The sequence below is a fragment of the Podarcis liolepis genome (assembly GCF_965112155.1).
Source record: "Podarcis liolepis genome assembly, chromosome: 8".
Classification (NCBI taxonomy): domain Eukaryota; kingdom Metazoa; phylum Chordata; class Lepidosauria; order Squamata; family Lacertidae; genus Podarcis; species Podarcis liolepis.
In genome coordinates, this window is record NC_139560.1 from 38,168,476 (window position 1) to 38,239,036 (window position 70,561).

At 42.3% G+C, this 70,561-nt stretch overlaps 4 protein-coding genes across 12 annotated transcripts in view; 2 read left to right on the forward strand and 2 right to left on the reverse strand.

Annotated features, from left to right (window-relative positions):
* Positions 1–2,499: 2,499 nt before the first annotated feature.
* Positions 2,500–15,376, reverse strand: LOC310713596 (DGAT1/2-independent enzyme synthesizing storage lipids-like). 3 transcript variants are annotated; one of them, XM_083518022.1, is made up of 7 exons: positions 15,036–15,376; positions 13,844–14,222; positions 11,541–11,705; positions 8,767–8,960; positions 7,298–7,358; positions 6,591–6,730; positions 2,500–4,466 (listed from the first exon to the last, which is right to left on the reverse strand). In XM_083518022.1, exons 2-7 carry the CDS (start codon positions 14,160–14,162, stop codon positions 4,368–4,370), a joined length of 978 nt encoding a protein of 325 aa, XP_083374148.1. In that variant the 5' UTR covers positions 14,163–14,222; positions 15,036–15,376; the 3' UTR covers positions 2,500–4,367. The 3 variants fall into 3 exon arrangements, with proteins under 3 accessions (XP_083374148.1, XP_083374149.1, XP_083374150.1); XM_083518023.1 differs by lacking the exon at positions 15,036–15,376 and adding an exon at positions 14,856–15,004; XM_083518024.1 differs by lacking the exon at positions 11,541–11,705 and having other exon boundaries at positions 15,036–15,371.
* A 4,185-nt stretch (positions 15,377–19,561) lies between these two features.
* On the reverse strand, positions 19,562–34,983 carry LOC310713589 (DGAT1/2-independent enzyme synthesizing storage lipids-like). Of its 3 annotated transcripts, none has more exons than XM_083518014.1 (7): positions 34,976–34,983; positions 27,869–28,195; positions 26,693–26,857; positions 25,608–25,801; positions 25,023–25,083; positions 23,560–23,699; positions 19,562–22,102 (listed from the first exon to the last, which is right to left on the reverse strand). In XM_083518014.1, coding segments are annotated over exons 1-7 (993 nt in total). In that variant the 5' UTR covers positions 34,977–34,983; the 3' UTR covers positions 19,562–21,997. The 3 variants fall into 3 exon arrangements, with proteins under 3 accessions (XP_083374140.1, XP_083374139.1, XP_083374138.1); XM_083518013.1 differs by lacking the exon at positions 34,976–34,983 and adding an exon at positions 30,381–30,547; XM_083518012.1 differs by lacking the exon at positions 34,976–34,983 and adding an exon at positions 30,366–30,547.
* A 5,021-nt stretch (positions 34,984–40,004) lies between these two features.
* Positions 40,005–48,549, forward strand: LOC310713598 (DGAT1/2-independent enzyme synthesizing storage lipids-like). Of its 5 annotated transcripts, none has more exons than XM_083518029.1 (9): positions 40,006–40,678; positions 41,086–41,234; positions 42,555–42,776; positions 43,557–43,935; positions 45,046–45,210; positions 45,599–45,789; positions 46,209–46,269; positions 46,727–46,866; positions 48,096–48,549. In XM_083518029.1, the coding sequence occupies exons 4-9, from the start codon at positions 43,656–43,658 to the stop codon at positions 48,207–48,209; spliced, it is 951 nt and encodes a 316-aa protein (XP_083374155.1). In that variant the 5' UTR covers positions 40,006–40,678; positions 41,086–41,234; positions 42,555–42,776; positions 43,557–43,655; the 3' UTR covers positions 48,210–48,549. The 5 variants fall into 5 exon arrangements, with proteins under 5 accessions (XP_083374158.1, XP_083374155.1, XP_083374157.1 ...); XM_083518031.1 differs by having other exon boundaries at positions 41,086–41,197; XM_083518028.1 differs by lacking the exon at positions 42,555–42,776.
* Positions 48,550–56,607: 8,058 nt separating this feature from the next.
* The window catches only part of LOC310713604 (DGAT1/2-independent enzyme synthesizing storage lipids-like), a 14,208-nt gene continuing 254 nt past the window's right edge, over positions 56,608–70,561 (forward strand). The window contains exons 1-6 of the mRNA XM_083518042.1: positions 56,608–56,800; positions 58,713–59,062; positions 60,733–60,897; positions 67,477–67,667; positions 68,501–68,561; positions 69,291–69,430. Coding sequence (XP_083374168.1) covers positions 58,807–59,062; positions 60,733–60,897; positions 67,477–67,667; positions 68,501–68,561; positions 69,291–69,430 — 813 coding nt within the window. The 5' untranslated portion in view covers positions 56,608–56,800; positions 58,713–58,806. The remainder of the gene's footprint in view (positions 56,801–58,712; positions 59,063–60,732; positions 60,898–67,476; positions 67,668–68,500; positions 68,562–69,290; positions 69,431–70,561) is intronic.

The following is a 70,561-nucleotide window of genomic DNA, read 5'->3' on the forward strand; positions in this document are numbered from 1 at the left end:
GGCAGCTGTATACCAGCTCCATCTGGTACGTAGGCTGAGACCCTATCTGCCTGCGGACTGCCTTGCCAGAGTGGTGCATGCTCTGGTTATCTCCCGCTTGGACTACTGCAATACGCTCTACGTGGGGCTACCTTTGAAGGTGACCCGGAAACTACAACTAATCCAGAATGCAGCAGCCAGACTGGTGACTGGGAACGGCCGCCGAGACCATATAACACCAGTCTTGAAAGACCTACATTGGCTCCCAGTACGTTTCTGAGCACAATTCAAAGTGTTGGTGCTGACCTTTAAAGCCCTAAACGGCCTCGGTCCAGTATACCTGAAGGAGCGCCTCCACCTCCATCGTTCTACCCGGACACTGAGGTCCAGCACCGAGGGCCTTCTGGCGGTTCCCTCACTACGAGAAGCCAAGTTACAGGGAACCAGGCAGAGGGCCTTCTCGGTAGTGGCGCCCTCCCTGTGGAACGCCCTCCCACCAGATGTCAAAGAGAACAACAACTACCAGGCTTTTAGAAGACATCTGAAGGCAGCCCTGTTTAGGGAAGCTTTTAATGTTTGATGTATCATTGTATTTTAATATTCTTTTGGAAGCCGCCCAGAGTGGCTGGGGAAACCCAGCCAGATGGGCGAGGTATAAATAATAAATTATTATTATTATTATTATTATTATTATTATTATTATTATTATTATTATTATTATTTTCTAATATTCATACTTTCTCCTTTTTGAGCTTCTTTGTACATGACCCAATTATTTTAGCTTGAAAAGAAGCCACCTATTGCATATAAGCCATGTACACATTATACACTAAACTGCCCAAAATCTAATTGCACAAAACCCAATTATTATAAATACATACATAATAAATTACTTGGCACATGATTGAAACTCATAATTAAAATTTGTGCAATAAGTAAGTCATGTGAAATTAACTTTGATGTGGCATTCACTTATGTAAAATTCAATTACACAAGGGTTATTTTACAACAAGAGCCATTAGTTGCACAACTTATCTACTGTATAACTAGACAGGTTACTATTTATCCAGCCTGGGCTGCCAGCAAATAATGTCCAATTCCTTTGAACAGTGTTGAAAGTAAATGAATCACAATGGTTATCTAGCACATTTCATCCCATGCAAGGGGCTCCCTACTGCCAGAGAAACTGCACAGCTGTTTGTAGACCACATTTTTAAGCTGCACAGGCTACCGCAGCAGATTGTCTCTGGCACAGGAACCCACTTCACTGCTCAGTTCTGCAAGGCATTCAATGCAGTGGCTGGAGCTGGAGCTGAGCATCTCTTCTGCCCACCATCCAGCTACAAATGGCAATGCAGAGGAAAGGAAATAAACTAAGGAGCAATATTTCTACTGCTATGTCAATTACCAGCAGGACAATTGGATGGCATTCCTCTAGCTAGCGAAGTTGACATACAATAACTCACTGCATGCCTCCACCAAGCAAACTCCCTTGTGAACAATGGATATCATCCTCACACCTGCCAGACACCAGCTCCCCTCCGGTGAGAAGAAGAAGAAGAAGAAGAAGAAGAAGGGGGGTTTGGATTTGATATCCCGCTTTATCAGTACCTGAAGGAGCTAACATTCTCCTTTCCCTTCCTCCCCCACAACAAACACTCTGTGAGGTGAGTGGGGCTGAGAGACTTCAGAGAAGTGTGACTAGCCCAAGGTCACCCAGCAGCTGCATGTGGAGGAGCGGAGATGCGAACCCGGTTCCCCAGATTATGAATCTACCGCTCTTAACCACTGGCTCTTACACTGGAAGAGCTGGAAGCAGTTCAACAGTTGCTATGAGCGCAACTTGACCGCCCCAAAGTGACATACCAGAGGACAGCTGATGTGCACAGGCAACCAGGAACTCTGATCCAAGTGGGGGGTTGTGTCTGGCTCTCGACACAGGATCTGCCTTGGAAAGCCCTGTGTAAGAAGTTGAACCGAAAGCATATCAGTGCCTTCGAGGTGGATGCAGATCAACCTGGTAGTGTTCCACCTGCATCTGACCTCTGTGAAGATCCACCCTGTGTCTCCAGAAGGAGGCATATAAGATGCCATCCAGCTAACTTGGGGACTCCAATTTGGATTTGTTTTGTCCACTCAAGTCTGCTGGAGCCCGTCTTTGCATGCAGTGGAAGTCCCTAACTCACCAAAGATTTCATACTCATTGGCTACCTCACCTGGTTTAGCCGGCCAGTTGAAGCTGATGACAGATGTCTGATTATGGGCCAATCTGCCATTAAACAGCAGCAGCCCAAACACTTTAATAAATGCCTAAATAAATTATCTAATTACATCACCAAATTATATACGGTGGTTGGAATTACAGACAGATGTACTTGGAATCTCATAGAACAATATATCCAACAAGTTTTCATGTGTCTATCAGGGAGTAGGTCCAGTAGGTCCAATGTCTTAATGGGTGTATGTAGGATTGCAGTTTTGGATGGATTTGAGCTGCAATATAATCATACACCAACCTTATTTGGGCAGCTGAATTTATTTATTTTTTTAATACATACAATGTATAACCTTATAATCAAAATGCTCAGGATGACAAATAGGGATTAAAACCAATAAAATAACAAAAAAATCAACAACACACCATTATATATACACATATATATTTAAAAAAGGAAAGTTGGTTTAGAAAGGGGCAGAGAGACTTAGTAGCAATAATTCATTGTGAAACTCAGGGCAGAGGAATAAAATCCAGTAGTGGAAGCGATGTAGAACATAATTTAAATGGCCTGAGAAAATAAAAAGGTATCTGTCTTGATCCAGTAAGATATGAAAGCAATTGTATGGTGTGCATCTCTGATGATGGCATTCCATGGCCAAGGGATCAATTCTGAACAGGCTTTCTCACACAGTTTTGAGATCACTATCACTTTGATGGAGCCTTGCATGGATTAGAAGGCTGAAAGTCCAGCTTGCGTCACCACAACCAAAATCAATTTACAAGTGGATAACAGATATGGGCACAGTTCCTGCTGATTTTTATCTTCCTATTGCTAGTCTAGGAAGGGACAGTATCTTTCTTATGTTGGTTTCCATTAGTACATAACATTACTTGAATCTAGCCCAATGACTTTGATAAGACAGGAAAATTGGGGTTTGGGCTTTCATTTTAATCATCAATTCACCCACTTCCATCTCAGTCATCAAAACAGTTCTTTTTGCTCTAGCCTTTTGAATGCCAGCAATATCTCATTTCCTTGCACCAAAAATTCCTGTGGACCTTTCCTCCCCCTCCTTCTTCGGGTGACCTGCTCTCTTTCCTTTGTTGTCCTTTCTTTCATTCTTGACTTTCTGGCTCCAATATCTCAGACTCTCCTTCCTATGCTTTCCATAGCACCCCTCACACTATTGCTCTTTTGCAAAACCAGAACTTTATTTCACTCCTAGCCTACCCTGTAGAATCACCCCCAGTCTCTGGCCTGCTTTCTTTTGACTGTTGCCCTAAAAGCTTCCCCAATGTCCCACAAAATTACTAAGCTCTCTTCTTCCTCTGGGAACCTCACCTTCTCTTTTTAGTCAACACGTTTCCTTCTGAAACATCCTATTGATGATTATTTTTGGCCCTGGCAAATATATGTGGAATGAGGGCCAGCCTTCAGATACCAAGGCTTCAGAGCACAAAGGGCTTAAAAGGGCATGTAGGGGAATTTGGGGCTGTGCTCAGGTCCTGCTTTCAATTTCCCATTTGCCTCTGGTTGGCCACCACAATAAAAAGATGCTAGACTAGATGAGCAATTTTCTTGTGTTAAAGTGTAAACGGATCCAGTGAAGATGACTAGTCACAGTTGGTATTTTGTATTGACTGAAGTTTCTGGCCAGTTTTCAAAGGCTGCCTTATATAAAATGCATCACAGTGATGCGAACAGGAGGTAACCAGCACATGGAACACTGAATCCAGACTCTCTGTCCAGGTAGGACTTTACCTGGTATGCCAAGATGGTATGAGCAGAAGAGCAGTGCTACCCAGGAGTAACTTGGAAAGAGGGATACAATGGTTCATGGTATGAAAAGGTGCCCTGAGGTCCAGGAGAATCAACAGTTGCACTCTTCCTGACTCTCTCCCAGCAAAAGACCCCCATCAGGGTGACCCAGGCAGTTTCAATGCCAAAACCAGGCTTAAACTCCAATTGAATTGGATAAATAAAAAGCCCCCCCCCTCAAAACAGCTGGCAAAAACTCAACTCAAGCACTTTTCTTAGAGTGAAAGATGCTGTTTCTGTGATACAAAACATTAGCCATGTTTTTTCAACAAAAGAGATGCTTGTATAAATAAAAAAATACTGCAAGACTGTTAGGAAGGAAATATATACATTTTCAAAAGAATTTTCCTATTAACTTGGAATCTTATAAAATCGTTCCAACAGTGCTCTTTGTATGCTACCTGGAATTTTTTGGTGTTTATCTCTGAGATCTTCTATTGCTGTCTTTGTCTGAAAAAAAATCCAGAAAATATTATGTTTATTTTTATATAACCCCAGAATATATAAATGCAAGTGTAAGTTTAAAGTATTTAACCCTTCTATACAACAGAGTGGCTGTGGACCCTAGTAGGTCCAATTTTTAAGTAGAGCTCTGTCACTTAATATTGCATGCAATTCTCAGAGGTCATGTGTCCTGTTCAGTGGCGTAGTGTGGGGGGTGCAGGGGGGCCGGCCTCACCGGGCGCAACATCTGGGGGTTAGGGTTAGGGGGCGCAAATCCACGGGTTAGGGGGCGCAAATTACTCGCCTTGCCCCGGGTGCTGACAACCCACCCTACGCCACTGGTCCTGTTGTGTTCCATCTTTTCTCCTCTCCCTTTAATTTTTTTTTAAAAAAATGCAAATTACATTTAATTTATGAGCAGAGCAATCCTAAATCCAAATCTACCGGGTAGAGAATGGCATAGAAGTGCCCCTTGTCCTTAGATCTAATGATCTACCAGTGGAGAACCCATGTTCACCATAGAATTATTCTTGTTATTGTTATTCATTTATTTATACCCTGCCTTTTTCCCTGACAGGGACTCAAGATGACTTACAGATATCAGAAAGAAGCAATTAAACATTGATAGAATTAAAACTCTCTGTCTCTCAAATCTATTTAAAACAATAAATCCAGCATTGCACCAGCCCTTTCTTTCATTAAAAGCAATCAATTTCAAGAGGCCTGTTGCAATGAAAAAGTCTTCATCTGCCAGCAGAAGTACAACATGGAGGGAGCCAGTTTAACTTTCCTAGGGAGGTAGTTCCAGAGTCCGGGAGCAGCCATCAAGAAGACCCTCACCTGAGTCCCTACCAAGCAGGCCTGTCAGGGTGGCAGGACCAGGAGAAGGGTTCCCCTTGAAGATCTCAAAACCCAGGTTGGTTTGTATAGGGGAAATACAGTCAGCTTGGAACTAAGCCACTTAGGGCTTTATAGGTCATAACCAGCACTTTGAATTGCGCCCACAAACAGACCGACAGGCCAGTGAAGCTGTTGTAGCAAGGGAGTTGTATGTTCCTGCTATACCCATGGAAAACTTTATTTGCATAGATGTACTACCAGTGATCTTCCGGTGGTAGCTGTCATTAGGACCGGAGACAGAATGTTCCAGGGAAGAACCTCAAGCTGGTACAACTAATTATCTTCTCACTAAAACCAAAGGAAGCAGGGAGGAAGACACAAGTGGGGTGGAAGGAGGTAAGTTCAGCACCACCCCACTTTCCAGCCTGGTTGCTCCAAGCCAGCAGGCCTTTAAAGGTGGAATGCCTCTCTCCACCCCTTTCCACGTAGGAATTCACACCAGGAGACCTAATTACTCCTACTGAAATTAATGGGAAAGTGAAACTAACCCCACAACCTTTCAAAATAAACTTGAGGAAATATTTTCCCCTGTATAATCTAATCTATTTTTAATGTCTTTATACCACTATAAAGCACACTGGAGGACACCCTCCCGAGTTTTGTAATCTTCCCCTTTTCTCAAATTCCCGGTGTGCACAAAAGAACGCATCAGAAAATGACAGGAGAGGCTCACTGAAACCCAGGAGACAATTTTACCGTAGGTTAATTCTGCTACACTTTCTCTGTCTTCAGGCAAGTGTTGATACTTTCACTGTGTGAACCTGCAACACTGGTTTCTTATCTGCAATGCTCTTTTGAAAACCAAAAACCATATTAGGCAATTGGGGTACGCTGGGTCCCTTCCATTGTTTTCTATAAGCCCAGTATTTTACCTCAGCATTTTTTGGCCACTGTCATTTTCTCTTCTGTTAAGTCCAATATTTCAGCAATGCATCTCTTCTGTTTTCTTCCCCAGGACTTCTTGATACTCCAGTGAGGAGTTTAAGTGAACACCTATACATGTCTACTCAGAAGTAAGCCCAGCTGAATCGATCTCAGGTAAATGGGTGTAAGATTGCATCCTAACCATGTAACCTTATGCATGCCTACTGAAAAGCAAGAAACACTGAACTCAGTAAGATGTACACCCAGAAAAGTGTGCATAGGATTGCACTCCCAGAGTACTACATTACGCATATGCCTTGTACTTTAGAACATAGGTATTAATAAAACCTAGTACACCAAACTTACCTTTTCAACTAGTTCTTCAACTGTTATATTCGGATCATAAGGAATAGGATCTCCTACATAGGAGCAAAATTTGACTGGAAACCCTCCATATACAGGAACAATTGGCCATCGGGTACGTTCATACAGCCACTTAAATGGCCCTGTGTGTAAATTTTTCAAAAATTCTCATTTTTAATATATGGTAATATGATATAGTCTTAGGAATGAGAAGAAGCCTTAATAATAGATGAGCAAAGGCCATGCAGTTGGGGCTAACTGTGCAAAAAGTATGTCTAAATTGTCATGCACAATAAGCAGCCTCAACCCATTGTATAATTATACATATTTTAAACCTCATTGATTTCAATGTGCTAATGTGTGCACAAATACATACTAGACTACAGTACAAGTAAATCCGCATTACCCGGCCATGGACCAGGCACAACTGGACACCTAAACAAATTCAAAGAAACTGAAGAGGAAGAACCACACAAACAGAGATGGAGCAGGTAAAGGAAAAAGAGCTAGGATAAGACAGTGTGATGCAACGCAGAGAAGGATGTATGACAGCATAAAGTTCAAGATGACAACAAAAATATTCCAGGAGAAAAATTCTAAACACAATTATACAGAAGTCCAACTGAAGCCAGTGGAATTTACTTATGTGTAATGTGTTTAGCCCTAGGGCATAAGCTGATATGGGAAGATGCAAAGGGAATCAATCTTACATATTTTTCCAAGTGCTCTGTATCCTTCCCGAAGATTTTTTGTAAATATAGGGATGATAGGCTGAGAAAGGTGGGAGAAAAGTAGCCACAATTAGGGCAGTAGTTCAGCCTCCACTACTTAAATATCTTGTATTGATATCATAGTTATCCTCCATGCACAAAAAGGAAATCATCTCATGGATGTTATCTCCATGTATAAAAAAGGTGTTGTATGGTAAGATGCCACAATTCTGAAACCAGTTTTCCAATGAAACTTATCACTTCACCTATGTCTCTCAAAATTTCAGCATCAGTATTTTAAGCTCATTACATAAACTGAAATCGACACATCTCAATGTAATGATAAACTATGGTTTAGTCCTTACATTAATAAGCTTTGGCTTTTTGCGTTATAATAATTTTAATAATAATTTATTATTTATACCCTGCTCATCTGGCTGGGGAAACCCAGCTACTCTGGTGCATCTGTGAGATCATCAGAAACTTTCACTCCATTGTCAAGTAAACTCTGAACTATGTTTTATTGAAACAATGCTTGAAGTTTCACTAAACAGCTTACCAATTTCAGGCATAATGCTACATAATGCTTCCAGTTTCCCCCTCCTAGTTGGGGAAGGGGAGGGAAGGGGAAGGACAAGAGTTTGAGACTCATTCACATACTGTAGTGATAAAGGTAATGTCACTGCCAATGAAAATTAGAGCAAGTTACTCAGCAATTTAATACTAAGAAAATGAGTGGGTGAGAATATTCATGCATCTGTTTGCCGTTTTGAAAAAAGGAGGGGATTCCCTTTCATTAATCATCCCAGGGTGCGGTCTGGAGCCACATGAGACCACCACCTTGCTGAAGCTGAACTGATGTGTGCCTGGCCACCACCCTGGGTTACAGTACGGTGGAAGAAAGGTGGTATACAAATGAAAGGAAATAAATAAATTACATTTCTTCAGCTGTCGTGGGGCATGAGCCCAAAGATAAAAACTTTTAAATCTCACTGATTTCCAGTGGGAAAGAGTTAACTCTCATTTCTTTAACTCTCTTATGCCCCACCTAACAAGATTTTTGAAGTTAGGAAATATCAAGTGCATAAGACAAAAGGAAAAACCTTTGCTTTAAGGATCCAACCCACTCCCCTTTGGATCATGTTAATGTATTTTACCCTCCACAGGTAAGTTTAACTTCCCTCTAAAGTTAAATGCATCTGGTGCACAGGCACTGCTGGTCATTGTCCTATTGAAAGGTTGTAGCCTTTATCCTGTTACTAGTGTATCAGGTGGAGTTGTCCAGCAGATGAGATTTCTCATCCCATGACACGTCCAGACAACCTGCCAGTATTTTCTCAACACACATGGATAAAACGGTTGTAGCATCACTGATCTTTCGAAAGGTTCTCTTACGGCTTTGCTGCAAATGCATTTTCTATTCAGGGACACAAATACACTCTTCAAATCTACAGCACCTGGCCACTCACCACTTTTGCATCTCTGGCCACGTGAGCAAAGCCTTTGCGGCTACCCCACAAGAGACTGTAGTTTTCGTCACTAAAAAGTGCTTCTCGGGCTCCACCTGGTAAGACTCCAAGCAAGTATCCCTTTCTCAGAATTTCAACACATTCCTCTCTTCCATCATGTGTAAGGCCATGTACTTTATAAAACAGTTTGATACCTGCAGGAGAAATACTTTGTTAAAGGGAAAACACACTATATAAAACAAGTACATCCTGCACATTTTAGACATAAAAAAGTGAAAGGTGTGCCATCTTTTATGAAAGATAGGCTCAAATGCAACAGCACAATTTTATACACTTCTACTCAGAAGCCAGAACCAGAGTTCAGTGAGGCTCACTGCCAGGTAAGTAAGTGTAGGACTGTAGCCTAAAAGTTGGCATCTGTCTTGTATGTAATAAAATTAAATTATGTTTATCAGTTGTGGACAGAAAAGGCATGAGACTGCAGGGCTAACAGAAAGCATCCATTTGTGTTTCTGAGCATTACATTAATTCATCCATGCAAACATGCAGCTTGTTGCACATCCTTTTTTGGAACACCAAAATCTTTATATACACGTTAAGAAACCAAAGCTTGATATATTATTCTGCTCCCAACATCTAACATTTAATTTGAAAGCAAATCTACATGCCATTCATGCAGCCTGCTCCTATGTAAATAACTCCTACTGAGTCCAATAAAAGTTACTCAAAATTAAGGGCAAGATCCAACATAGCATGAGCAGCATTCAGTAACATGAAGAGGCTTCACCTTCCTCAGCTGTAAAGCCTCCCATATACCCCCATAATTTGCTCTGGAGGACCAGAGGATCCTCTGAAACAGAATTTATGGGCATTTCGTGGGCTAGGGAGGTAGACAAGAAACCCAAAATCCATTGCGCACCATTGGATGTTGTCCTAAGTTTCCAAGTTACAGATAGGTAGCTGTGTTGGTCTGCCATAGTCAAAATAAAAAAACTGCTTCCAGTAGTTGGTCTTTAAGGTGCTACTGGAAGGAATTTTTTTTATTTTAAGTTTCCAAGGTTTCCAGCCTTAGATATTGCAAATGGATTACCAGGGCTTAATTATGCATACTGTATAAGTGTGTTCTGAAATGTGTTTTTATAAATGCATTAGATTCCAATGTTTCTCTTCCTCTTTCATCCAAGGCAAATGTATCAAACATAGAAACCCACAGTTAATTTAACAGAGCACAGCTGCCTCCCCTCTCTAACACATGATCAGTTGTACCTACTCTGAGAGTGCTCCTTAGCTACTTGACAGAGAGAAAGTGGGTCTACAGCCATACTATCCTAAACACGACCAATCTTGTCTGATCTTGGAAGCTAAGCAGGATCAGGCTTGGTTAGTACTTGGATGGGAGACAGAAAGGGAGGGGAGCACAAGCACACTGACTCCTGAAGTACTAATAGTTACTTTGTTGTTCTGGAGGGCACCATCCCACGCACAGACACAAATACACAAATCTCTTACTAAACTGAGATTTCCTTTAATAATTGATACTTAATAACTGAGTGCTGAGAACGTGAAACAAATCACTAAAAATAAAATGTGTTCATTCAACACTTATATAAACTAGTCATATCTAAAAGCTTTCAAGGTCAAAACTTATTTTCTGAAAGAGGCAAACAAAAATACTGCTCTTTAAAATAACAAATTGGGCTTCATGGATGTGGGCTTAAAACACTCACACACAGAACAACAACAAAAACCCCAAAGGCAACAAGACTTGAATCAGCAGGCGGCATTCAGGTAGTTAGAATACACAGCGGTACAAGACAAGACATTATAGTTAGGCTTTGAAATTTAGAAAACATAGGAAGCAGATTGTTTAGAAAAGAGGGGAGAAGGAAAGGCATTGGATAAGGAGAGCTGAGAGCTGGCAAAACAGCAATGGCTCCAGGGAGCATAGAATGTGAAATACAGTGGTACCTTGGTTCTCGAACGGCTTAGTTGTCGAACAAATTGGCTCCTTAACACTGCAAACCCAGCAGTGTTCCAGTTTGTGAACATTTTTGAAAGCCAAACGTCCGACATGGCTTCCCCTTGAGTGCAGGAAGCTCCTGCAGCCAATCAGAAGCTGTGCCTTGGCTTTCAAATGGTTTCAGGAGCCGAACAGACTCCCAGAACGGATTAAGTTTGAGAACCAAGGTACCACTGTATCCCTTTGGAGGAGTCCATCATTTGTGTTCTTTTTCTATGTGCATCTTTCTAGACTTTTCTTGTAGTTTTATCAGCAGGTTAGAACATCTTCTAAGGCATCTTCTGGGCAATATACGCAGTTAGTTATTCTTGGTTTGTTGAGGCAAGTAATTGAATCCTTCAAATAACTTTCCAGGAGATACTACATAAAGTGCTAATCTTGGCCTATTTTGTATTTTCAGAGGGGTACTAGACACTGAAAGAGCCATCCTAGACATCCCGAGGTTACAGAGAAACACTAGTCCTTGGGCACATCTGTATAAACCTATATAAATGTAGAAGCAAACTAAAGCCAATGTAAACACAACAAGTGGAAATGTCAATTATGACATACCTAGGGACTTGACTGGGGGTTTCTAAAATTGCCCCCGAGACTGGCCATTTCTAACACTGGTCCAGGCAAGATGCATATTATTTCCTATCAGCAGTGCAACAGTACCCAGATATGCCTGTGTTTCAGGACTAGCATTTTAAAATTATGGTGTACATTTTAAAGTTTTGCAACACAATGCACATGCACACCCACTACATTTTACCTGGTATTTTGGAAAAATGGTAATCAACCACTGATTGGCAGAGTCTGCCTGTCTGCAAATAGAGTCTAGATACAAAGTAGAAATAGTCTAGAGGAAAGGCTCCATGGTAAAATACAACAAGCCCTGGTCCTTCTGGTACTTTATCCATCCCGTGCACCTCATAACCTGTTCAAAGCACAGAATACAAGAGTTTTAGCATTGCTTCAATCAAGCCCCTAAGATTAGCAGAAAGCAACAGAAGAAATTGCAAGGAATGTCAAATGTTAGTAGAGTTATTGCAGTCAGAAATGGACTCCAAATTAATTTTTTAGTCTAACAGTGTTGAGTAGCCTGTATTCCCCTATTTCACTACAACGACAGCCGAACCAGATGATACTTTAATTGCACAGTGAGCACCTACATCCATGCTTAAAAGAATAATAATAAGAATAAGAATAAGGTAAGGTTTCCATTGTGGCCCTTCCTTTCCCAGCAATGATTTTGACAAAAATCAGCCTCCTAGACAGGTAGGAGGCTTAGGGCAGAAACTTCCACCAGTAGCTCCCCACCCCCCACCTCACTGCTGGTATTTTTTAGATTGAGAGGCAAATGTTCATTGGCATTGTGGCTGTTAAGGGAAGGATTTAACCTCCTTCCTACATGCTTTGGTCCCAATTATCATCAGTTCCTGTGCCTGTGATTAATTTCTTTAAAATTCAGACACAGTTGCACTTACCCATTTCTGCAGCTCATGAAAGCTGAGCCTGGAGCTCTAAAGGAGCTGTTGGTTCAGAAATGAAAAACTTCACCCAAGGCTTATAAAGGACCTACAGGGCTGGATGCAACTAACCTGACACTCTAGTGGAAGCCACCACAGGGGCTTCTCTAGTGCAATGGGGCTTTCACCAATCTACTCTGGAGGGTCAAGAGAAACCCTGGAACATCATGTGTGGGGAGGAGAGGAGGGATCATTCCATCTGGCAGGCAGAAATACTTGTGCTGACAAGAGCAACTGTAAAAGCCCAACAGTGAATTCCTCTCAGACACTTCACCCCTTCTTGGTTCTCAGCCCAGCCCTGATCAAGGCTGAAGCTTACACACCTCTCAAATAGCCAAAAGTACAGCCAACTGGGCAATCCGATGACAGGTATGAAACTCCTGTTTGGCCATCTCCCCTGTTCCTATGGTACTGGGCTGTTTGCATGTGAGGGGTGCTCTGAGAGCCAGCCTAAAACCAAAGAAACTGAAATTTGGGGCTGGGAATGGTGATGCCTCACGGTCACAGGTGGTGCACAGACCTACTGTTGGGTATCTCCACTGTTCCACCCTGGGAAGTGAAACCCACTGCATTTGCTGAGACCCTACATTCATGTAGCACAGGGACTCTAGATGTATCTGGTACGCATCTTGTGGTGGTTTGAATAATGATGCTTTCACTTCCAGGGATGTCAGTACTTTTACTAAATTATAATTCCATCATGTAAAAAATAAAAAAGATTTTAATGATGTATGGAATCTTCATACAATAATGATAACCCAAGTCCCTGTTCATGTAGTCAAGTACCAAAGTGCCATAAAGCAGAGCAGAGGGAGAGAAAATAAACAGGGCTATTCTGTCACCTCTTTGGCCCTTCCTCAAGTGTCACTCGTTGGCAGCCACTCTTATCAAGCTACCTTTCATCCCTGCAAGAAATGTAACTGTTAGAACTGGTACTTGACCTGCCTTTTAACTATTCCCTCCTCATGTCTTTTTCCTTGTCTGTTTTTGTCATTTGAAGTTGTGTGTCTGAGGAAAAGGACTGCTTTGCTGGTGACTTTTGTAAGCCACTCTGGGAACATAAATAAATGGATGTCTACTCACATTTTCAGCTAAAGTGCAGGGTATAAATAAATAAATAGTAGCTAGATAGCTAGATAGAGGTCTACTCCTAACACCCATTGAGTTCAATATGGCTAACTCTCAGGTCAGTATGAATAGAATTGTAGCCTAGTGATACAATCCCATACTCATTAGTAAGCACCACTGAGGTCAGTAGGACATCTTCCAGGTAAACATATAAAAGTCTGCTGCCTACACAGTTTTAGGTAAGTCGATAATGCTACCAGTTCAGCTTACAGGGCTGTTGTTAAGCTTACTGAGATAAAAGTATGAAAAGTGCTTTAAGCACTTGAACTGCATGATACAAGCGAATATTATTAAAATCGATTTCTGCAGTATTTCTAACAAAAACTTTAATAATACTTTTTAAATTCATGATTAATAAATAATCCTGTTACCCAAGTTGTCCCTGTGCAATGTGGAAGGGGGAGAAAATGGTGCTTACCATGCCACACTGTGCCATACATGTCCCAAAGATAAAGCACTGCCCTCCTTCCAGTGTCCCATGACTTACTGAGATAATCATCTCCTTTTACCTTAATCTTTATCTTGTAAATATTCAGAAGAAAATTAGAAAGGTAAATACATCCAAGAATGACTAAGACAGGTGACAGCAGAATTATGAATGGTGTTAATATCACCAAGAGGTACACTGTATAGTCTGTGAAAATCCCTAGATAATTATTTGGATACATCCAATTTTTCAGGAGGTCCATGAGCCACGTCACTTCTTCTTGTGCAAAATAAGAAAATGAACTGATCATCTTCCGTCTAAAAAATTTAAAAAGCAACTTGGCCGAAAAAGAAGTTTCTTAACGTTGGCCCTAGATATAGAAAAGAAACTTGTGGTTAATGCAGTGCAATTATCACAGCAGGTGTCATGTTGACCAGAAAATCAAAGCCATTTTAGGACTGCCAGGCCAGGAGCATCCCAGCCCCTGACACTTCAGTGCCCAGCCCCTGGTGATGTCACAGGGCAGCTTTGCAGATAGAGGCTAATTGGGAGAGGGGGGTAGAGAAGGGCAGATCGCCTCTATTTGCACCCAGCTGAAATTTGTAAACTGCACACACAGTTTTCTTAATGTTTTGCTATTGTTCTTGTTAATTATTATTACTGTTAATAATAAACCCAGCTGGAGATTCAGACCTTACACCTGCCACCTGGAAGAGGTCAGGCAGGCCAACTTGGAGGCTTCATGAGAATCATAAAACAATTAAAACTAGTAATAGTAATATTAAACCCAGCTGGAGATTCAGGCCTTACAACTGCCACCTGCAAGAGGCCAAGCAGGCCAACTTGGAAGCATCATGTCTGACGTGGTTTGTTATCCCTTTTCGATGGTGTCCAATTTCAACAGCCCCAGCCAGGGAACGGATGACCGTGCAATGCTACATGTGCCTACTCGTAAGTTACTCCCACTGAGTTCCATGGGAATCACTCCCAGGTTGGTCTCAACCTGGTTCCTGAGCAGCCGCCTTGCGGAAACGCCTTCCAGCCCGCGCCGCGTCCCTCAGCTCCCTGTCTCTTTCGGCATCCCTCTCCCTCCGAGCTGGGCTCCTCCTCGCCTCCCTCGCGCCAGAGGCCGACCCAGCTCCTCCTCGGCTCCGCGAGTGTCGCACCGTCGCCGCTGACTCACCTTCGTGCGGCTTCGGATCGCGGCGCTCCATCCAAGGTTCAACCCCACCATTCCTGGCGCGCGGCGGAGACGCCGAGGCGCGCGAAGGGTCCTCGCCAAGTGGTTTCGCGCGCTTGGGCCCAGCGCGGGTTTCCTTATGGCGGGGCGGGGGGCAGGTAGGGAATTTGCGGGCCGGTAGTGTGTGTGTGGGGGGGGGGGGAGCCGCAATGCAGTGCGACGTTACACGGCGTCGTCCGGTTGCAGAAGGGGAAGGAGACGTTCTGAGGAAACCTCTCCTCACAACCAGGGGCAGCTGCGCCTCTCGGTCGCTTCCTGGCTTTCCTGTTGCGTCACGCGCCACTGATACGGTGGAGAAAGGCTTTGTGTGAAACATAATATGAACCCCCCCCTACCCGCGCTGGGCTGTACCACTTCAGAAGGCAGGTGGAGATTGGCATCTTTCAGTGCCCCTTGCAGGGGGAAAAAAAATCATAACATAGGAGGATTCAGCCCAGCCTGGTCCCCATCCCACTTAATTGGCATGTAGCTGCTCTGTAGCATTGAAACATACCTGTAGCCTGAAGTGGTCCTGCCCACGCAATGTATTGCCACAGGAGCGGCAGGGCCAATAAAACAACAACTGAGAATAGAGAAGGAGACGAGAGGGAAGTGATTCTAAGAAGAAGTGAATCAGCCCAGTATTGGACAGCTTGTATTCCCCCCCCCCCAGTACATTTTTATTGGTTTCTTTAGACATACATTCATCATACCACATTGTAACAACTTGATTTTCCTGTAATTAAACAATATATATTTAAAACACAATAAAAGGGAAAACACACACACAAATGCATACTTATTTATTTGATTCATTTGTAATCCATTAGCATTTGACTTCCCTCCCCTTCTTACTTGGGGCTTCAGTTGTACTTAGTTAACTGCCCCTCCTAACACAGCCATTTATTCAGTAACCTGGTTCATTGTATTTTACTATTTTTTTCCTTACAGGAGTTATTCTAAACCGGTCAAAATTTTTAATTCTCCATAATGGTATTGTAGCAAAATAAATGTCTGGACTGAAAGGAAAAACTCCAGCAGCGTTGAGGAATAACAAAAGGGTGTTTATTGCTAGCAATAAAGGCTCCCTGGGATTGCTCTCCAAAAGCTGAGCAAAGCCCGAAAGGGTGGAGCCTGCTTTATATACATAGCTGTTTTCTCTTTAAAGCAATACATATGCCAAAACTTCCTTCAATCTAAAGTTACAACACAATACTAATTATAACATGTATGGTCTTTCCTTCATTACCAGTTCATTAGGCAAGAAAACAAAGGACTCTTTCTTGTCAAATGTAGACACTTAGGAATGTTGTTTACAACCTTGGAAGTAAAGCTGCTCCTAGCACAAGATAAGGCACAAGGCCTCTAGCATGGCTAGTTAGCTGAGCTTATGTGCATCAGTCTTTCAAATATTGTTTGAATATATTCCAATCATTTTTTAAAAATTGTATTGTTTGATCTCTTATCTGACCTGTCAGCTTGTCCAATTCTGCATACTCCATCAATTTGATCAACCAGTCTCTCTTGGTCAGCAAGGTCTCCATTTTCCAATTCTGGGCAATCAAGACTCTTGCTGCCGTGGTGGCATACATAAATACTTTCTTAAAGTCTCTTGGAATTTCATTCCCAATGATCCCCAAGAGGAATGTTTTGGGCTTTTTGGGGAATGAGATTTTAAACATCTTTTAAAATTTGTTATAAATTACCTCCCAAAATTTCCTCATCTATTTACATGTCCACCAAACATGATATGTTGTGCCCGCCACTTCTTTACATTTACAACACTTGTCCGAATTTTTTTAATACATTAAAGCAAGTCTGCTCGGTGTTAAGTGCCACCTATAGAACACCTTCATATAGTTCTCCCTAATAGTGTAGCATGCTGTGAACTTAATGTCCTCCTTCCATTATTTCCCCCCACTCTTGACAACTGTATATTATGACCTAAGTCCACTACCCACTTCACCATAGCTGGTTTTACCTCCTCATCCTTTACCAACCAAACCATTCTAAATTTTATACATTTTAGATAGAGTTATATGGTTATTATATATCAGGTCCTTCTTGAATCTTGAAAGTTCTTGACCAAATCTCTTCTTTTTATCTTGTTTGAATAATTCATGTATTTGGTGATACTCTAGCCAGCCTGTAACCTTTTCTTTTTTTTATCTTGTCAATATTTTAAAGCTGTAATTGATTATCTTCCTCCCAGAGAATTTATTTATATGTTACCCACTCGTCCCTCATGTTGACCTCTTTTACAGTCATGGCCTCCGTTGGTGACAGCCACCATGGTGTTTTTTGCAAGACAAGAGCACAGCCATTGTTGGGCTGTGCTCTGTATCCCCACGTCGGCAAGGCGGTGGTCCAGAAGATCACGATCAACCATATTAAAGGCTGCTGACAAATCTAAGAGAATCAGCAGTCCCGACCCGCCTCCATCCAGTTGTTTATGGAGATCATCCGTTAGGGCGACCAGATACATTTCGGTCCCGAAACCAGGACGGAAACTTGACTGAAATGGATCTAAAGCCAATGTTTCCTCCAGAAACCTACCAAGCTGTTTAGCAACCGCTCTCTCTTTTGTTGTTGTTCATGTTTTTATTAATAATTTTTATTAAGTTTTCCATTAAACAATCCGATCATATCACATTAATTATTCCAAATTATACCAATACAAATAATAAAATCCGAATATTTTGCCAAATTATAAATTTTGTTGGGGGTTCCCATGCTTCGAGTTCTGTAGGGTCTGATCATCTCTTATTTGTGCTGCTTCTAATGTTCACCAATCCCATCTTCCAATCTTCTTGATGCTATCCTTTTTTTTCTTAATAGCCTGTGAGTTGTTTCCACAGGTGAGTTAAAATAAACAATATTATGTGAATTTTGTAAGGCTCTCCCTAAAACAAAACAAAACTGGTAAGTCTTTTGTTTGCAGTAAATCTTAATGCATTAATCCAAAAGTCTTCCTCGAGTGGCAAATGCCATTTTTTCCAGCTCCGATGAAATAGAATCTAGGTGTTTGCTCATTAATTTTACCAGACGATTTGCACCATAAATTAGCCTTTCTAGAGGAGATGTGCCAGGAATTTTAGAGTACAAACATAATAACAGAGTAAAGGCGTGCCTCCCCCATGGCTATTAATTTTGCAACATAGTCTGCCTCTTAATGGTGGATCCTGATTAAAAAACACCTGCGTCACAGAGAGCCTTTTATTTTCTTCCCAGATATTCCAACAAACAGAGGCTTTACTTGTTATTTTCATTTCCACACAGTTTCTTTTACTCAGCCACCGCTCTCTCAATTACCTTGCCCAGATACAGAAGATTCGAAACTGGGCGGTAATTGGACAGATCTAAAGAATCTAATGAAGTTTTCTTTAAGAGCGGACACACCACTGCTTCCTTCAGCTCCCCTGGGAATGTCCCCGTGCCAAGGGACAAATTGATAATTTCGACCAGGGGAGTCTGTGCGACATCTGGGCACGCCTGAATCAGCCAAGACGGGCATGGATTAAGGAGGCAAGTGGTGAGCCTGCCAGCTAGGAGGAATCTATCCACATCAGCAGGGAGTATCTGATTGAAATGGTCCAATACTGGACCCAAAGACAGTCGAGGGGCCTCCAGTTCTATTACTGTATCTAAATTGGCAGGGAGGTCACGGCGGAGCAACAGGACTTTCTCCGCAAAAAAGCTCACAAATGCCTCACAGCTATGAGTCGAATTTGTGCTTAAATTAGCCAGTACAAATATGCTGAGAGTGGGGCATGTTGTGAAACTGGCACTCTGAGGATTTACTGAGTAAAAGAATAAGTACAATTGAATATTCAAGCAGTTCATTTGTTTTTTAAAAATAGGATATTTATTGAAAAGGTCAACAGAATCAATTGGCACAGACCTTTGTAAGCAACATGTTGATAATAGATTAAATTGTGATTAGTTAAACCAAATAAATCAAGCTTTCACTTTTAAATGCATGCATAGAAATACATAGGAAACTTAAAGGTAAAGGTAAAGGGACCCCTGACAGTTAAATCCAATCGCAGACGACTTTGGGGTTGCGGCGCTCATCTCGCTTTACTGGCCGAGGGAGCCAGCCTTTCTCCACAGACAGCTTCCGGGTCATGTGGCCAGCATAACTAAGCCGCTTCTGGTGAACCAGAGCAGTGCACAGAAACGCCATTTACCTTCCTGCTGGAGCGATACCTATTTATCTACTTGCACTTTGACATGCTTTCGAACTGCTAGGTTGGCAGGAGCAGGGACCGAACAATGGGAGCTCACCCCTCGCGGGGATTCAAACCACCGACCTTCTGATTGGCAAGCCCTAGGCTCTGTGGTTTTAAATCAGGGCACTTCCTGGTTGTCATTATTTCCACAATGCAGAGTACTAACCGCTATATGATCACGACCAGATTGTCATTATTTTCAGGTGTACCATGGGGCTGACAGGAAAAGCAGGTCAGAGAGGTAGACGCGAGGCTAAATTGCAGTTAGTTTCTTTATTAAGGAAATGAAACAGTACAAGGAAGCACATCAAGGCAAGTGTCCCCCCCCAAATAAGAGTCTATTAATTTTATTAAGTATTTGCTTCACCTGGATTTTGGTCATGAGGGTGTAGGCTGCCCTGTACATGGGTGTATCCGGGGGGTCAGGGGGGTAGCTGTCCCCCCAAATCCATTCAAATCAATACAAGTCAATACAAATGTAAGGTTCCGCCCCCTAACAAAAGCTTGCCCCCCCCCAACAAAAACCCTGGCTGTGCCTATGCTCCTGTGTCTCTCAATGACTCGATTTTCAGCCTTCTATTCCATGCACAGGTTACATCAAAATTATGGTGAAGTGATCTTGTAACAATGTAAGAAAGTCTGTTCAGAACTGGTCCCTTGGCTGTGGAATGCCATTGTAATTGCTGTAATATCTTTTTTGAGCAAGACAAATAGCTTTTTATTTTCTTAGACCTTTTAAAACTATGTTTTACACTGGTTTTATACTGGTTCTACTACCCTGTAGATTTTATTCCTCTGTCCTCAGTTTTATAATGAATTATTGCTACTAAGTTCCCCACCTTTTAAATGGTGTTTCTTGTTTTATAATAATTTGTGATTTTATAATGGTGTTGTATTGATTGTTTTTTGTGTTATTTTATTGCAATCTTGCTTGTTTTAATCCCTGTAAACCAGGGGTCAGCAAACTTTTTCAGCAGGGGGCTGGTCCACTGTCCCTCAGACCTTGTGGGGGGCTGGACTATAAGGTTCATGTATGATTATATTGCAGCTCAAATCCAAGGCTGCAATCCTACACACACCCATTAAGACATCGGCTCTACTGCACAACCACTCCTTTAAAAATTGGTGGATGTTACTTCCAAGCACACCTTAATTCCAACTGCATCATATAATTTGGTGATGTAATTGTATGGATAGCTGTTTTGTTTTCTTATTTGCAAAGTACAGCCTGATACTGATAACAGATTATAATGACTGCTTACCCAAGAAAATTTTACACCTCATATTTAAACTAGGTAGAGTTCAGGGAATCACATGGCACGAGTGCTCTGTTGCATAATTTATAATAGCCTTAAGCTGGGGAGAAGTACACATTTTAATAGTTTCAAAACGTACAGTGGTTGCATAATGATAGGTTTTAAAAGAATGAAATATTAATATATAAGATAAAGCAGGTTGTTGCATCTAATGCTAGTACTACTAAGAATAGAAATTAAAGGATATGACAACGTTCTATTAATTTCAGTGGGATACAACCCAATGCATTGACTCCCATGAGAGGTGGTGGACTCTCCTTGGAGATTTTAAAGCAGAAATTGGATGACCATTTGACATGTCTGATTTAGCTGAGATTCCTGCATTGCAGGGGTTGGACTAGATGACACTTGAGGTTCCTTCCAACTATACAATTCTATGATGATGATGATGATATTTTATCTATACCCCACCTTTTTCCCTGATAGCACTCAAGGTGGCTTAGAAATTAAAATAAGAACCACTAAAACACACAAAAGGCCCATAATTAAAACAACAACAACAACAATAATTAAACATTGATTATAAAAAAACCTATTAAATCCATAACAATAATTGCAATAAAAACAACATGGTGCCAGCCCTTTCATTAAAAGCTGTCAGTTCCCCAAAGCCTATTGGAATGAGAAAGTCTTCACCTGCTGACAGAAGGACAACATGGAGGGAATTAGTCTGGCTTCTCTAGGAAGGGAGTTCAAAGTGTGGCGGCTGACACTGAGAAGGCACTCTCCACCACCCCTGCCAACCGTCCCCCTAACGGTGCGGGGACCAAGTAAGGGCATCTCCTGAAAAATGTCAAAATCTAGGCAGGTTCATATGAGGGAATACAGTCTTTCAGATAGCTTGGACCTAAAGCTGTACAGTCATACCTCGGGTTACAGACGCTTCAGGTTGCGTTTTTTTGGGTTACGGACCGCCGAAACCTGGAAGTACCGGAACGGGTTACTTCTGGGTTTTGGCGGTCGCGCATGCGACCAAGGGTCATATAGTCCAAGTCCCTGCAATGCAAGAATCTCAACTACAGCATCCATGACAGAGGGTGGGTGTCATCAACTTAACCCTGAAACTCTGGACAACCTCCTCCAGAGGTTTCATGTACATGTTAAATAGGATGGGGGACAGAATAGAACTTTGAGGGACCCCACAGGCCAACAGCTAAGGCATCAAACAGGAGTTCTCCAGCACCACCTTCTGGGTTTGCCCCTACAGGAAGAAACAGAGTCACTGTAAAACAGTGCCTCCAAGTCCCATATCAGCAAGTCTGCCCAGAAGCATACCACCAAGGAAAGCCACCAAGAGGTCCAGCAGAACCAACAGGGACAAACACACCATGTCTCATTCCTGGCATAAGTCATCCACCAGAACATCAAAGCGGACAGACTAATTCTCTTTGTGATATTTATCAAATCGTTCTAAGAGGGCTCTTAATATATTTCCTGGTCTCTTTTGGTGTCTGTTTCGAATATTTTCAAGAGCAATCTTTGTCTGTTAAAAGAAAAGAAAAAGAAAAGACATGAAATTATATTCAATATTTGGAAGAACGCTATTTACAGGTAGCAATATCATTACAGTCGTACTTTGGATCCTGAATGCCTTGCGACTCGAACGTTTTGGCTGCAAACCTGGAAATGAGTGTTCTGATTTGTGAATATTCTTTGGAACCCGAACGTCCAATGGGGCTTCCACGGCTTCCGCTTGAGTGCAGGAAGCTCCTGCAGCCAATCGGAAGCTGTACCTTGGTTGTCGAACGTTTTCAGAAGTTGAATGGACTTCCGGAACGGATTCCGTTTGACAACCAAGGTACGACTGTAATGGAAAAGGAAGAATTTTTCTGCATAAGAACAAAAAATAAAATCACCTTCGGCTGCAGAAGCATCAGTGGTATCCAGTTAAGTTGGAGTAGACCCAATAAAAACTGATGGACTCTGAGTATTACTTAAATGCAATTGCCTTCTGTAGTAATGAAGTATGTTTGTTCAGTGGGCACTATGCTGTGCAAACACACAAGTGTATATGCAACCCAATACAGTGGTACCTCGGGTTAAGAACTTAATTCGTTCTGGAGGTCCGTTCTTAACCTGAAACTGTTCTTAACGTGAAGCACCACTTTAGCTAATGGGGCCTCCTGCTGCTACTGCGCTGCCGCCGCGCGATTCCTGTTCTCATCCTGAAGCAAAGTTCTTAACCCGAGGTACTATTTCTGTGTTAGCGGAGTCTGTAACCTGAAGCACCTGTAACCTGAAGCATCTGTAACCCAAGGTACCACTGTATATATGTGTACATTTGCCATACTTTATAGTGCAATGTCATTTTTCTTCTACAGGAGTGGGGATCCTCTAGCCTGCAGGCCAATCTTGGCCATGAGGGGGTCCGGTTTGCCCATGGGTGATGTCAGCTGACTGGCAAGGGTTCAATCCTGCTGGATGCCATTTCACCAACATGCTTTCTGCAGGGAATGAGCTGATGAAGCAGGCCCCTCCTTTTCACCCTGCAGGTCAACTTTGGCAGGTGGGCAGGACTGTTCACCTATCAGTCACCTGCTGTCATCATCATGTAACCCTACCCACCTGTGAAAGTTGTCCCAATGGGTGGGGAAAGATAATGATCTGGTTCCCCAGAAGTGGCAAGTGGATTTGCATATGAAATTGTTTTTTGTAAAGCAGTCCTGAGGAGCGCGATCTCTGTCTAAGCAGAAATGTAGCTAAAAGTTCTGTAATTTCAGATTGGGGGTCCATTTAGTCAGTTATAGAACTCTTTGGGTTAGCTAGCTTTTGCTTAGTGTCAATAACTTAAATAAAAAAGAGAGGCTGAATGACAAACATGCATAAAATACGTAAAATGAATACCAGTTTTGGTCTTATATAAGCAGTAACTTCATATGCAGAAAATGATTCAAAACTGAATTGTGGTTTGCACAAGAATCCAATATAGAGGTAGCTTACTTTTTCAGCCAGCTCCTTAGCAGTGATATCCGGATCATATGGGATGGGTTCTCCAATATATGTGCGGAATTTGACTGGAAACCCTCCAAAAATGGGAAGGATAAATATCCGAGTCTTCTCATACAGCCACTTCAGTAGTGCTGCATTTGAAAGAGAAAAACATTTTGAGAGAGAAAATGAGTTCCTACAGGTGTGGAAATCTTTATGTATATAAGCCACTTTGCCAAACCACACCTTAGCTCAAACATGCAGGCTTCTCACCGCAGCTTTGATCTTTTAACTCAGTGTGTGGCATCAGCTAAACCGAGGTTTGGCTTAGCAAGCGGTCTGAGTCTGGGGTTGAGGATATGCCGTCTCCTTAACCAATATTTGTTATTGGCTACAGATTGTGATTAAGAAGGAGATCGCTTAACCACAGTCCTAGGTTCAGCTGGCACCCTAAGCCACACAGTGTCCTAGGGCCACATCACACAGAACTAAGCAAATACAACCTCTAAGCTCAGCTCTACCATTAGGCCGAGTAATGCAGTTGCCTCAGGTGGCAGACATGGTGGGGATGCATTTGCTCTCCCAGATATTCTGCTTGAGCACCTCCACCATTCTCATCCTCCTGAACCAGTGCCCTAACAATGATAATGCTAGTAGCTGAGCTAGCTGGCTGGCTATCTTGCCTAGTTGCTTCCTTCCAATGTGCCACTGGCAGTGCTATTGGAAACGGCTCCTGACTAAGCAAGCAAGCAAGCACACACACACACACACATGCAGCCAGCTCAGGCCATACACTCCAGCAAACACTGTGCATGTATCGCCTTGCTCATGAAACACCTGCAGATGTCACAGTGAGGCACTGTGAATGGGCAGAATTCAGGCACCATGCAGAGCTGCAGATGAGCGTTGACAAGGGGTGGAGGATGCAGCTGTGTACAGCTGCAGCCAGCCCAGGAACCTCTAAACTAAGTCACTTTGGGTTGCCCTGAGCAAGATAAAACTACCAACAAATTAAATAAATAATAATAAGCTAGTCTGATGTCCTCAGGTGCAGTGGAGGACACGCCTAGTAAGATTCGACTGACAGTCCAGTAGAATTCTGAACAAGACCAAAGGGATGGAATCATAATCTTGCCTCTCACTTCAGCTAGCAAAGTGCCTTGTGTCAGCCCTGGCAATCTCCACTGACAAAAAGCTATCCTGAATGCTTTTCATCGGTTGTTGTGTGTCAGCTGCTACCTACCTCAGCTTACCACTGATTCATGATGGACAGCAAGCATTGTCCTAGGTGGTCTTTAGAGTGAACCTATTCAAACTCTACTTCCTAATGAAACTCAGAAGTAGCATACATCACATATACATATATTTCATGAATGGGATATGTTGCCAATTCATGAGGACGATAACGTACATTGCAGAAGTTACATTAAGGGTGACAATGATATATAGAAAGGAACATAAAAAGTGAAGCTCACATATTTTCCCATATGTTCTGTATCCTTCTCGAAGATTTTGTGTAAACATAGGAATGATAGGCTTTCAAAAAAGGAAAGGAAAGATAAAAACAAAACATTTTAACTGGCTCCTAGACTTTTTAAATTTTAAAATTATAAGACCCTCCCCAGCCCTGCTGGCCCAGAAAAAGTAGTCTCAACATATTTTTGACTGCAAGAAGCCCAGTTTTAGGCTTTGGCTTAGTAAGCAGTGATAAATCCATGAAAATAAGTGCTCAGCTGGCAAAAAGAACCACATATTGTATATGTTAAAAAACAACAACCTGTCAACAAAATATTCAGTTTTTTAAAAACCCAGTACAACTTAATTGAACAGTTTATCGTGGCAATAATGTGTTAAAGCCCAGCTGTAAAAACACTTTTTGCTACTATTTAGAAATGAATGGTAAATTCACTGCTCACTGGAAGTCAACCATATATTTCAGTCTCCATGTTTGTAAAATTTGTGCCATATTTCTTCAGTACAAGTGTGTTTTAATACCAACTGACTGCACACAATCAACAATACTGTGGGCAATGTATAATTACTACAAATAGGCTACTTACCACTTTGGCCTGTAAAGCCACTTGTGCAAAACCTGTACGTTTACCCCAAACCAGGTTGTAGTTCTCATCACTAAAATTTCCTTCTCTAAGTCCACCAGGTGCAATCCCCAATAAATGGCCCTTCTTCAGAATTTTTACACATTCATCTTTATTGCCTTTTAGGCAAAAAAATAAATCAAGAAGTGGTCTGACACCTGAAAAATACACCCAGAACAAATCACATTTTTATCAGTATTATTTATAGTATAGATAGATATTATACAGTTTCCAGTGATGTGGCCCCATTAAGACTGCTTGGCAGTCTTTCAAAGTAAGATAATTAGGATGTGTAGACTTTGTAGACATTTCTTCCATTCTCTCACGTATTCTAGCAATAGACTTTTTTCTGAAAAATCGAAACAGGGAAGGTATAGCCCTATGGTAGGCAATCTTTCTGACGTATATTGTTTAACTGAAATATAAGTATGAGAGAGTAACACTCTGGTACATGCTACAATGCAAATGTATCCACCCATTTCTTACAGTGTAATCCTATACAACTATACTCAGCACATGTAATGGCACATGTATCAGCAAGGTTATAAATTGTTGCCCTACCAAGTCAAAATGCTACCAGCCACCACCGGGTCTAACATACTACAGTGGAACCTTGGTTCTCGAGCATCTTGGAAGCCGAATGATTTGGAACCTGAACGCCAAAACCTCGGAAGTGAATGCTTCCATTTTTGAACGTGCCTCGGAAGTCAAACGGCTTCCGAGGTAAGTTTCTCCATTTTCTCAAAGGAATTTGCCAACCGCCCATTGCACCGTGATTGTCAAACGTTTTAGAAGTTGAATGGTCTTCCGGAATGTATTACATTCGACAACCGAGGTACCACTGTATTTGCGAATTAGAGTTGACCATTGTCTGTCCTAACAACACTTTATTGTATCCTTTCAGTGGAAGCTCATACTTTGGATTTGGAAGTCTTCTAGGGCGGAAATGATATTACAGAGCCAGCAGATAGATATTCTTTATGACGCATCACAGTATTAGAGTCACTTTTCAATATTCTAATTCTAAATATGAAGTAAAAGTATTTTACCTGGTAGTAGATACAAGCCATTATCAGCTACACTGTAGATGTGTCTTCCAGTCAGTGTATATAATCTAGCTACAAAGAGCATATAATCCAAAACAAAAGCTCCATGATAATAAACAATTACCCCTGGTCCTTCTGGTATATGCTCTACGCCAATAATTTCATAACCTGAAAAGAGCACAAAATGCAACAGATTACTATTGCTGTCATACATGTTACATAATGATTGGAGGAAAACAATTAGCAACTTGTCTCAGGGGATTTGTGGAGGAAAAATAGAGGCCACTGGCCACCTAGAGAAATGCTTCTGCCATCACACTTCTTCACTGCCTTTTGCTTCGATCCCTGCCACATCTCCAAAATGTCCACCAATTTTGCCACATGTGAATGATATTGCAAAATGGAGTTAAGTGGGGGTTTTGGTATGCTATATTGTCCTGCAGCTCTTTCTATGTATGCTACATTGTCCTGCAGCTCTTTCTATGTGATGGCCCCAGGTTTGTTCCCTACAACACCTTTACTGAAAATCAGATTCCCTTCTTTCATGATATTTCCCGAAATGTTTAGGGCTGAGCCGCCTTGCAGCAGTCTGCCTGTGTGCTGAGGTATTTGTCAAGGAAGCCTCCTTCCACCAGAAGAAGCTGAAGCAAATGGAAACTTCAGAGAGTACCTTTACTTGTGGAATACCCTTATCAGGAAGGTTCATCTGGCCCCCCGTTTATTGTAATTTAATCACAGGTATGGACTTATTCATTTTGTCAGGCTTATAAAAACCATTTCAAGCTGAGGTTTCTTTTTTCTGCTGATGATATTGACCCCAGAGTTCCTGGTTGTACAGTGACAATATTCATGCTTTTGCTTCAGAGCTTAATCCTGAAGCTCAGTTTTCTGAAGTGAAGTGGTTTATAGCATTCAGTGGTTACTGGTGCCTGTTTGAACTGCTAAGGCAGAAGGCAGAGAGGTCAAGAGTGCCCCTATGCTCCATGGTAACGCTGGGGCTAGGAAGAAGAAGCTGGCAGCTTGTGCCACCCTCTGGACTAGATATAAGTAAGAAGGCAGGAAAATGTGGGCTGGCTGATGGCATACTAAGGCTGCTGGGACAGAGCCTCATTTGGTGTAAAGGACAAGCCTGCACTGATAACATTGTCACTATTGTTATTTAAGGAAATACTTGCTTACCATGCCATATCTTTCCAATTATATCCAAAGCACTTGTAAGACGCCTTCTTGGTGTGACCCATGCTTCAGTAGAAGTGTCTTGAACTATGTTATTCATTTTCTTGTAAATATAGAGAAGAAAGCTAAAAATGTACATCATGCAAAACATGGAGATATATATTGCCTGTGACAGCATTAAAAGCATTAATAGCAGTCCGAAAATGTAAACCACGTAGCTTGCATTTTCTCCCAGGTATCCAAAACCAATCCAGTTTTTCAGCACGTGAGTAAACCAAGCCGCATTTTCTTGTCCTGAAACATCTGATGTGATAGCAATAATTTCATCCACTGTAATGAAATAAATAAAAACCAATGATTACTTTTACTTCAAGGTGATGTTGCTTCTTCACTTTTCTCTTAGAAAAAAACAGAAGACAATTTATCACTTTGAACTGTCATCCCACAGGCTGCAATAATTTTTACACAGAATTCTATGCTATTTAACCCTGTTTCCCTTCCACAAAAAAACCAAAACAAAACACCTTTCTAAAACAATTCCATACAGAGTTGTTTATAGACAATAATATAAGTTAGCTGATTTTAATTGTGGGCTAGAATGTACCTGAAATGCTCTCTGCTGCTCCAGAACCTGCTCAATTATAGCTGATCTTGACAGTCAAAACTGCAATGTATTTGCTGGGGGCAGGGGCGGGGGGAGGCACGCCCCCCCATGATTGTACCAGAATACAAAGAGTCAAACGAGAAATGGCTCTTTCTGAAACTTAACAATCCAATTGGCTTAAGCTGTAATCCTAAGCAGACATACTGGGGTATTAAGTTTCACTCTGTTCTGGAGTGATTTAACAACTTGCGAGATGCTGCGTTGTTAAACTTCAAATGATAAACTTGGGCAACAGCCTGGATCGGAAGATAGGAATGAAGCCAGGACAAGCTGCGCTGGTAAATAGACAGTTGAAAAAATATATATTTACAAATAAAGCTGTATTCGGTGGATGAAAGGACATATGATTTTTTGACATGATTGGGAATCGCATAGCCAGGGATGGAGAACTTTAAAGCATTAAGACCAGAAGGCGGAAAATATGAAAACAACGAGAAGAGGCGGGGGGCCACCAGGTGGCGCGTTGGAAGATGGCTGACAATAACATCTCTCTGACCCATACGAGGTAATTAAGGGGCTGCTATGGGAAGTATGCAGTCTTTCTACCCCCCCAGAAGACCTTGCCAGCGGTGTTCACAATGCACCCCCTGATCCGAGAGATGGGGGTGCCGAACACTTGGCACGAGCCCTCGGTGAAGTCAGATCTTCCTGACGCCGATTCCAATCAGCTCGTGCTGGTTAGCTTCAGCTTGGAATTATAATTGGAAACATATGATTGGAATGAAGCTGAAGCACATACATCAAGTAATGTTTGAGAGATAAGACTGCTGATTAATGGATCTCTGTGACTGGGAGTGACGGATGGATAAGTAAATCTTCTGATGAATCACCACTAGGAGACTGTATGTTTGGAATGAAGGGGGGGTGGAGGAAAAAACTTTTTTTTCTTTGCACGATGTGATATTAATAACCCTTCACCCCAGATAGAAATAAGTTCGTTGCGTTTTTACTAATCACAAGCAGGAATTCAAGAACTGTGTGGGATGGATTATAACAGGAGAGAGGATTGGTGAACGGTGAGAAAGAGGACAATTTTTATGATGCAGTTAAAAAATGGGGTCTTGCCAAGACAGGCTTGCCGGAGAAAGAAGGACAGAGCCTCCTGATTCATTTGATTTATTTGGCAAGCCTGAGAAAAATAAAGGACAGACCGAAGATTAATTTTTTTTTTTTATGGAAGCGTTGAACAGAGGCTGTCCCTGAGCGATATGATCTTTGGAGAGTACAAAACCCACACAGAGGATGCCTGTTTTCAATCTGCTTGTGAAAATTATCAGAGATTGCAAAGAAAGGAATATACGATAACAACAAGAAGAGAAAGAAAGTAATAAAGGACTATCTTCTAGATTGAACTGGATAGAACTGTCTAATTAAAGCAGTAATATAAGTGATGTTTGGACTCATTCGGAGTTTTGGACTCGTGCGGAGCGTGATGTATGGGCACCCCCAACAAAATTTAAAATTTGGCTGTATAATTTGGAACTAATGTGATTTGGATAATGTGATGTGATTGGCCTGTTAATAAAAATTAATTTATATTTTTTTAAAAAACAACAACAACAACGAGAAGAGGCAGGACAGAAGATTTGGAGATATGCTTCAGAGGTCCAGACTATGGGGAGCCCGGAAAAATTAATAATTACAATTTGGATTACAATTTGGTCCTTTTAAAATTTCAGTTTCTTGTTTTTAATTGGATTATGATGTGGATATGTTGATTGGCTGTTTTTATTGGAAAATCAATGAAAATGGTTTTAAAAAAAAGTTTCACTCTGTCCCATGAGCCTTATTTGCAAATAAAGACACAGTTTGGCTTATATTTTAACGGTAAAATACCTTGTGAGATCTCACCAGTAATCGGCACCAATGCGGGTGGTAGTGGGGACATTGGAGATGGGTAATGCAGTGGCTGTGCTGACAGTGGAGGCAGCAGGATAGGTGGTGCAGCAGAGCAGGGTGGCGTTTCCCACTTTGTCCTCAAGCAGCAAAAAAGGCTGCACCACCCTGCCCATTGTGGTCTAGTAGTAAGGTTAAATCTTACTGGGAAATGATATATAATGCTTCTATATTACTATTACTATTATTAAATTAATTATCCACCCTAAAGCAGCAGTTTAAATGCCTCTTGGATTTGAGCAGAGTGAGAGCATTTACTTTTTGCTGTTGGAACCTGAAAGGTGTTTTGCATAGGTGAGCTGCAATTTTAACAGCAGACAACCTTACAATGCTGTCATTATGCACTCTTTCCTGGGAGCTCACTTCCAAGAAAACTTGAAGAGGCTTGCACTCTCGTTGTGTCTGATTGTGTCATACAGTTCTCCAACCAATGTATACAAAAATGAATCTATCAGGGGGAAATGTGGATAAAAATGAATATGTTAGTGAAAATAACACAAAAATTGCTTGCAAAAATGTGAACATTAGGCAAAACTACATACAAAAATGTACTGCTGCAGAAATGTGAAGAACTGAATTTAGGATTGGAAAAATGAGAACCTGATAGAACTAAAATGGGTAGGTCCTTCCATCTGTAATTATGGGTTCATCTTATGTAGGCCTGAAGTAGCTTAGGAGAATTAGGCATAGATTTAATTGTGCCTAGGTTACTGGAAGCCAGTTCAGACTTCCAGTTCTGACCCATGACATTTTGATGCAACTCAGAGTATCCCTCTTAATGGATACTGAATAGCCTACCACTTCCATGAATCCTTTGATTATCTTAGTCCCATAAACCTCAGCGTGAAGAGAAATGAAGCTTAATGTGTTTAACTTCATTTGTCCACTTCAGTTCTCTTTCCCTCCCTCTACCCTTTCTTATTTCCAGAACTATTTCCAACAGTTATATCTTCCAGCTTACGTGATCATATAAAGCGCCAGGGACATAGATTGTGCCATGGAAATAATATCAATCCAGCTCAAGTTTAGTCATAGTATGCATTTTAGTCTGCTTTTTGACAAAAGTCCTCAAAGTGGCTACTTGCTTTTACTGGAATAAGGATGCCAGAATGTGGCGTTTGCCCACTCATTATGGAGATGTCGTACTTGGGGGAGAGAGAAAGGGTTAATAGGGTGACCAATAAGAAAGCCCAGGGGTGGAGCCTAACTGTGTTTAAGGCTCAACACAGGGGTTTTGGCAGTTATTTCGGTTGGTTCTTGTGGGTGGGAGGCATAGGAGTCAGAGCGAGTTAGAGACAGAGGGGAGACAAAGAGAGTGAATTGGATTACAGTGTTTCAAAGTATTTAAAATTTGTTTGCGTTCACAATAAACTGGAATCTTTGTTAATAAGCTACAACCTGACTGAGTCTGAAACCTGGTTGGTGGCAGTGGAAGAGATAAGCTGTAGTGGTGCAGGGTCAATAGTCCATGGAACGACCGGGGGCCCTGTGTGAATGCCATACAGAATAATGAAATCTGCAGACATATCCACAGGAAATATCCACTGATCAAGATCCCGTCATGGGAAAATCAATCACACTTGTTGCAATTTTCAAGTGGGATTCATTCACATACCAACAAATTCAGGTTCAATTAAACCTGATTTGACCCTGGAACATAATGAATCTTTCACTATTAGGCAGAGTCGACTATAAAAATAAATGCATTACCTAGAATGTTATTTTTGTTTTAACCAGTTCTGGTCATCGGCAAGACAGATTGTTTCAACACATGGCAAAAAGATATTTCTAAATATATTTGGCAAGGGGAAAAAATGAGAATAAAATATTGATAGATGCAAAGGGGAGAGGAGGGTTCTCCCTGCCAGATATGAGACTATATTATGAAGCATCTTTGTTGGTTGAAGGAATGGATGACATTGGATAATTCACATATTTTAAACTTAGAAGGTCATGATAAGATTTTCAGTTGGCACACTTATTTATGGTATGAAAAGGTGACAGTATTTAAAGGATTTACAAATATACAGCGGTACTTCGGGTTAAGTACTTAATTTGTTCCGGAGGTCCGTTCTTAACCAGAAACTGTTCTTAACCTGAAGTACCACTTTAGCTAATGGGGCCTCCTGCTGCCGCTGAAGCACAATTTCTGTTCTCATCCTGAAGCAAAGTTCTTAACCCGAGGTACTATTTCTGGATTAGCAGAGTCTGTAACCTGAAGCATCTGTAACCTGAAGCGTATGTAACCCGAGGTACCACTGTAATTAGGAAAAAATTGTACAGAGTATGGAATAAATACAAAAATCTATTAGAGGCAAAAACACCACTTTGGCTCTCACCATTGGAAGCCACAGTGGTAAATAAAAAGAATATGATAGAAGGTTGGACAACTTATAGAAATTTCTTAAAACAAGAGGGAGGGGAGTATCAATTAAAAGAATTTAAGGATTTATCAGGAAAATTAACAACATGGTGTCAGGGACTGGGCAGAGGAGGAATGGTGGAGACTGCCTCCCCAGCCTGACCTTTCCAGGGAGAAGGAAGAGGAATACAATTTAGATTTACAAGAGGGGTTTGAGGAAGGTCACAACTCAGAGGCAGATGAGGGAGAAAGTTGGGAAATAAAGGGAGAGGAGGAGGAAGCAGTAGGGGGGTGGCAGCTGACGGACACACTGTCTTTAGAAAACATTCCAGACCCCCCTCTCTCAGAACCCAGCGAGCCTTGAAAGTAGGAGAGCAAAGAGCTCAAAGACAAAGGGCACGAAGCAGCATGCATAGAAATGATGAATGAGGAAGTGGGAGAGATGGAGGGGTGTGTGGAGATTCACTCAGGACAATGCCATTATCAAGAGGCTGGGTTATATAGCCTCTCTCTGTAAATAATGAATAAAAAGAGGATGATAAGAAACATTCCCTTGTCTTTGGACATTCTGGGGCAACAAGCCAGGAGTTGATGATTGCTTCCTGATAAATGGATACATCATCATCATTTCAATGAAGTATTTAAGAAAGATAGGATATGATGCAACTGGTCTGGGAAAATTACTGAGCAGACGCTTAGACTTGATTTCATAGGAAGTAAGTGAAGATGGCGGCTGCCAGCAGCGAAAAGACCTTTGGATTGATTTGGCAGAAATACCAGCGTGTGAGGAGATGCTGCGAACTTATAGAGGGGAATCATAGACATATAATCCACACAGAAACACATCATTGCTTGTTTTAACTCGCTTGTGGGAACAACTCAGAGGCTGTGAAAGAAGGAAGGTTAACAACAGAAAGAATTAGAGGAACCATTGGAAGTGACTATGAAAAGCAGTACAGTGGTGCCTCGCAAGACGAAAAGAATCCGTTCTGTGATTCTTCGTCTAGCGTTTTTTTCGTCTTGCGAAGCAAGCCCATTGACGGATTAGTGGATTAGCGCTATTAGCGGCTTTTAGCGGCTTATCTGCTGATCGGATCAGCTGATAAGCGGCTTAGCGGCTTAGAAAAAGGGGGGGGAACCCCGCAGGAACTCGCAAGGCATTGTCGTCTTGCGAAGTAAGCCCATAGGAGATTCGTTTTGCGAAGCACCTCCAAAACGGAAAACCCTTTTGTCTAGCGAGTTTTCCGTCTTGCGAGGCATTCGTCTTGTGGGGCACCACTGTAGAACTTGAAGCATGGGAAGTCCTATTAAAAATTTATAATTTGGCAGAATATTCAGATTATTTGATATGTATATGTATAATTTGGAATAATTAATGTGATTTGATTGGATTGTTAAAGTGGAAAATTGAATAAAAATGATTTATTTATTTTTTTAAAAAGCTTACTGGGAAATGATCTATAATGAATTAAATAAGGTGTTTAAAATAACATTTGTAAGAAAACCAGAAGTTTTCCTTTTGGGAATTATAGGGACAAAACTACCCAAACTGTATAGAAATTTATTCATGCATGCGACTACAGCAGCAAGAATGTTAACTTGCCTAAAAATGGAAAGAAGAACTTCCAATGAAAGAAAAATGGGTACAAAAATTTATGGAATAATGAGAAATGGCGAAACTTAATGGAAAAATAAGAAATCAAGGTAACAAACTTTTTATAAAAGAATGGAAATGGTTTATTGAATATTTACAAACGGTAAACAGATTAGAACATCGGCAGGATTATTGCAATAACTTGCAGTTTTATAAGAGTATATATTTAAAATAGATGAATATATGAGTAAATTACGTTAATTTGGAATATGCAGAGAATATACAAAATAAATTTAAGGAGCCACAGAAAGAGGGAGAAGGAAGTCGAGTTTCGAAATGTTAAAATGATTGTAAAATGATTGAAATATATAAAATTGAAAATCATAAAAAACTGATTTGACCCTCTTAAACAACAAACCCTCTTCCTCCCCAAATCAGATTTTTTTTTTTTTTTTTGCGATACAGAAAGCGACAGGGAAGTGCACTGGACATGTGGGAAAGCAATTGCTTGACACAACATAATATAACCTCCCTGTAAACAAATCAGGATGAAGGCCCAATGAACAGGTCATCTGTAAATGCCCTCATACTTACTTGAAAATCTGACTTGTCACTTGCCTACGTCTCACTTGGAAAGCAGCACCAATTCCTTCTGAACTTGTCACATTGGTTTTCTCACCTAACTGCTGCCCACATAGTGAGACTTCCTGCATGTAAGGGTGGAAATCACCTTGGTGGGGTGTGTCACCCCATTTTAAAACCACACCAGCTTAATTGGAGATGTGAATGTACGTATTCTTTAAGCTAGCACAGCAACCTCAGGACACATTTTCTTACATGTCACTGCATTGTGTAATGATGGGTTACAGCAGTAGCAGACAGTGTAGTGGGGCACTGCTGCTCACCTGACCTCTGACTGTTCACATTTCTGCTGTTTAACCGGAGGTACAGGGGGAAGGGCAAGTTGGGAGTGAGGTCAGCATGGTATAAACATACAAAGCAGGAGAACTGGATTGGCTCCATCAATGTCTTTGAAACATACCCACCTTGCCAATATCTTCCCTACTCTACAGATAAGTAGCAGTGATGTGATGTACCAGAGGTCAGGTGAGTGGTGCTCCCCACAAAACTCTCAGTTACTGGGTTACAGAAAGTAAGACCCCCCTGCCCCTTGATTTGTATCTTTGCTTTCTTAATAAGTCTTAACATTTATCCACTAAGTGCACCCTTCTAAACTGCCATGAGTGAACAGGAGAAGACATTAAGTAGATTTTAAATAGCTCCATTCATTTCAGCCACTCTGGGGGGCTTCCAACAAAATATTAAAATACAGTAATGCATCAAACATTAAAAGCTTCCCTAAACTGGGCTGCCTTCAGATGTCTTCTAAAGAGCAAGCAGCACCCAAAATGCCTTCTGACCTGGAGGGCTGCTATAAAAGAATGCACATAAGTCAACCTAATAAATTCATGGAAAAATGGGTAATCTTTATAATGCATTGGAACAAGAAGTAATGATTATGTTCAACCTTATGCCACTTTCAATTTGTTGTAATGCTATCAGTATTTGTAGACTTGTATTTATTTACCTTATTTGTTAGAATCTGTTGTTTTGCTATATTTAAAAAAACTAGGTGCATTTGTGCAGAAAAGTTAACATTGAATCTGGGTTAGTTACGCAAGAGAGGTTTAACAATTTCACTAGGTGTTGGGACAACTTAAATTATGGAATCTTAAATTAAGGAAGCCTTGTTCTAATAATTTAGTAATATAACCTGAGGCAGATGAAGAAAGAATTGATTGGGTCATACTCACCTTATCTCCTCCTCCCTTTCAAAATATCCATACCAAAAAGCATTATGGCTATAAGTACCCAGCAAGGGGGATAGGGAGATTATATAGATATATAGCAGCAACCTTTCTAAAACATTTATCTTTTTCCTGCATGTTTCATTTAAGGGCTCTGGGATAGCTCCTTCTGAATGTGAAAAGCAAGAAGCATTGGATGTTTCCCTTCAGTTTGGGTCAGGTGGACTGCATCCAGGACTATGAAACAGAGAGGGAAAGGAAAACGAAGGAGCCCTGAGGCTTTTACACAAGGAGAGTCTGGTCTCACAGTCAGAAACTGAGTATTAAGTAGGTTCACCTTTAAATATAAACTGAAATGAATTTCTCATTCATCCCTGAAACACGGCTCATATCCAGACTTCCTTTTGCACTGCACTTTACAAGCATAGGTCTGTGCTTTCTGGGTCCGGGTCTGAATGGTTCCCCACCCAACCCACAGATTGTTGTTTGTCCCTTCCCCCAGTCACTGCTGAAGCAGCTGCTTCAATAGATTGCTTCCTAAAGTTGTTTCAACATCTCTCCTCACCATGATCCTTAATTGGTGTGTGTGTATTACATTTTTATTTTCAATTTGCACAATTTTATTTTAATGAAATAAAGCAGATGAGAGCTTTTTAAAAATGTAGACTCAGTGCAATTTTGCAATAACACCCCCACCCCAATGTAACAACTATGCTACTAAAATTCCAAAGAATGGTCTGAAGGCACAAGGCCCCCATTTGGTGGGACCAACATCCATCAAAGCATCACTGCGCACCTTAGGACACCACCACTTCAAAAGGGAAAGAAGTGGGCCAACCTCAGGGCCGCTAGGGGCGCCTTGGAAGATGGCCGACAATACCATCTCTCTGGCTCACACGAGGTAAATTAGGGGCTGATTATGGGAGTACATCAGCCTCCCGGATTCTTCCCAGGGGATGGGAAGATGCAGCCTTGTCCGCGGTTGCCCATATATCACCCCCGAGTTCGAAAGAAGGAGGGGGTGGGGGCACTGGACGGAAAGCCCTCGAGTGAGCTTTGGATCTCCCTGACGCTGCTTCTAAGAGCGACGCTAGTTGCATTACTTAAGATTAACAATTGGATTTAAAAAGTCAATGCACATGTTTCGAGCCAAGGAAAGGGTATGTCGGTATGTTGAAACGGAACGGAACGGAACGGAACGGAACGGAAAGGGCGGGGAAAGCTTCTTCTTCTTTTATTTACGATACTGCCTAACAACCCCTCCCCTAGAAGAACCGTCACACGACTGACAGCAAGTGAGAATGGAAAATAACTGTGTGGAATAAACTGTGTGGAAATAAAAATATTAATTAAAAGCTTTGCTTTTTGGAAGATACGGATAGAAAATGAAAGGCTATCTGGTGACGCAGTCCTTAATCGGGATCCGCCATTATGAGACAGACTAAGTTGCAAGATTGATAGTCAGAGGAGGAAGTGAGCCATTGCTTTGTTATTATGTTTGGATTGTGTGTTTGAATTGGCAAACCCTCCACTGGAAAGACTGATTTATGGTGCAACTGGTCTGGGAAAATTAATGAGCAGACGCTTAGACTTTATTACATTGGAACAGACTAAAATGGCGCCTACCGCTCGAGCAGGACTGTTGGATCAGCGTGTTGTGATTTAAGGAGAGCCTTACAAAGTTCACACAGAAAAATAACAATGTTTGGTTTAGCTCGCCTGCAGAAACAACTCAGAGGTTATTAAGAAGAAAAATGATAACAACAAGAAGACTGGAAGATGGGATTTGTGAACATCAAAAGCAGCAGAAATATGAGATGACTGGACCCTTACTGAGCTCGAAACATGGAAACCCCCAACAAAATTTAAAATTTGGCAAAATATTCGGACTACATAATATGTATTGGTATAATTTGGAATAATTAATGTGATATGATTAGATTGTTAAACGGAAAACTTAATAAAAATTATTATAAAAAAAGAGAAGTGGGCCAACCTGACTGGAAGAATCCGCGACCAGAAAGAGGAGGAGTATCAAGAAGATTGGAAGAAATTCAAAGAATACTTAGCCAAATATTGTAACAGAAGATAATTAGAAGATACTTTGAAGTATCAGATAGGTTTAGGATTGGAATAAGAATGAATTGTAAAGCATTAAGGATTAGAAGACCAAGAAAAGAGAAGAGGATAGTAAATTGAAGGAGTTAATTTTATTAGAAATATGATTTTGGAGAACTGTTACAAGGCGATACAATGAAATTCAGTTAGGGGGGGATTTGAGGAAGTCAGTTAACAATGAAAGTTAATTTAGGTTTTAGAAGCAATAAGGGTTTTTATTTTTTCCTCTCTTTAGTATTGTAATGCTTTCTCTTTTGTGTGTTTTGTATGTTATTTCTGTTATAAATGTGGAAAATTAATAAAAAAATTGAAAAAAAAGAATCAAAAGGGAAAGAAGTCTGCAGGGCATCAAAATGTGCAAAGATTGAAGTATCCTGCTCTCTGCGATCATCATCTGAGGACTTTCTTTGTGTGCCTCCTCCATGAGCGGTCCAGAGAGTAGCAACAGGAGAACGGGCCTTTTTAGCAGCAGCTCCCTGTTTGTGGAATGCTCACTCCAGGGATGTTTATCTGGCACGTTCATTATGCATCTTTCGGTGTCATGCAAAAATGTTCCTCTTCAACCAGGCCTTTGGCTGATTAATATTATATGGCCTTTTAAATGTGATTGTGGGAGAGGAGGTAATTGTTTTGTTTTGACTATTTATTTTGTGCTTTAATTTTGTATCTTAACCTTGAGAACTATTGTCCCGAGTTCTTCGGATGAAGGGCTGTGTGACAGACAGCAGAGCCAGACCAGAATCTGGTTGTGCAATGCCTCAGAATTCCACCAGTGGGGTGGAGCCTCTCTCTGACTGGCTACCAAGACAGCAAGCCAAAAGTGGAGCAGCACTTTGGGAGAGAGAATAAAAGGAGCAGTTTCTGAGAGAGAGTTCACATAGAGATAGGGTTTAGTTTGAGAGGCAGAGCGGGTGATGGCTTAAGGGAGAGAGACAGTTGGTTCTGGGAAGAAACATCCACTTTGAGGAAAATATCTAAAGCTAGAAAAAGGAGTTTCTGAGCTTAATGAGAAGGACAGTGTGTAGCGTCCTGTGAGAGTATTAAGCCAAAAGTCCAGGAGGCTGAGGCAGTGCCAGGAGATCACAATCTACTTGAGTTTCATCTCAGTCAGGAGGGGAGAGGTCTTCTAGAAAGAAAAGACTCCCAAACCAGTTCAGAGTGGTGTTGTGATCCCCTGGGTTTTAAGATGACAGATTGTAAACAGGCTAAAGTTTTCACACAACTGGTTTTCACACACACACACACCTGACCCCTGTTCACGGATGGACAAATAACACAACTGCTAGCACATTTGCAAAGCTTAGCAGGGTCTGGTATGGTTTCCAGTTTGATGGGGGTCTGTGTACGGAGATTCCTTGGGGTTCCTTCCAACTCTATAAGTCTATGAAACACAAACTTTTTACTTACGTTCCTGATAAGCCTAAATTGCCTTTACATCCGTGGGACCAGCAGAAGTCTTGTCTGGTGCGCTTTTTCATCAGCTAATTTTTAGCCCTCTTGTGATGCATCCCTTTATGTAATATTTAAAGAGATTCTGATGGGTGTGCCATCTCTATGAAGATTCTGGAAGAGATATATACAGCCTTTCACTAGATAGATACAGCCTGTCATTTGCAATAAAACATGAAGTGGGGTGACATGTATAACAAGCATTGCAGAGTAGAATAATGGATCAGATAAAGTCAGTTTTTGCAATTAAAGGCATAACAAATAGAGACACTTTCCAAGAAATGTGGAGCTCTTTCTTTAACTCTGTTAATGACAAAAATCAAGGCCTGATTATACCAGCTGCTCAGTCTTCTCAGAGGAGAGGTTTGAACACTGAATGTGTGAGCTTATGTCTAAAGTCAATGGAAAGAACAAACATTATTAGATGTACTGCTGGATAAGGGTTTAATGGTAATTGTTAATGTATTTGTATTTGTTTAAAAACCAACAAAATTTGTTTGTGTTTTTTTGTTTTTTACATTACACAAATTGAGGTGGATGAAGAAATAATTGGTTGGGTCATATTCAACTTATCTTCCCCTCCCTTTCCAAATATCCTGACTGAAATACACTATGGTTAAATGCCCAGCAAGGGAGACTGGGAGACGATGATACAAGGATAACATTGCTAAAACGTCTCTTTTTCCTACATGTTTCATTTGAGAATTCTGGGATAGCTCATTTTCAGTGTGCAAAGCAAGAAGCATTGCCTGTTGACCTTGAGCCTGGGTCAACTGGAAAAGGTATATGCTGCAAACAGAGTAGGAATGGTTGAATCTGTCAATTTTTGGTTTCTCTCAGTTTCTGACCCCACATCCCTGGACTGCTGTGAGCCATGCTGTAAGATCTAGACTTCCTCCATGCAGTATGAATTTGTAAATAGGTGAATAAACCAAATTTATTAAAGTACGACAATCTCCGCTGTCTATTCTCCAAAGGGACACAGACCCTGTGTGCGTGCCTGGAAATCCATGGGCTCTTGCCAGTCCTCAGCAGAGAGAGGGGCAGACACCCGACTTTTGTATCAATGTTGTATTTTTCTTGACGGTGGATGGTGTAAGTAGCTTGTTCCTTGACTTCTTCATTCTGTTCAAGGTAGAAAGGAGCTATAAGCAAAGGGAGACAACATAGTTGTCAGAATTCGTACCTTTTATCCTTTGCCAAGAACAGGCTTTATGTGATTCACCATGCTACTATGCAATGCTTGCTATTACCTCGCGCAGCATGTTTAACTGCATATGGGAATAAAACCTAGTTGGATCGTTTCCAAAAAGCTTGTTTTCTTCATAGGGTGTCACACCCATCAGAGTCTCTTTAAACATCACAAAGGGATGCAACACATTAGGAGTGAAACAGCCTATGAAAAAAACCACGAGAGAACTGCTGCTGGTCCCATGGAGAGGTAACTGATGTAAAGGGAATTTAGGCTTATCAGGAATGTAAGTAAAGAGTTTGTGTTTCATAGACTTGTAGCGTTGGAAGGAACCCCTAGGAATCTCAGTACACGGACCCCCATCAAACTGGAAACCATACCAGACCTTGCTAAGCATTGCAAATGTGCTAGCAGTTGTGTTATTTGTCCGTGAACAGGGGTCAGCAGAGTGTGTGTGTGTGTGTGTGTGTGTGTGTGTGTAAAAACCAGTTGTATGAAAACTATAGCCTGTTTACAAACAGTCAACTTAAAACACAGCTAAGGTGTTCTTTTTTTAATTAGGGTTTATCTGAAATTGGTTTAGGGGAAAACTAACCAATATACAGTATTTCATAAGAAATAACATGACATTAGCCACATATAGATGGTGGCTAATGTCATGAGTAAACAGATCTCCAAACCAGCAACAGGAGAGCACTGGATGCAGAGCAAACCCAGACTTAAATATATGCAATATAAAGCACTTTGTTTTAGTCACAACTGGAATTTATCATTCTTCTAATACCAGTAGAATCATAGAAGGTAAATGGCCCCTGGATGGTTAAGTCCAGTCAAATGTGGCTATGGGGTGCGGCACTCATCTTGCTTCAGGCCGAGGGAGCCGGTGTTTGTTCATAGACAGCTTTCTGGATCATATGGCCAAGCATGACTAAACTGTTTCTGGTGCGATGGAATACCGTGAAGGAAGTCAGAGAACATGGAAACGCTGTTTACCTTCCTGCCACAGTGGTAACTATTTATCTATTTACACTGGTATGCTTTTTAACTGCTACTGTAGGTTGGCAGAAGCTGGGACGGAGCAACAGGAGCTCACCCCGTTGCGCGGATTCAAACTGCTGACCTTCCGATCAGCAAACCCAAGAGGCTCAGTGGTTTAGACCACAGCACCACCCATGTCTCTTAGAATCAGAGTTGGAAGGGACCCCGAGGATCATCTGGTATAACCCCCTGCAAGCTTCTTTCCTTAAGGTCCACAAATGGGGGGGCACTACATAGGGGAAGCTGTTTGTACACAGATCTGCAGAAGAAATATACAACTCTGCAGTAATATAATGCCACATATTTTTACTCAACTAGCTATTTAGACATAGGGTAATCTGGTCATCAATATATTTGAACCTTAATTGGGCATTCCATTTGAACAGCAAGACTCTATTGTGAAGGGAGCTGCTTTACTAATGTGCAGGGTTTCCAACACAGAGATGGGAATCCTCATAAATTCAGTGGTGCTCACTTCTGAGTAGATGGGGTTTGTTTTGCAGCCATTAACTTTATCTCTAAGGTGTCACAACACTCTTTTTTTATTTTTGCTGCCAAAATCTAACAGGGCTACCTCCAGACACCTGTGATCACACATAGAAGGCAATTGGTTTTAAATCTTATAATGATGACAAAAAGAGGACAATACATATGTATAAAGCCTCCATAGAAAATAGCAGGACAGAGAGCAATGTACTGGGGGAAAATGGAACAGCAGTTGAATGAAACCAGCTTGCTTTGTGACTAGTGCTCTTTCCCAAAAAAATAACCCAACCATGAAGTTGTTACAGTAAGTCACTGGGCGACTCAGGGCAACCCTGAACAGATGCCAGTTCTCCATGGTTCTTGTTAAGTTGTGGGCGAACATATCAGACGACACAGCGATTCTTCAAACAGCTCTTGTTTATTCAAAGGCCAGAACTGAACTGAACTGAGGAGCTCAGTCATTTGCATAACTATCTACAGTATCCCACTGCTGGCTAGGAACGGCTAGGAGTGGAGTCATAGATCTAAAAAAGGGGTAGACTTGCACACGCTGGCCAGCTTCTGTTTTGACTCGAATTGTTCGTTTGGGGCTTCTCAGAAGTACATAAAGACAAGAAGCAGGTGGAAGGAGCATCAGCTCACAATGGCCACCACCTGAGAGGTGCCAGAACTACATTCTGACTGAAATGTGATGAATCATACATTACTAATACAGTGGTACCTCCGGTTGCGGATGGGATCCGTTCCGGAGCTCCGGTTAGATTCCAAGGTTTCTGCAACCGGAGATGCATGCTCTATGCATACGTGCGGTGCGACAGAGCACTTCTGCGCATGTGTGTGTGGCGAGACCCAGAAATATACTTCTGGGTTTGCTGGGTGCATATCCCGAAGGATACGTAACAAGAGGGGCACGTAAGTAGAGGTACCACTGTATTGTACATCCCAGCAATGAATGTTGAAAAAACAATATGTCTACTTGGCAAGTTATAATGGGAAAACTAGAAAAATAGTAAATAGCATGAGATTTCATGAATGTCTCTGGGGTGGCAATTCAAACTAATGTACTGCATTTTCTGTTTTCCAGGTAAATGGTGGTGGTGGGGGAAACCATTACGACTGTGGAAAATTCCACTTGATTTCTTTCTTTCATTGGCATACACTTGATGCTTCAGATCAGGAGACAATGAGCTGCTTTACTCAAATGCTGGAAAACTGGATTAGTTTTCCTTATTTAGAAGACTACCTGACCTCGGTGGTTCACCCTCTGTGGTTTTTTGTGCTTCCGATGTTGTTTTATTCAGAAATATTGGTTTTCTGGGTTTTTTCCTCTTGTGCCTCATTATTGTTATATATTTACAAGAAGATGAATAACCACCAAGAAAATGATTTTTATAGCAAATTTTGGGACAAGCCAAAGCAAGTTATGGCTAAAGTTGTAGATACATATGGAAAGATATGGCATGGTGAGTTAAAGTTTCTTTCATACCAATTATTCCATCTTATGAGCCACTATACTTTCATAGTACTGAGCATCAGAATTTCAGGCTTCAAGCACTGGAACAATAGTTGCCACAGTGCATCAGGAGCGTAGCTCTGAACCCACCTTGGGGTCACAATAGCTACAAGTTTGGTTTGGCTTCATAAGGCTCAAAACAAAGCCATCAATATTTATTTATGTAATAAGCAATCATAAAGAAATACAAAACTTTTTATGAGGTATGGAATTAAGACATATCACAGAAGAAAGGGTCAATTGGTGACTGCATAAACATCATACATTTAATCACATTTAAAGCATGCCTCGTCTCCAAAAGAAACTTGGGAGAATGTTGCTTACACCCAGTGCTTTTTTTCTGTCGGTACGCATCATCGGTACGTTGTACTGCCACCTCTTTTTCCCCTGCCACCATCTTGCTGCCACTTGCCCATCCCCCACTCACTCCCCCTGCACCTTTGACGCTTTCTCCTCCAAAATCTCTGCTGCTTCCCTCGGCTGCAGTCATGCCAGAGCCGAGGCACTTTGGCCATTGTAAGAGCCATGCCAAAGCACCTCCAGGAGGATTCCCCTGCAACCACGGGAAGCAGCAGTGATGGAGGAGGAGGAAGAAGCAGCAAAATAGTACCTCGGGTTAAGAACTTTGCTTCAGGATGAGAACAGAAATCGCGCGGCGGCAGCAGTGGGAGGCCCCATTAGCTAAAGTGGTACCTCAGGTTAAGAACGGTTTCAGGTTAAGAACAGACCTCCTGAACGAATTAAGTTCTTAACCTGAGGTGCCACTGTAGCTGTCTCAAAGGCTGGGCAAAAAATGATTCCACCTATGCCCAAACGTAAGCAAGGAAAGAACATTTCAGGAGAGTAGGTGTCCCCCTTCTTTAATTCTGCGACCACCAGAGTAAGCTCTGTTTCCTGTGGATGACAACCTAGCACCCGCAATGCTTGAGCATATAGCAGAGCTTTTTACCTGACCTTTAGTTTTTCTGAACCACATTGTTTTCCTCCACTAAAAGTTGGTGGTATCGTATTTAGTTTCATTAAAGCAATATTTATTTGTTAAACTTTGTATTATTTTCAGGTTATGAAGTTATGGACATGGAACGTCTCCCTAAAGGTCCAGGGATTATTATTCTCTACCATCCAGCTTTTCCTATCAACTATTTATTATTTCTGACTAAACTTTATAAAAAGACAGGGTTACACTGCCATTCAGTAATTGATCACATGTTGTATTGGACACCAGGTAAATGATTTAAATTCAAATCATGTCTTTTTAGATAAAAATGTATAAAATATGACATAAAACAAAGTGATTAAATATAAAACAGTGCATCAGGCAAGCAGGTAAAAAGTAACAGAAAATAAAATACCACCAATAGGTGAAATTGCACTCAGTCTCACTCTATTGCTTACCAGAAAAAGATTACTCCAAGAACATGTGAGCAAAAGAGGAACTAGCATAAAGGTCACCTTTCATGAAATCATGGTTGAAGAAGATTTGCAGAGAGCTGTACTTGTGATCCATAATAGTGCAATATCATTTGAATAATGACACTTGTATAGTATTCACACTATTTCCTAAATAAGAGTTATATAAAGTGCATTTTTCTGTTTGGGGTTTATTTTTTTAGGGATGAAGATGATATGTGATGTTGTCTTCTCGAGAGATTTCACGAATGCTGAATGTGTGGAAATTCTGAAGAAAGGCTATTTATTGGGCATTATACCTGGTGGAGCTAGAGAAGGAAACTTTAGTAATGATTACAGCTTAATGTGGGGTAACCGCAGAGGTTTCGCTCGGATAGCTTTGGAGGCGAAAGTGGTGAGTGACCTTTGGGCAATTTGCATTGACCTCAAGATTATCCTGGAAATGACGTATGACGTAATGTGTTAAAATCCTTGATCTAGCATCCTAAATAGCCAAGAATGGCAGACATCCTGTTTTGGTGTCAAATGATTATCTGGAGAGCCACAAATCAATGGCATTTAGAAAGAAAAACAGCTTTTCTTTCTTTTTTCTCTTCAATTCCTGAAAATCTGGGGGACAGCTTGTGGAGTTTCTTCATCTGAGATATTTGAATTGAAGCCAATTAAATAATTTATGAGTTGCCTGTTATTATAATACCAAATGTGAAGCATTCTTCCTAGTCTTTAAGAAAAATAAAGGCAGGACGGTTGGGGGGAAGTAGTTTTCCAGTTCTCGCCTTTCTTTTCATTGTTATTCCATCTTTTATCTTTTAGCCCATCATCCCTATATTTACCCAAAACATGTGTGAAGCATACAGGACCATTGGAAAGACAAGTGAGCTAAATATCCTATGTTCCTTGGTTGACCAAGAGCTCTGATATCAGGGAATAAACATTTTAGTATTTTTTTTAAAAAGAATGTCTATTTATTACCTACTAGTAGAGTATTCCATGTACACTTATCTGCAAAAAGCTGTGCTGCCTGCCTCAGAACTGAGTGAACATGTCCTTGCTTAGTTTCCCATTAAATTTAAAACAAAGCTACAATAGATAAATGTGGTAGCAACCCTAACATGGAGGGGAACTGAGCAGGAAACAAACCATATTCTGCAGTCTATTGCACAACCTATGACCCTGATTGCAAAGTATGAGAAGAGCTGACTGAATATCTTGCATCTCTTTCCCCAAGCACTTATATTATTTAACTCTTCCACGCTGTGATGTATGGATTGTAACTCAGAATGCCAACTAATTTGAAATTCTTTCCTAATCTTCTTCAATTTCATACACAGGTCTGACAAAATGGCTGTATGAGAAAACTCGATGTATATTCCTTCCCTCTTATGGAGGGTTCCCAGTGAAATTGAGGACATATGTTGGAGAACCCATCCCATATGATCCAAATATAACTGCCACAGAGCTGGCTGAAAAAGTAAGTGAACCCTACACTTGGAAGTAAAGAAGCAGAATATTTTTTCCCTGTTGGTTTCTCTCTCTTTCAGTTCTAAATTGTATTCTGCGTACAGTGGTACCTCGAGTTACAGACGCTTCAGGTTACACGTTTTCGGGTTGTGTACCACGCCGAACCTGGATGTTCGCGCTTTGCACATGCGCAGAAATGCTGAATAGCGACCTGTGCGTGCACAGATGCGGCGCAACAGGTTGCAAATGTTGCGGGTTGCGAATGTGCCTCCCACACGGATCATGTTCGCAACCTGAGGTTCCACTGTGCTCACTTCCTCATTCTATATGACCAGAGATACAGTTCATTATATACACTTTTGTGCATCATTTTCCTCGCTCAGTTTCCCTCTTCTTAACTTGTTCAGACTAATTAAATGGGAGAAACTATGCATTTTATCTAGTGCAGCACAAAGAGAGATCTGCTCACACAATGGAACTTTTTCTCCCCCACTATAGAAGGTCCCTCTAAGTCACCCCAGTGCCAATTTTTGAGGGTGGTGAGAGGGCTGAAGAGGAAGACAATTCAATGTACACGTGGATGTGTGTTGCATGAGCCAAACTGCACTGTTGGATACTGCTCTCTTTAACAGCCATGATTCCAACCCAATGAGCTACCAACCCTGAATCTCCAACACATTTTTCGTTAGCTATTGCTTGTGCGTCATCAATCTCCTAAATGGGATGCTGTTTCACAGAAGACAATTTTAAACACAGGTGCCATCTTTATGGTAAACTCTGGTATTACATTATAGTGTGACAATAAATCATTCTTAAAGAGTGCTGTTGGTTAGGACTGTCTAAAAGAAGCTCAACAATTTTGGGGCCTTCCTAAACGAGAAAACCAGGGTAAACATGAATACAATGGGCTGGTTTCACAGAGAGATGAGCGGTTGTACTGTAGAGTTTGCTGGCCCTGGCTCCTCTTGCTCAACCCTCCATGCCTGAAAAGCCGCTCTTGAGTGTTGATACACAAGGCCTCTCACGCAACACATCTCTGAATACAAATGACTGGATTTACATTTGCAGCATCGTCCCTCAAAATAAATTCAGTTGCTTATATTTACATTTTTGCTGGAAAGAAGGAGATTCTGGTTGCCACAGATTCTGATGCCTTTAGCATTTTCCCCACTGATATTAATAACTGTGAATATCTATTTTGCAACAACATAATGTAGTCCTTTGTTTTTCTTTCAACAGGCAAAGACTGCACTTGAAAATCTTCGGGACAGACACCAAAAAAGGCCAGGAAATATATTAAGAGCTCTTTTAGAACGATTTGATAAGCATGACAAAGCCAACCAGTCTAAATAAAATAAACCATATGTTTGCAATAGGAAAAAATAATAATTATGTAATTAAAGCTAAGTTAACATGCATAGAATTGTGCTGGATTGTATATGAATTATGTGGAAGGGTCCCCAGCTCAGTAGCTCAGCACCTGCTGTGTGTGCAGAAGGTCCTAGGTTTGGAAGAGGTACAGGTGCTTTCCTGCCCTATCCTGCAATACTCCCAGAATCCCCTTTTTGTGGAAACTTGCATTAGTAGAGGCAGAATCAAAGAGTATAACGGGAAGGCGAGTGTTTAACTGAAACATGAAATAATATTACATGTGCAGGAGTAAGGTCTATAAATCACCTGTATTAAAACAGTGGCACTTCTTTCATGTTTATAAAAGGGTGTTCCAAGATTTGAGCCCTATAAAGCAAGTCTTCATAAACAAATAGCAAGAAAAGTAGAGAACATAAAAATATAGCCAGGCTTGGTGAAAAAGTGACTGATCTAACAAAAACAGCCAACTCAGCTTTGAATCTGAGTCTCAGCAATCCACGTGCAGTTAAACAGCTAAAGAAAACTGTCCCAGACTTACATCTTAAACCTGAGGATTACTGAAATTGGGATCAGAATCTGAGATGGAGTGGGGTGCTAGAGAAAGAGCAGGGGGCAGACATGGCTGAACAGTTTGTATGTGGGGTAGGTAGGGTTGCGCAATATATCAATAAATCTTTAGAAACCAGTTTGAAGAGCATATCCCGATGACCATTTTGAGATTGTGACACATCACCAGAAGGAGCCTGTGAAGGTGCTCGCCTGCTTGCTTGCCTGCCTGCAGCTTCCATCCTTCACAAATGGGCTGCCTCCTCCCTTCCTCCTGATCACTCCTCCTGCCCACACCCTCCCCTCCACAGTCCAGCCAATGCAAGGGGCTAGAGGCAATTGCTGGGAAGGACCTGCTGCCTGTGATTCGAAAGCACATGTGCTGGCTCCTCTACACAGCCCTTCTTAAGTCCACTCTGCCTCCTGCAGCCACAGCCATAAAAAAAATCAACAGTTATTTACTTAAAACTAGGAAATAAAATATTGTCCTGCTCCATCTTCACTTTTGTGTGTGTGCGAGAGAGACTGAGTGAGAGAGCGAGCGAGAGCACTATGGCAGGCAGAAAGCAGGATTGCCTTCCCTCTCCCAGACATGAGTTTCTCGCTTTTGTGCCACAAAAGGGAGAAATGGGGTAAACTGAGGGGGGAAGATTCAACCTGGCTTCCTTATGGGAGAGGTTGGATGGCCACCTAATCACAGCTGCTTGAGTTGAAGGGGGATTCACACTATCCATGCTTAAGGCCTGGAAACAAAAAGTAGGCACATTGCCACCAACCCCATCCCCACTAATCCCCTTGTCTCATTATCCATTATCAGTCATGCGGCCCAAACCTTTCACATAGAAACATGGCAAGTCAAAGGCCTATACTGTCTTGCAGACTTCTACAAAAACAATAAACCCATATCAACACAGGAATTACAGGATAAAGTAGGAGGCATTCAAGTATCCTGGCTAACGCACCATCAACTGCACACATCCCTAAACAACAACAAAGCCTTCTTTTGTCAGCAGAGGGACATGGTAGGTGGGTAGTATCTGCAATATACAAAATACTACTTCACAACCCCGCAATTTCACTTGATACAATTAAAAAACAATGGGAACATGACATAGGTTACAAAATAAACTCTACCCAATGGACTACAATTTGGTCCAAACCTCCCTTTAAATCAATCTCAGCCAAAAGAAGAGAATTCACTTTGAAACTTATCTATAGGTGGCATCTGACCCTGAGGAAATTGGTGTTAATACATCCAGGAACCTTATCAAAATGCTGAAGAGGCTGTACCTCTACAGGCACATACCTTCACATGTGGTGGGAATGTTCCCAAATCCAACCCTTTTGGACAGCAGTCCTACAAAAAATATGTAACATAACTAAGGAGGTATTGGAACCCACTCCAGAATTGGTCCTATTTTCCAAAACAATAATGTTCATTTACACCACAAAGAGCTTATAACCCACCTACTCTCAGCAGCCAGAAACGTCATAGTTAGACACTGGAGAGACTTGTCTGGAGTAAGCATGGACCACTGGTACCGAATTGAAACGACCTTATTAGATAAATTAACCGACAAACTAAAACTGACATGAAGACAAAAAAAAGAAAAGAAAAAAAGAGGACACCTTCACTCTGGTATGGCTCCCTTTTGTTACACACACAGCTCAAACTGGCAGCAGTGATAGCAGGGATATACCAACAGCATTCAGATCAATATGGCTAACTTGACCTAATATTTCACACACACCCTTCCGCAACTTCAAATAAATCTCACTGTAGTTCATCAGAGGCAATAAAATGCAAATAAACACGGCCTGCCCCCAATCTTCTCTCATCGTCAGTGTAAACCAATAAATGTACAGAAAGAGAACCTGCTCAATTGACACTGGCATAAAACTCCATAGCTACCATCTATGGACCAGCAGCTTTTACAGCCTCAGAGGTTCCAGAATTATTAAAACAGCTGATCAACTCACATGTAACAAAAAACAAACAAACCACTATAACCTTATACAAGTGTTTATTATAAGCATACCAGTTTGATAGGCCAATATTAAGAGAGGAGCGGAATAATGAATTAGGGATGTCAATCTTGGCCAAGCAATGAGAACCTGTGCTAAGTTCTACAACATGGGTGTCTTTGGACCTTAGACTAAGACTCATACAACAAAAAATATTATTTAGAATTTACTGTACTTGACTACGTTTGTTTAGGAAAGGGCTGTCTATGACATCTAGCTGTTGCAGATTTAATAGGGACAATGCTTCAAATTTTTTGACGAGCTGTCTGTAGTAAAATCAGCACAGCATAATTAAATCCCAACTATCAAACGGATGGTATTGGAGATCTCAGATAATGCCTGGAGCACAAGTCCATTCACCCCTTTTGGTGTGGTGGCATTGCAGGACGGTAGAGGATCCACTGGGGCCCCAAAGAGGGAACCATGCATTCGGGGCCCTTCCTGATAGGTGGTGGGGGCTTATCAGGAGCCAGATCCTGGCATGCACCCTGCTTTGGTGAATGTGGATGCAGGCTGGGACTTGGGCTGTGCCAGGGGGCAGTGCCAATGGAGCAGGAAGGCTTCCTTTAGGTCCACCCCCTGGCCATTTAAGCAGCCCACACCTGCCAGAATTTATGCTCTTAGTCATGTTAAGAATTGAGTCCCAAGGGTCCCTTGATGCTTTGCTCATTCATCTGGGGGGAAACGATGTGGGCCAACACAAGGGTATTGATCTAACATGGGTTATAATCGAGGACTTGCAGACATTGCACAACCTGTACCCCTCCATAAGCCTAGGCTGGTCCGAGATGCTGGAGAGACAATGGCAGAACCCAGACTCAACTTGGCAAAGGTTAATTGCGCAGTGAGGCGCTGCATACTACAGTGGGGTCGTTGAGTGATTTACCACCCCAAGATCACATTCTCAGACGAGACCCTGTTTAGGCTGGATGGCGCGCATCTTTCCTTATCAGGAAACAATATTTGGTTGCCAGATATTGTTATGTACTGAAGTTCTCACCCTGGGCCAGCAGTGGGATACTGTAGATAGTTATGCAAATGAAGGATTGAAAGTGACGTTCAGTGATTGGATAGTTTTAGAAAGTTGTTACAGTAACGCTGTTCTGGAGCTCTATATAAGCAGGCTGACTGAACCCTTCAGTTCAGTTCTGTTCTGGCCTCTGAATAAACAAGAGCTGTTTGAAGAATTGCTGTGTCGTCTGATATGTTCACCCACAACTTAACAATGGCGACGAGGATGGGATCGATGGACATCAGAGCACAGCCAGATGCGGCCATCCTCTGAACTAAGCTGAATCACTGAGCGAAATCACTGAACAGAACCAATTCAGAGCTGACTGTTCTGGCTAGAGCACTGTGTTCCATCCATCGCCCTCTATACCATGGCTTCACTTGTGCCTCTGGCCGTTTGCGCCAGCCTCTGAATCATGGGACTCCTTTTTTTTAAATAAAATTTTTATTAGGGTTTTCTCGTTTTTTTTAGACAAACACAAAAACATGAACATACACATTGACGCTACACACAAATAACACGTATAATTTTAAAATCTTATTTTCCTAACCACTTTCCCGGACTTCCCCCACCTCCCCTTCTTGCATTCCAATTCCAAAATTTAGCTCAGCAAGTTCTTTATACTCAAATTATCCCTTATTAATATTTTACTTCATTCATCTTAGTTAGCCAATTTTAAACTTCTAAACCTCATTTTAATATTCGACATTTATCCCTTTTTCTAAGGTCGACCCAAGTTCCCTTTCACGAGATTCCCAATTATTAAAATAATTACAAAACAACCTAACAAATGAAATCATATAATTATACCCCTTTGGATTCCAAAGCTTTTCCCCCTCTCCCCCAGTTTCGATCCCCAAAAATTGTCCTTCAGTCTGTCAGTTCTCAGCCTGGATCTATCACGTCCGAGGCCCTTAAATCTCTCTCAGTCCCTTTCAGCCGGTTTTGTTGACAGTCCTTTATGTTGAACATCAGATCTCGGAGCATCTTTGGCCCAGTAGGGTCTATGTTTTTTCCAACCAGGCCTCCATGTTCAAAGAAAGTGTCCAGGTCCTGCTTCTTACTCTTTTTAAGTCCAAGTGTCCCAAATATCCCAAACATTCCAGTTTTCGCCTTGATCAAATTTGTAATCCATGGGTCTTCCGGACTCCCCATAGGGAAAAATCCCCAATCTTCATTCTCCATTTCAAACCAAATTTTCGTCTTCCAAACCTTGCTTTCCTTATATTCCAACTTGTCCTTTTTCATTTGCAGCGTTACAGCTCCTCCTTCGTATTCCTCCAAAACGGCACATATATCTTCCTTTCCAGCTGCAGATTTTTCTTGAGTCAAGTCCTTAACCACTTCAGCAGATTTGTTTATTTTCAGAATCAAGGTTGTAAGATTCGTAGCCATAACATCACTCTGTTCTTGCAGCTTTCCCAGGAAATCAAACACTCTATCCAACTGCCTGTAATTTTCCATCTGCAGCCATTGTAATATCTCAGAACCCCCCTCTAGAGGGATTCTGGTTACTAAGTGTTCTTTCTCCAACAATCAGGTTATTTTGTTCTTATTTCCTCTCAGTTTTCAAAAACTTAAAGTCCAATGTAGCAAAAATAACCGGCACAAGTAGCAAAAGACAAAATTTTCTGACTTTGACAGCTCATTTGACAGCTGTCAAACTCTGTACATATCTTCTACAGGCTCTCTCGCGGATCGCTCCCGGATCCGGGGGGGGGGGGGGGTTACACTTCAACTCTAGCGTTCAGTTCTAATCCTCCAGTAATAAACTTATATATCCAAGTCGTGAAATTAAAAATTTCTGTCTCGAAGAGAGGAAAACAGTCTCACGACTTTAGTTCTCTAATTCTTGCTTTAAATTGTCTGCAAGGGAGGGGGAGGCGGACTTCCTTTTGGCACCTCCCCCGGTCGTACCGAATTCAATTAAAAGAGATTTTTAATTCCAATTTCCGTATTACTCACGGGTTGTTACTTTTTGTAGTCCAAATGATCAAGGAAAGAAGTAAGCGCTCTCCAGCCATGGCTTGCGGCTTCACTCCGTGGAAGAAGCGGTCTACTCACAGCACCACGCCGCTCTCCGCCACCCGCTCCGAAGCCTTTAAAAAGGCTTCTTTGCAAGTCGGAGGGGGTGCAAATGGTGCCCGCCGAGTCACCAAGTCCACAGGCTTCAGCGCCTGTGGTTTCTAAGGGTCCCTGCGTTGCCGCCGCGGCAAGACCCCTCTTCCACCGAGCCGATTCCCTCCGGAGCTCGGAGGGAATCTGCCATTTGCTGATCGCGCTAACCTGGAAGTCCTGAATCATGGGACTCCTACCTCGCTCGTTTCGACTGCTACCTCCAAGCCAACGAGTTGACAGAAGTATCACAGGAGCGGAAGTGGGGCCTATTCCTCAGCCTCTGTGGGCCTGAGGTGTTTGAGACGGCCCAAGCATTGCTTGCACCTGAAGCAGTCCAGGCAGCACCGTGGGACACGATCCAAGAGAAGCTCCGCAACCACTACGCACCAAAGCTGTCCAAGATTGCTGCCCGCCATGCGTTCTACCACCGGAACCAGGCAGAGGGGGAGTCAATTAGCAACTACACCGCTGCCCTCCAACAGGCTGCAATGCACTGCGAGTTCCAAGAATTAGATGATGTCCTGATCGATCGAATCGTCTGCGGGGTCCGGGACATCCATCTGCAACGGTGTCTCCTCGCCAAGCCAGACCTCACACTGCAGAAAGACATTGAGGAGGCCGTGGCCTCGGAAGCTGCTGAACGCTCCACCCAGGAGATCCGCAAGGCCAGCAGCCCGCGTCTTGCTAGGAAGCCAGTTCCAGTGCATCACAAAGAGGCCAGCAGTGATGAGGAATCCTCCAGTGAAGACGATGACGTTCACCAGACAAAGCGGGAGTGCAGAAAGTTCCAACAGAAGTCCAAGGGCCAATCAGAATGTGCCGGCTGCGGAGGCAACCATTCCCATGCCAAGTGTCGATTCAGAGACGCCATCTGTCGCAAGTGTTCCAGAAGGGGCCACATTGCTAAGGTCTGCCGATCGGCTCCATCCGACACCCCCCCTTCACCGACTCGCAAGTCCAAGTCTTCACTCCAGTCCTAGGAAAGCTGTTTCGCTCTCACCAACTGCCACTGCCCATCTGGAACCACGATTGGCCAAACCGACTTGCCTATGCGAAGCAAGCTGAACGTCACGGTGCTCATTGAAGGAGCTCCATGTGACATGGAGATCGACACCGGGTCTGCCCTGTCCATCGTGTCTTGGAGCACCATCAAAAGACTGGTACCCAGAGTGTCCAAAAGGCAACTCGACTCTCACTGCGTACACCTGAGAGACTACCAGGGAAACAACATTCCTGCGGTAGGCGTTGGCTGGATCCGGATCGCCTTCAAGGATTTTTCGGGCCTGCTCCGACTGGTGGTGGTCGAAGGGCAGCGGCCAAGCCTCCTACGGCTAGGCTGGTTTGATGCCCTCGGCCTGGCAGCCACTGGCATCAACTGCCTCTCTAACGCAGAGACTGAGGGTCTGGTCAAAGACTTTGCCAAGGTTTTTGATGGCACTTTGGGTCAATATACAGGTACGCCCATCTCCTTTAGCCTTGATCCATCAAGCTAAAGCCACACTGGGTTCCCTTTGCTCTCAAGGCTAAGGTGGACGAAAAACTGGACAAGCTGATTGCCCAGTGGCGTAGCGTGGGTTGTCAGCACCCGGGGCAAGGCAAGTAATTTGCGCCCCCTAACCCGTGGATTTGCGCCCTCTAACCTGTGGATTTGCGCCCCCTAGCCCCCCCACGCTACGCCACTGTGATTGCCCAAGGAGTTTTGGAGCTGGTTGACCACGCCAAGCCAGACGGGTCGATGAGAATCTGCGCTGACTACAAGTGCACGATCAACAAGGCACTTCAGCAGCACGCTTATCTGGTTCCTGTTGTCCAACACCTGCTGCATTCCCTGGGTGAGGGTAAGGTCTTCGCTAAGCTGTTAGGATATTTCCATTCCACCTTAAAAGGGAGCAGGCTTTATGAGTCACAGAGTCTGCGTATTTCCTGCATCTTTCCTTATCAGGAAACAATATTTGGTTGCCAGATATTGTTATGTACTGAAGTTCTCACCCTGGGCCAGCAGTGGGATACTGTAGATAGTTATGCAAATGAAGGATTGAAAGTGACGTTCAGTGATTGGATAGTTTTAGAAAGTTGTTACAGTAACGTTCTGGAGCTCTATATAAGCAGGCTGACTGAATCCTTCAGTTCAGTTCTGTTCTGGCCTCTCAAACAAGAGCTGTTCGAAGAATCGCTGTGTCGTCTGATACAGATATGTTCACCCACAACTTAACAGATATGATTGAAGGTATTAGGGCGTGGATGTAGATGTAAGTGTTTTTCGGCAAGCTGTCTGCTTGGTTGGGCATTGGGGCAATCTGTTGTCTTCACCTGCCCCTCCAAACACTGGTGTATCCCATTAAGGGATCTGGGGGGAGTGGTTATATCTGTGTGCTCAGGCGGTGCCAGGACTGAAGGCACTCCCCCAGACGGCGGTCCCTGCGGGGGTCACCCTATTTGATGTAACTCTTAGGAACCCCCATCTGGATTGAACTATGCGTCACTTCTGGCGGGTGGGCTGGAAATATTTTGATTGCCCCATGCCCAAGCCAAACCTCTTTCATCTGTAAAGTGGTACCTCGAGTTAAGTACCTAATTAGTTTCGTTATTGTGCCATAGGAATGCAATTGTAGGTGTGACTCCCTATCTCATGTTTGATTACAAATGACCACAACCTCCTAGCAGCCAGCTCCCTAAGCCTTCCCTCATTTTCATAATGCTTCATCTCTTCATACAAATGTCACCATCCATCACAGTCTCTTCAAGCTACTACAGAAACAGACGTGCCTCATTACGCCTGGAAATTAGCTTATGAAAAAGTGCACCTGACAGGACTTCTGGTGCTTCTACAGAATGGTGACTGAAGCCAAGGCAATTTAGACTTACCAGGAATGTAAGTAAAAAAAAAAAAGTTCATAGATTGATAGAAATGTAGAGTTGGAAGGGGCTCCAAGAATAATCTAGTCAATGCCCTGCAATGCAGGAATCTCAACCAACCAGTCTCTTCTTACCTTAGCAAATGTGCGATTAGTTGTGTTAATTCTCAGTTCCTGTAAGGTGAAATTTGGTTTATCAGAGCTGTGCCAAGAGAGGAGCTTGAGCTCTTATGGTTTTTGAATTTTATAACACTGAGAAGCAGAAAGTCTTCTTCAGTAAAAGAATAAAAGCTTTACTGAGTTAAAATAAACTTATTTGCAAATAACAGCATAATGAAAAGAAGATTAAACTAGCTTCAGAGCATACACAGAGTTTCCATTGAGCACAGGCTTGGCAGAGCACAGGATCCACCATACACACTGACACACACACACACACACTCTCTCTCTCACACACAGACACTGAGTCTGCCTGCAAGCAGATACAAAATTTATACAGAGAATGAGTCATCCTCAAGATATGTCACAGTGATTCAGCATGCTAAATGATTCTGCAGCTTTTCAGCATTTCACAACATTTCTAGACTCCTCATCTTCTTCCTTTACGGCTTCTGCTCTCAAATACCTTTGTCACATGACACAGCCTTCCCCCTTCGCCAATTTTATCATACTATTTAGTTGTAAGATGTAGTGAAAATAGAGTAGAATCAGAAATATGCAATTCAGCTACAATATGCAATTCCGGAGCCCTGTTCGCATCCTGAGCAGAACACAACCTGCGTCTCCACAGGCTGTGATCCACTGCTTCTGCGCATGCGTCTGACATCATTTTGAGCGTCTGTGTATGCGCATGTGCGAGCGGCGAAACTCGGAAGTAACCGCGGAACGCAACCTGGAAACGCTCAAGCTGAAGCGACTTTAACCCAAGGTATGACTGTATGTGACGCTAACAGGTTTTCAGGTGATTTAGTAATTTGTAGATGAAAACACGGTGAGTGAGTATTATGGCATGGTCCCCCATTACCCATGTGGAAAGAAGTTCTAGAGGCAGTGATATTAGGTAGGGTTTGGTTTCAAGAGGTAGAATCCAGCAGCATTGGCTCTCACCTGGCAATCCCACATCACATCCCCAGAAAGAGGCACTTTGCAGTGTATCCCAAAATGCTTCCAAACTTCAGCTCACCATTCTCCCCACCCTCCTTGTTGGGTGTTGTGTTTGCGCTGCAGAAGTTCAGCCAAGCGGTTAGGCTCAGTATAGGAAACAACTGTGTAGCAGAGAGAGCTTTTACTTCTGGGGCAAAAAGACACACACTATATATACACATTCTTTGCAGTTGTTACAAGAAGTCTTCACTCTCTGAAGACAAGAGAGCGTTTCGGCTTATAAAGTACAGTGGTACCTCAGGTTAAGAACTTAATTTGTTCAGGAGGTCCGTTCTTAACCTGAAACTGTTCTTAACTTTAGCTAATGGGGCCTCCTGCTGTCACCGTGCCGCCGTGGTGCTACTTCTGTTCTCATCCTGAAGCAAAGTTCTTAACCCAAGGTACTATTTCTGGGTTAGCGGAGTCTGTAACCTGAAGCATCTGTAACCTGAAGCGTCTGTAACCCGAACTTGCTGAGGCAAACTCTACACAGCAAGTGCAAAGTCCAGTGGCTAACAAAGTCCTGCAATGCCAGAGCACTCAGTCTAGAAGACCTTAACAATTCAGCTGTGAAATGAAACCAGCCTGCTTTCCAAACAAATAAATGATGATCATACATTACTAATTTTGTACATCCCCACGATGAATGTTGGAAAAACAATATGTCTACTTGGCTAGTTACTGTGGGAAAAACTAAAAAAATATTAAATAGCATGTGATTTCATGTAACTATGAATGCTCTGGGGTGACGGTTCAAACTGATGTACTGCATTTTCTGTTTTCCAGGTAAACAGTGGGGGGAAAGCATCAAAACTGAGGAAAAACTCACTTGATTCATTGGTTTCATTGGCATACGCTTCGTGCTTCAGATCAGGAAACCATGAGCTGGATTAGTTTTACTTATTTGGAAGAATACCTGAGCTTTGTGGTTCACCCTCTGTGGTTATTCCTGCTTCCGATTTTGATTTATTCACATTGGCTATATTTTTATTTTGTTGGCTGTGTTATCTCATTTTTGTTCAATGCTTACAAGAAGATGAATAACCACCAAGGAAATGATATGTATAGCAAATTTTGGGACAAGCCAAAGTATGCTTTGGCTCGATTTGTAGAGATATTTGGAAAGATATGGCATGGTGAGTACATGTTCCTTTCATACCAATAATTCCAATTTATGAGCCAGTATAATTTCATAGGACTGAGCACCAGAATTTCAGGTTTGAAGCACTGGAACAATAGTTGCCACAGGGCATTAGGGCTGGACCTCTAAACCCACCTCAGGGTCACAACAGCTACAATTTCTGGTTGGCTCCATAAGAATCAAAACACAGGCATGAGTATTTATATATGTAATAAACAATGATAAAAGAAAAAAATTTTTTATGAGGTATGAAATCAAGACATATTACAGAAGGGTCAGTTGGTGGCTGCATAAACACCATACATTTAATCACATTTAAAGCATGCCTCCTCTCCAAAAGAAACCTGGAGAATGTTGTTTACACCTCACAGAGACACAATTAGCAAAGCCCTTTGAAAATAGTTTCATGGATTGTGGAAAGGGAGAGGGATTGGCTTTAAGTGTGCAGTGGGTACACAGCCAATGTGATTAATATAACATTGTATAGCGGGACTTTGTAGGTGCGATTTTCCTGAGCATGATAAACCACAAGGTAGCTCTGAAACATAAACGTTGGAATTTGCCAGCACAGGATGTGGTGATGGCTACTACTTTAGAGGGACACTGCGGGAAACGGGATGGTGGACTCTAGAGGCCTTTGGCCTGATCAGCAGGACTCTTCCTATATGCTGAATGCTTCCTACAGGACTTTTATTTCTTTAGGAGTTGATGTAGAAATCCAGAATACACTACTAAAACCAAGTCTGGACCATAAGCATGAGACCCTGTAACTACTTATGGCATGATTAGGGGTGCATCTGTCATGGAAGCAGCTTGGTAAGTGATTCAGAAATTGGTCTGAAGATGCCTGAAGTTGGAGCTCTTAGGGAGAGGGGATAAATGTACTTGTCAGCTAGCCAGCTGCATGCGTTGCTGCACTTAGCAGAAAAACAATCCCGGCAGCCAGCCATAAATTCCTTTCTTTATTTTCTTCTGACAAGATTACATGCAGAATAAACAAAGCGACCCGTCTCTCATGACGCGTTGCTCTAGCTACTTTCTCTTTCCCCTCTCCCTCGAGACCAAGAGAACCAACGGCTCAGCCCCTTCCGTTTTCCCCTGTGACGTGGATCCCCCTCTCTCTGAAGCACCCCTTCCTCCCCAGACTCACTATCCTCTTCTCTGTCTTCTGAGGAGGACTCAGTACTGAGCAGTGGAGATCATTCCCTGTATCCTCTAATTCTTTCCTCCCGCGCTGCCTGCAGTTCCCTCATAGTACTCCAGGCCTTGGATAGCTCTTTCCCAAAGCAATCCTGTGCAGAAGGGTAATACTGCCCTAAATATAAAATTTAAACATCTCCAAAACATTTATCATAATAATGCATAAAGCTAAAAGTAGATTAAAACAGAAAATAGCTTAATCAAAGACTGCGCCTGGAAGAAAGCATGGAAGGAACATTCCATGAGAGGAGAAATTCCCCTTCCCGCCATTAATTCTGGGAGGACCACAGAGAAAGTCCTGTTACGTGTGGATGACAGCCTAGTATCTAGAAAGCTGAAGGATATAGCAGAGCTTTTTACCTAAATTTCAGTTTTTTGAACCACATTGATTTTCTCTAGTAATTTTTTTTGATATTTTATTTACCTTTCAACAAAGTAATATTATTTGTTTCATTTTATTTTCAGGTTATGAAATTTATGGCAGGGAACATCTCCCTAAAGGACCAGGAATTGTTATTTATCATCACTCAAGTCTTCTTGTCGGCTATGCCTTATTTGTGACAAAAGTTTTTACAGAGACAGGGAGACTGTGCCATTCAGTAATTGATCATGCCCTGTATGGGATCCCAGGTAATTTATTTATATTTAAATTATGTATTTTTACATTAAACATGTGTTAAATATGACATAAAACAATGCTCTAATATATAAAACAGTGTATCAGGCAAGCAGGAAAAAACCACAGATAAATAAAATAGCAGCAGCAGGTGAAAAAGTAAGTTAGTGGAGGGGAAGGTTATTTCTCACCAAACCCCTGAAATTAAACAGATTGAACGAAGGATGAATAGTTATTTCCAATTCATTTCTTTCTTCAGAGCATTTTTTAACAGAAAACACACCAGAAGGAAGACTCAGGGCACAGTATTATGAAGAAAATGTCATATTTGTTAAGTATAACGGTCTAAAGGATCTTTAAATCAAATTAAACTAGCCAAATCAAAATACAGTTAGGCAGGAGAAAACAGATCACTCCCCTTTCCTGGCCATGTTTACAGGCAACATTGCCTCAGAGTAAAGGACTGGAAGGAATATGTCCTCCTTGTTCCTAGAATCGTGGGCACATAACTTGATGAGCACAAACCGATGTGAATGTCAAGCCAAACGACCCAATGCAAGGCCGAGCATGGCTCTGTCAATATTATATTGGCCTCTAAACTTCATACTCCAAAGGTCTACATCAGGCATAGGCAAGCTTGGCCCTCCAGATGTTTTAGGGCTACAACTCCCATCATCCCTAGCTAACAGGACCAGTGGTCAGGGATGATGGGAACTGTAGTCTTAAAACTTCTGGAGGGCCGCGTTTGCCTATGCCTGGTCTACATCATCCAAATGAATTTACAATGGGGGTTGAATAATTTCAATTGCAAGTATATAGCAGCACATTCCCAGGACAAAATCATTCCTTGGGGCTGGTATCACCACCCGCCACAAATCTACATTATTATTCCATATTATCTTCGTCAGTACTCTAAGGAGTTGCTTTGATGTTATGAGGAAATGCAATCTATAATTTTGTGATGTTTTTGAATAAATCTTATCAGGTTATACGGTGGTACCTTGGGTTACATATGCTTCAGCTTACAGACTCCGCTAACCCGGAAATAGTACCTCGGGTTAAGAACTTTGCTTCAGGATTAGAATAGAAATCTTTATTAATATCCCACATATACATATATACATAGATAACAATCATACAAAGCAAAAGCAATACAAGTAAAGAAAAGGGTAAAAAAAAGGAAAAAAGAAAGAAACGAAAAATACAATATATTACAATTAAATAACAAATTAAAATGTAAAACTACCAATCATTCTCATTATATTGCTTATATTTGTTGAGTTTGGAACTTAACAGGTTAAGTTGTTCCCATGATGCCACACCATTCTGACGTCAGTTTTCGAAGCTGGGAGGAGTTTGGGAGGAGTTTGTTATTCTCACTCTGTGTTGTGAGGGGAAAGGAGCAGCTTTGTAATGGCTGCAAGCAGTCCTGATTTTTCCGGAGATTTGTTGGAATAAACAACTGTAAATAGACAAACCTGTACTGTGTGTGTTTGTCTGGAAGCTAAGCCAAGCTACGTGACAGTTTTCCACCGCTGTGTTAAACTCTGCTGAGGCGTGACTGAGAGCTGCGGAGCGGAAGTGTGCCGGGCGGCCATAAATCGCTAATTGAGGATCGCAAATCAATTAGCGGGGGTCACGTCAGACCAATAAACTTCAAGAGGTTATGGGTAACCTTAATCACCGATCGTAAAGCTGTCACTGGAGGCTGCCGAAAGCTTTGATCTGTGGTGTAGAGCAGAGAAGCACGGCAGGAGGCGGAGGCCGGAATCTGAGGCAAGCGGCTAGCTGAATGCTGTGGAGCCAAGAGCTGAGAGCAGCAGGGAATCGTTTCTCCACGGACAGGTGCCGGATAAGCTGGTGAGTGAGCTTGGGGCCCCTTGGGAGAACGGAAGGACATGGCAGATGGCCAGGAGGTGTTTCAAGCTCCGTTTGAACAGCTTGAGGAACTCACCGCCCAAGCGTGGGATACCTGGGCAAGAAGGGTGAGAGCGTGGTTTTTAGCCACGGAAGTTTGGGACATTTCCCAGAGAGAGCCAGTGGAACTGGTGGACAGAGCTGACAGAGATGCAGAGACGCTGCGATCTGTTTCTCTGGAGGAGAAAATGCAGAGAGAGAAAGCTATGAGAGCTGAGGTCTGCATGTTGAGAGCAGGTGTTCATGCTAATTTGCAACATCACCTGAAAAGCATTGAATCTGCGTGTGAGGCCTGGCGAGTGCTGAAACGTCTGTGTGAAGACTCAGCAGGGGGCCAAGGGCAGATGGAAGCTGAAAGCCTAGAGATGGCTGGAGCCCCTGTTCCTGATGATTTAGCCTCAAGGAGTGCTAGTGAGCAAGTCGGGGGGGGGGGCCCGGAAAATTCCAAAGGCAAGTTTGAAAAGGTTTCCACTGTGCGTGCTGGAGTGGAGTTCAGAGGGGGCGGATCTGGCAAGGAGTGCTTTTCCGGAAGAAGGAGGGCCAAGCCAGCTGAAAAGAGCCCCGGGCAGTGTTTTTCCACTGGAGTTCGTCGTTGCTACGTGTGTAATGCAACGGGACATCTGCGTCGAGATTGCCCCCACCGGAGCAGAGAGGCAAGACAGGATATTGCCAAGGTCAACCAGCTGAACTCTCATGGGAACCAGTCGGGTTTCCATGGCAACCGGTCTGGAAAAACAACCAGGCGTGGGACTGAGGCTGGTGGACGTGCCAGATGCCAGGAAGAGACGTATCAACTCACGGCCAGTCTTGCTTTGTTTGAGCAAGGCTGTGGGACAGGCTCAGAGCTTTGTTTTGTAATTGACTCTGCAGCTAACTGCAATTTGATTCCAGAGACTCCTGCTGTCGAGATGTGGAATTGCAAGGCAATTCCGGCTGGGAAAACTGTTCTCTTTGCAAATGGACAGAAAAGAAATGTGACTAATGCTGTAAATGTGCATTTTTCTATTTTACAGGAGACGTTGGAGTGTTGTACCGTTCCAGGGATGCACCACTGCCTTTTGTCTGTACCTTATTTGTTAAAAAAGGGGTTTAAGGTTTGTTTTCAGGATGATGTCTGCACAATCTCCAAAGGAGGGAGGATGCTTGCCAAGGTTAAAAAGGGGCAGAATGATCTCTTCATTCTTAAAACGTCTCTGGAGGGTGAGGGGAAGGTTGAGAAAGCACAAGCACTGCGTGCTACAATTCCCAATCATGAGTCATGTGTCCATGTTTGGCATACTAGGACAGCTCATGGTTCTTTAGAAGAACTACAGGTGCTACCTGAGGTTTCCAAAGGTTGTCAAATTTCAGAATGTGGATTTGCTGTGAAATGTGAAACTTGCAAACTGGCAAAGGTAAAAGGATGCAGTTATCCAAAAGTGGAGAGGGTAACCACAAGACCTTTTGAACTGGTCCACATAGATTTGTGGGGTCCTGTAAAGGAACCAAGTCTGGGAGGGGCCAGGTTTCTGCTGACGATGCAGGATAATTTCACGCAGAATTCCTGGACGCACGGTCTCAAATCCAATGATGATGCAGCACAGCTGATCAAAGGTTGGATTGAGGAGGTGGAACAAAGGTTTGCCACCAGAGTGCAAGCTGTCACAAGTGACAGAGGTGCTCAGTTTACAGGTTCTGCTTTGCAGAAATTCTTTCGCAAGAAAGGGATACGTCACACAGTGACTTCACCCAATCAGTGGGGGGTGGCAGGGCTGAGACGTCAGGCTCTGGTCCAGGCTGCACAGGTGTTGCTGAAAGATTCTGGGTTACCTCCAAGGTTTTGGCTGGAGGCAATCAAGTATGTGGGCTTCACCTGGAATCGTACCTACAATTCACTAGTAGGTGACACACCCTTTAGGTTGTTGCATGGCAGGAAACCCCAGATTCATTTTTTGCGTATGTTTGGGTCAGGTGCATCTGTGCCAGTACCTACTGCTTTGCAGGGGCCAGATGGATCCAAGTTCCGGAAAATGATCTTCTGCGGGTATGAGCCAGAAGCACGTGCATGGAGGTTTGCATTTCCATCAGGTGATCAGAGTAAGGTGCTGATCAGTAAACACGCTGAGTTCTATGAGCAGGATAAAAGGTCAAAAACTGCTGTCATGCGTGATGTGCTCTCAGAATGTCTATCTGATTCTGAGGAGGAAAGGGAGGCAGAGGCTGATCCCGGTGATGAGGGCCAGGTCCAAGATCAGGATTCAGAATCCGATGATGACGATCAGGTAACTGACCAAAGTCAGGAACAGGAGGAGGTATCGGTAGTTTCTCCACAAGATGTTAAGAGAACACCCAAAAGCGAGCCCAGTTCTCCTGTGAGTGTAATGGAGAGGATTCGAAAACGCTTTAAGTCAGAGGGGGAATCCCGTGATGCTGAGGACACATTTCCTGGTGGCGGTGAGTCAGAGGTAACATCTGAGTTTGTGCCCAGAAGGTCTAGTCGCACAACAAAGGGCGTTCCACCTGAAAGATACCAGGCAACAAGTGCGTGGGCAAAATTCGCACAGTGTGATTCTGGGAGTGTTGAAGGGGTTCAACAGGTGCCTGGGAAAGATGCCGGGAAGGGGCACAAGGCAAAGGGGAAGGTGTTGAACTCAAAAGGGTCTTGTCAGAATGTGCGGCAAGGGGGGGTGTTGAGTTTGGAACTTAACAGGTTAAGTTGTTCCCATGATGCCACACCATTCTGACGTCAGTTTTCGAAGCTGGGAGGGGTTTGGGAGGAGTTTGTTATTCTCACTCTGTGTTGTGAGGGGAAAGGAGCAGCTTTGTAATGGCTGCAAGCAGTCCTGATTTTTCCGGAGATTTGTTGGAATAAACAACTGTAAATAGACAAACCTGTACTGTGTGTGTTTGTCTGGAAGCTAAGCCAAGCTACGTGACAGTTTTCCACCGCTGTGTTAAACTCTGCTGAGGCGTGACTGAGAGCTGTGGAGCGGAAGTGTGCCGGGCGGCCATAAATCGCTAATTGAGGATCGCAAATCAATTAGCGGGGGTCACGTCAGACCAATAAACTTCAAGAATATTGTCTATATTTTCTTGCCCAGATTTATATTATGTTATTAGAAGCCTAGCTCTTTGTTGGTGGTATATTGCTTCAACTCCATTTCTAAATTTTACTCCTAGTACCTTTATTTCTGTCTGTTTTTTCATAAAATACCAGGAAACATTGTCAAAGGCCTTCTCTGCATCAAGTAATAACAAGGCTGCCTTTTTATCACTTTTAGTTTCTAGATATTCCAAAATATCGACAATGTTTCTGGTATTTCCCGAAATTTGTCTTCCTGGGAGAAACCATCTGGTGTGGATGAATAATTTCTCTGATGGCTTCTTTAAGCCTGCTTGCCAATATATTGGCAAAGAGTTTGTAATCACAGTTTAATAGTGATATTGGCCTAAACTGTGATTACATGTGAACATTAACTGACCTCAAAACGTCTACAAGAATGCCATTTTTTACTCCAGTAATCTCAAGGCTACCATAAAGAAATTTCATGCTTTCTTGTACAATTGTCTACATTCTTCCTCAGGGATGAAAAAATGGGGGGAATCTGGATAATGTGTCATTGGTTTCTCCACTACGTCTACAGGTTCTCATATAATAATTGCTGCTGCCTTTAATGCCAGAATAGAACAAGGTGTAAAAAAACCTGGGTCCCCAACTTGATGATCCCCTCAATCAATCACTAATAAAGATGGATGTCTTACTGGGAAGAACAATGCAAAGAATGGAATCCTGTTTGGGAGCCTGTTCACTAGTAAACCACCTGTGAAAAAGTTCGCTGTATTAATACACCACTTGGGATGGGGTGGGAGCTACAGCTAAGGAAAAGAGCAGAAGCCCACATACATGCCCATGGCTTTCATAGCAACCCCAACCCATTAAAAAATGGTCAATCAAGCTCTCCCACGCACAGCTTTTATGCGCCCATGTGACACTGCAAGCAAACACATGTGGCATCCTTGCTGCACAGTGTACATGGTCCTCCACTGCCCCCCCCATCATCAAACAGCAGCCACACCAGGAAACATTGGTCGATTTTAAAAATAAAACAAAAGAAGTGAGATAAGAGCCCAAACAGGCCCAGTAGCACAGAGAGCTCTGTTGGGGGGCATTCCACTGGGTAAATTAATGCAGCATCTAACCCCCTGTCTGGGTGAAAAGATGGGCTTCTGCTGGTGGAGGCAGGTTTCTACCAGCAGGTTCCTCTCTCTTCTCTCTCTTTCTTTCTCTCTCTTTGTATCTGTCTATGTGTGAATGTCCACTGTATCCAAAACCCATGCAGCCTATAGGGATTAAAGACTTGTATTATCCAGCAAGGCACTATGGGCTGTATTTTTATCATGATGCAAACTGATGATGATCTGTTGTACTACAGACTTGAGGAACACTTGTCCAAAATGTGCTCACCTCAGCACGCAGCCTCACTCTGTGTGCTTTACAAAAAAAAGGCTATTGCCAGAACACGTGAAGAAAAGGGAAACTAGCATAAAGTCCCCCTTCCATCAAATCCTAGCTGATCCATAATAGAGCAATATCTTTGGAATAATGACACTTGTATGACACTTGCATAGTATCCACACTATTCCCTCATTAAGAGATGTGTAAAATGCATTTTTCTATTTGGGGCTTGCTTTTTTAGGGCTGAAGACGTTTTATGATGTTATCTTATTGAGAGATTTCACAAATGCTAAATGTTTGGAAATTTTGAAGAAAGGCCATTTACTGGGCATTGCCCCTGGTGGATCTAGAGAAGCAAACTTTAGTAATGATTACAGCTTAATGTGGGGTAACCGCACAGGTTTCGCTCGGCTAGCTTTGGAGGCGAAAGTGGTGAGTGATCTTTGGGCAATTTGCATTGCCCTCACAATTATCCTGGATATGACGCACTGTGTTGACAGCCTTGATCTAGCATCCTCCATAGCTAAGGATGGCAAATATCCTGTTTTGGAGTCAAATGATAACTGGAGAGCTATGGATACCCCACCACTGCTTTTTTAAAAAGCTACTGAAATCAATAACATTTAATAAGAAAAATGGCTGTCAGGGAATTGGCGGCAGAGAAGGGGGAGAGAATGTGGACTTACAGAGATAAGTCTCCGTTACTTAGCAGCTGTACTTCCTCGGATGAGGAGGGTGACGAAGGGCTGACAGGAAGCAATGAATCAGAGAGGGGGGAGCAGCTTCCGGGGCCCGGCCACTCTCGTAACAGAGGAAGGAAAGGGGGTGGGCTCAGGAAGTGGTTATGCTGGAAGAAAGCGAAAGCTTCTCCAGTCTCTGCAACTGACTCTCCATGATGCAGGCTGACTCTCAGAGCTCCGTGTAAATAGCAGAAAGAAACCAATAAATCTTGTAAATATGGCTGGTTTCCCGGATTCTTATCTCTTCTAGCACTCACCAGTCATCCCTGACACTGGCCTTTACCCCTTTTTTCTCTCTTCAATTCCTGAAAATCTGGGAAACAACTTGTGAAGTTTCTTCATCTGAGATATTTGAATAGATATTTTGAAGCCTGTTGCATAATTTATGACTTGCTTCTCCTAATAATCCCAGATGTGAAGCATTCTTCTTTGTCCTTAACAAAAATAAAGGTGGGGTGGTCAGGGCGAAGTAATTATCCAGTTCTCGCCTGTCTTTCATTTCTGTTTCATCTTTCATTCTTCTAGCCCATCATCCCAATATTTACACAAAACAGTTGTGAAGCGTACAGGAGCTTCGGAAAGACAAGTGAGTTAAATATCTTATGTTTCTTGGTTGAGCAAGAGATCCAATTTCAGGCAATACAGTGGTTCCTCGCAAGACGAAATTAATCCGTTCCGAGAGTCTCTTCGTATTGCGGTTTTTTCATCTTGCGAAGCACGGCTATCAGCGGCTATTAGCGGCTATTAACAGCTTAGCGGCTTTAAGAAAAAGGAAACAAACTCGCAAGAACTCGCAAGACGAAACGTCTTGCGAAGCAAGCCCATAGGGAAATTCGTCTTGCGGAACGACTCAAAAAACGGAAAACTCTTTCGTCTTGCGCGTTTTTCGTCTTGCGAAGTACCACTGTATACATTTTAATAATAGACTATTTTTTAAAAAAAACCAATTATCTTTTTCCTACCTACTAGCAGAGTTTATTCCATGGACACTTATCTGTGCTGCCTGCCTCAGTATTGAGTAAATATGCCTTTGTTTAGTTTTCTATTAGATTTAAAACAAAGCTGTAATCTATAAGAGGGGTAGGAAGCCCAACATAGACAGGAACAGATCAGGAAACAAACCATATTTTGCAGTCTATTGTACAATTTATGATCCCAATTGCCAAGAGATGAGAAGAGCTGATTGAGTATGTTGCATATCTTTTCCCAAGCACTCATATTATTTAACTCTTCCTCCTCGGGATGGATTGATAGCAATTGCTTAACAGAATGCTAACTAAGGTCCGATTTGATATGCGGTCACTTTCTTTTACAGGGCTGACAAAATGGCTGTATGAGAAAACTCGACGTGTACTCCTTCCCATATATGGAGGACTTCCAGTGAAACTGAGGACATATGTTGGAGAACCCATCCCATATGATCCAAATATAACTGCCACAGAGCTGGCTGAAAAAGTAAGTGAACCCTACACTTGGAAGTAAAGAAGCAGAATATTTTTCCCCTGTTTGTTTCTCTCTCTTTCAGTTCTAAATTGTATTCTGCGTACAGTGGTACCTCAGGTTACAGATGCTTCAGGTTACGCATTTTCGGGTTGTGTACCACACCGAACCCGGAAGTACCGGAATGGGTTACTTCTGGGTTTCGGGGCTCGCGCTTTGCACATGCGCAGAAATGCCGAAGCATGACCCGTGCGTGCACAGACGCGGCGCTGCGGGTTGCAAATGTTGCGGCTTGCAAAAGTGCCTCCCGCACAGATCACTTTTGCAACCCGAGGTTCCACTGTATTCACTTCCTCATTCTATACGACCAGAGATAGGGTTCATTATATACACTTTTGTGCATTATTTTCCTCGTTCAGTTTTCCCTTTTCTTAACTTGTTCAGACTAATTGAATGGGAGAAACTATGCATTTTATCTAGTGCAGCACAAAGAGAGATCTCCTCACACAATGGAACTTATTCTCCCCCACTATAGAAGTTCCCTCTAAGTCACCCCAGTGCCAATTTTTGAGGGTGGTGAGAGGGCTGAAGAGGAAGACAATTCAATGTACACGTGGATGTGTGTTGCATGAGCCGAACTGCACTGTTGGATACAGCTCTCTTTAACAGCCATGATTCCAACCCACATTTTTTGTTAGTTATTGCTTCATGTTTCACAGAAGACAATTTTAAACACAGGCGCCATCTCTATGATAAACTCTGCTATTACATTATAATGTGACAATAACTCATTCTTAAAGATTGCTGTTGGTTAGGGCTTTCTAAGCTCAACAATTTTGGGGCCTTCCTAAATGAGAAAACCAGGGTAAACATGAATACAATGGGCTGGTTTCACAGAGAGATGAGCGGTTGTACTGTAGAGTTTGCTGGCCCTGGCTCCTCTTGTTCAACCCTCCATGCCTAAAAAGCCGCTCTTGAGTGTTGATACACAAGGCCTCTCACGCAACACATCTCTGAATACAAATGACTGGATTTACATTTGCAGCATCGTCCCTCAAAATAAATTCAGTTGCTTACATTTACATTTTTGCTGGAAAGAAGGAGATTCTGGATGCCACAGATTCTGATGCCTTTAGCATTTTCCCC

Excerpts from the sequence above, each read along its gene's own strand:
- LOC310713596 (XM_083518022.1), bottom strand. The coding sequence starts at position 14,162 with ATGATCAGTTCATTTTCTTATTTTGCACAAGAAGAAGTGACGTGGCTC. Across the intron at positions 8,961-11,540 it reads CCATTTTTCCAAAATACCAG|GTATCAAACTGTTTTATAAA; the intron begins GTAAAATGTAGT and ends TTTCTCCTGCAG. Across the intron at positions 7,359-8,766 it reads TGGCCAGAGATGCAAAAGTG|CCTATCATCCCTATATTTAC; the intron begins GTGAGTGGCCAG and ends CACCTTTCTCAG.
- LOC310713589 (XM_083518012.1), bottom strand. The coding sequence starts at position 30,417 with ATGTCCCCACTACCACCCGCATTGGTGCCGATTACTGGTGAGATCTCA. Across the intron at positions 26,858-27,868 it reads AATTGGAAAGATATGGCATG|GTTATGAAATTATTGGCGTA; the intron begins GTAAGCAAGTAT and ends TGCTCTTTTCAG. Across the intron at positions 22,103-23,559 it reads CTAAGGAGCTGGCTGAAAAA|ACAAAGATTGCTCTTGAAAA; the intron begins GTAAGCTACCTC and ends TTCTTTTAACAG.
- LOC310713598 (XM_083518029.1), top strand. The coding sequence starts at position 43,656 with ATGAGCTGCTTTACTCAAATGCTGGAAAACTGGATTAGTTTTCCTTAT. Across the intron at positions 45,211-45,598 it reads CATGTTGTATTGGACACCAG|GGATGAAGATGATATGTGAT; the intron begins GTAAATGATTTA and ends TTATTTTTTTAG. Across the intron at positions 45,790-46,208 it reads TAGCTTTGGAGGCGAAAGTG|CCCATCATCCCTATATTTAC; the intron begins GTGAGTGACCTT and ends TTTATCTTTTAG.